The sequence below is a fragment of the Camelus ferus genome, chromosome 19 (genome assembly GCF_009834535.1).
Source record: "Camelus ferus isolate YT-003-E chromosome 19, BCGSAC_Cfer_1.0, whole genome shotgun sequence".
NCBI classification, from domain to species: Eukaryota; Metazoa; Chordata; class Mammalia; order Artiodactyla; family Camelidae; genus Camelus; species Camelus ferus.
This window is the reverse complement of record NC_045714.1, coordinates 16,835,133-16,904,620: the sequence shown is the minus strand read 5'-3', so window position 1 is coordinate 16,904,620 and position 69,488 is coordinate 16,835,133. Positions and strand designations below refer to the sequence as shown.

General features: G+C 55.5%; 1 protein-coding gene and 1 long non-coding RNA gene across 7 annotated transcripts; one reads left to right on the top strand and one right to left on the bottom strand.

Moving 5' to 3' along the window:
* The first annotated feature begins 34,260 nt into the window (after positions 1-34,260).
* On the top strand, positions 34,261-46,839 carry LOC116657901. Of its 2 annotated transcripts, none has more exons than XR_004313067.1 (3): positions 34,261-34,382; positions 45,220-45,546; positions 46,419-46,839. It is a non-coding gene; the product is annotated as an uncharacterized LOC116657901 (long non-coding RNA). The 2 variants fall into 2 exon arrangements; XR_004313068.1 differs by having other exon boundaries at positions 45,883-46,839.
* On the bottom strand, positions 36,520-42,083 carry FOXA2 (forkhead box A2). 5 transcript variants are annotated; one of them, XM_032461733.1, is made up of 4 exons: positions 41,933-42,083; positions 40,648-40,953; positions 39,569-39,638; positions 36,520-38,550 (listed from the first exon to the last, which is right to left on the bottom strand). In XM_032461733.1, the coding sequence occupies exons 3-4, from the start codon at positions 39,635-39,637 to the stop codon at positions 37,246-37,248; spliced, it is 1,374 nt and encodes a 457-aa protein (XP_032317624.1). In that variant the 5' UTR covers position 39,638; positions 40,648-40,953; positions 41,933-42,083; the 3' UTR covers positions 36,520-37,245. The 5 variants fall into 5 exon arrangements, with proteins under 5 accessions (XP_032317624.1, XP_032317625.1, XP_032317627.1 ...); XM_032461734.1 differs by lacking the exon at positions 40,648-40,953; XM_032461736.1 differs by lacking the exons at positions 40,648-40,953; positions 41,933-42,083 and adding an exon at positions 38,674-39,079 and having other exon boundaries at positions 39,569-40,617.
* Positions 46,840-69,488: the final 22,649 nt, after the last annotated feature.

Genomic DNA, 69,488 nt, shown 5'->3' with positions numbered 1-69,488 from the left:
TGGGGACCCCCGTGCCTTCTCCTCCCTTCCAGAGAGAGAGTCGCTTACCTCCCAGGAGAAAAGGAAGACGTCCAGCGTTCTCCCCGCTGGGTCCTGCTGGTCACAGGGACAAGAGTGGGCATTCTAAGGATGTCACAGTGCTAACAGATGAGTCAGGAAGAGATAGCATTCAGCACATCACGTGCCTGAGGAAAGAGCTTGGGAGGTGGGCTGAGAACTCGGGGTCCCTGCCCCCGTCCCCAGCTCCTAGAAACACCCCGAGAAGAGGAGAACACCAGGACTTCTGCTACTGCTCCCCCGCCTTCTGGGCTAATTGACCACTGGGCCAAGTCAGCTCGGCCAGGAACAAAGACCGTGGGGGCAGGAGGGGGTGACGGTAAAGAACAAAGCCCTTCCCGGCGACCGGAGGTCACGCTCCAGGCCTGATGCTTGGGAAGCTGGGCAGAGATTGTGTGCAGCCTGCAGAGCTGGAATCTGCTTCCCAAGGGGGGTCGGGGGTGCCACTGTGCCGGCACGGAAGGGTTCCCCACGGCACCCTCTGAGGCCGGCACACCAAGCACACACCGCATGCGCCACACACATCGTCTGCCCCCGACGCTGCGTCTGAGACGCGTTCCCTCGACCAGCCCGCACGCCGCTCTGACTCCGGAGAGTGGTCCCACACGGCTGGCAACCGAATCGAGGGACACGATCCAACAGACAGCTCTCCTCCCAGGCAGATGAGAACCCACGGCTCTAAAGAGCAGTTTTTGGAGCTGAGAAGCCTGGGGGTCTGGGCTTCTTTCCAAGTTTCCTGTTTCCTGGCTGTGTGGCCCCAGACTAGATGCTTGCCCTCTCTGGGCTTCAGCATTGGCCTGTGAGGATAGGGATCATCAGACCAACATGCTGGTTGGCTTTGAGCGCAGAGTCACATAAGGTATAAAACGTGCCTTGTTGTCCACCCTTCACTCCAGAAGCGTCTCTGCCAGGTTCTCAGAGGCACTCCTGTCTCCCCAGCTAGACGTGGGGGTTCAGGGTCCCTGAGTTCCCTCTTCCACTTCCTTCCCAGCTCACTCAGGACGCCTGGGGGTAACTGCTCTCATGGCCCAGCCTCTTGGGGTGCCAGCTACTGGCCAGCTCACCCCACAAGGCAGAGCCTGAGGACTGGACCAGCACTGTGTCCACCACCCTGTGTCTTGGGCCTCAAATCCAGACTCAGGTGGGAAATGTCCTCGAGCACAGAGTCACGTCTAATTCCTCAGCACAAGGACCCTGTCCTAAGCCAGCGGCTGGCACCTCCTATTAAACGCCCATGATCGCCCTGGCGCTGTAGGAAGTCAGGAGATTCAACACTTAAACTTCTAGAAACGCACCGTCCGGTGAGGGCTCGCGTCTCCCACGTAACCGTGTGCACGCGGCAGGGAGCGACCGCTCTTCCCGGAGGCCGTTCGCCTGGGCTGCGGCGGCACCGCCCAGGACGGGGTGACGTCATTTCCGCACTTACTTCGCGACACAGTCGGTTCGTGCTCGTGATTGGCAGCATGTTCTTTCTCATTTTGAGCCCGTGTCTCCCCCTCCCCCTCTTGGATTTGGAAGTCAGCCCAAGCCAGGCTGAGGGCGGGCCCCATCCTCTCCCGCTGCGTGTGGCCCCGAGCGCCCTTCCGCCCCTCTGAGCCCCCACTTGCTCACTGCGCAGGGAGCAGGCTTCTCGCCCGGACACACTGCGCCCCGTGAGCCGACGGGCTCACCCCGCACGGAGGCCCCTTCTCGGACAGAGACCTGCATCCTTTTCTCTCCGGCTGAGCGTCGGTTCCACACTCCTCCTGCCCCTGCTCCGCACTCCGGCCCGCGGCCCGGCCGGCAACACCCACGGCTTCCTGCTTTGTCGTCCGGGGCCCCTCCTCAGCCCCGCTCTGCGTCTTGAGAAACGGTCCAGGGCTCCTCCCCATCCGCTAGTTCTGGAGACCTCCTCCCTCCTGAGGACCTTTCTCGGTCCTCTTCCATCCCCGGGGGCTGCTGCCGGCCCTGCGCGCAGCCCTCGCTCTTCTAGTGAGACGGGCGGCCGGGCAGGCTGCGGACTGCTGGCCCTGCCTGCTCTGGGCGCTCTGGGTGCAGGTCCCCACCTCATTCCCAAATAAGCTGCAAGTACTTTGACCCTCGTTTTACAGATGAGGAAACTGAGTGGGGCTCAGAGTGGCTAAGTCACCTGTCTGAGGTGGGTTAGCAGAAAAGGAGGCGTGTTCACAGAGACTGTCTGGTGTCTCCCAACCGGCCTGTCTCGGGTGATTCTGTCCCCACTGAAGGTCCGGTCGGCCTATTTGTTGACATCTGCCCGCCAGCATCTCCAGGGAAGAGCCTTCCTCCGAGCTCTGGATCTAAACCTGAGCTGCCCACAGGCTGTCTCCCCTCGGGGACCCACAGCTGCTCAGGTTGAACGTGAACCTATTTGCTTCCCGCCAGACCCATTCCACCCCGCGTCTCCCACGTGGCCGGGGTCAGACCCCTGAAGCCCCTCCCCCTGCCCCCAGTCACCTCCCACAGCCAGCCCAGCCTCCGTGTTGCCTCCTGACCTCTCCCGGCGCCTGCCCTCTCCTCTTCCTCCCTAAAATTTAAGTTTTTATTGAAATGTAGTCGATTTACCATGTTAGTTTCAGGTGTAGAGCAAAGCGATCCAGCTATACACATACATACACATACATACACACATATTTTCGTATTCTTTTCCATTATAGCTTATTTCAAGAAATGGAATACAGCTCCCTGGGTATGCGTATACAGTCGGACTGGCTGCTTCTCTAGCTTCCATCTAGTCGTGTGTGTCTGTTAATCCCAGACTCCTAGTTCATCCGTCCCCCCTTCCCCTTTGGTGACCTCGGTTTGTTTTCTGTGTGTGTGAATCTATTTCTGGTTTGTAAATAAAATCTGTATCTTTTTTCAGAGTCCACATGTAAGTGATAACATATGCTATTCGTCTTTGTCTGACCTGCTTCACTTGATATGACCATCTCTACGCTTTTTTTTTAACATTTTTTATTGATTTATAATCATTTTACAATGTTGTGTCAAATTCCACTACGCTTTTTTTTAATTGAAGTGCAATCGATTTACGTGGCTGTGTTAATTTCTGGCGTACAGCATAGTGCCTCAGGCGCATACACACATATGTGTGTGTAGTTCGTAGTCTTCCTCATTACAGGCTATCGCAAGGCATGGAGTGGTGTCCCCGTGCCGCCCAGCAGGACGAGTTGTTCGTCTGTTTCATGTGCACCTTTTCCTCACTCGCTTCCTGCCCGGGTTTCTCCAGGTCTCCTGACTTCTGTCCCCGCCCCAGCGGACCTCCTGCCATTTGTTGTCCCGTCTGGAGCCCAGGCGCTTTTTCTGAAATTCTGTGCTCCTAGCTTAAGCCCCCTCCCTGGTTAACCATTACCTCAGAGATAGCAGCCTCATTCCTCAGTCCGCGCTCCCGGCCCCCTCCTCACCTGTCCCCACTGCCTCTCCAGCCTCCTCCTCCGGCCTCTGCTCCGGACTCACCGGACAATTTCAAAGCCAGCGTTAGGCCATTGGGTGCTCACTGGGGCCGCACGAACGTCTCTCCTCCTCACGTCTACCCCAGGCAGAGGAACCATGAGTGCCTCACAGGTGAAGCAACTGGGGTTCAAAGAGGTTAAGGCACTTGCTTGGAAGCTGGTTTGTTCAAACCCAGGTCTGTGTAGCTCCGAGACCCGTGCTCTTGCCCCCAGGATCTGGGAAACGGGGTGACTGCCTTGGCGTGGACCACCCTGCCTGTCGCCCCCAGCCCCACCCAGGCCTGAGTTCAAGGCTCAGCCTCTGGAAAGCCGTGGTTGGTCTGTGGCCCCCTGGTTACTCCGGTGTCTCAGGAGACTTTCAAGTCTCATCCTCCTTTCGGGGGGGGGGGGTCCCGTCACTTGCAGGGTGCGTCCTTGGCCTCACAGTATGTCTCCAGGAAGACAGCAATCCCGCCGTGGTGAATATACACATCCTCGCACCTACATTACACAGGATACACCACACACGCACACGCACACATGCACACACGCACACACGCACGCACAGCTCCTATGCAAACAGCTAAGCCAGTCTCTGGGAGCCTGTCCCCACTGGTCCAGGCTAAGCCTCTGGGGGGTTTATCCCACTTTGGTGCCCCTGACGTCCGACACATGGAAGCAAATGAAAGCTGGGAGGGCAAACAGCACATAGCAGGGAAAATGGCTGCTTTTTTTCCCTCAGCACAGACAACACGCCAGGCACCGAGCCGGCTGTCTGGCAGGGACCGTCTTTTCCTGACTGCTCACCTTGAAACTCCGAGGTAGGGAGTTTTCTAACCTACATTCTGTTGATGGGGAAGCAACAAATCAGAGAGGTTAAGCAAGTCACTTGCAGTCCCACAGCTAGAGCGAAGACGGTTGAGGTTTTAAAACACCCTGGCTGAGGGCGAGGCTTGGCTGCCTTTCCAGAGAATGAAGACTCTCCACTGCTCCTCAGGAACGCTGCTCAGTCCCGGCCCCTCGCCCAAGCCAAACCCACTGAGATCGTAATCTTACTGCTTGTTTTTTCAGTATCTCTCCTTAAAAAAAATCACACAAAAATTTAACAGCAATTCAAGCGTGGCTTGTCCAGTGGGGAAGGCAGTAGGACTAGCGCCTGCTTTGACCTGATGGCACAGGTTCACCGGCAGTAAAGGCCGAGCCCCACTGTCCACCCTCAGTGAGCAGGCAGCCCACCTTAGCTTCTAGAACTTTCTCACAGAAACTCAGCCAGGCCGCCTAGGTCTTGCCTCTCTTGTACTTATTTCAGTCAAAGACTCCTTCATCTGTGAGCTGTATCCTTGACTTAATATCATCTTTGCAGGGAAACAGATAGAAAACTCACATGGTAACTGCACCCAACTTTACCCCACACCTCATGCCCCGCAGAAGAGGCACCCAGAGTGGGTCACAGACCTGAATGTAAGACTATCAAACTTCCAGGAGCACGCAAGTCCGAAAGCCTCTGTGATCTTGAATTAGACAGATATTGCTTAGATATGACACCAAAAATACCACACGTGAAAGGAAAAATGATGAATGATCGGACTTCATCAAAAAAAAAAGAGAGCTATTCTCTCATTGTTGTTGATATGGAGGGACCGGGGATTGAACCTGGGACCTCGAGCAAGCTGAGTACGCCCTGTACCACTGAGCTACACCCATCCTCCCAAAAAATTACCCTCAAAAAGAAACTGTTAAGAAAATGGAAAACAAGCCCCAAATGGGGGGATAATGTTTTCAAAGCCCACATCAGATACAGGACCTGTCCAGAATATGTAAGGAAAAAAGCCTTCCAAATTCAGTAAAAAGAAAACAAATAATCCAATTAAAAGCTTGAACAGACCCTTCAGAAAGGAGATATATGGACGAGTCATCCTATGGAAAGATGCTCCACATCATTGGTCACCAGGGAAATGCAAACTGAAATGACCGTGAAATATCAATGTGCCCAGATTAGAACTTCTACAAAAGGCTGGAGTCCCAGGACACAGCACACTCACGCACTGCGGGTGAGAGGGCAAACTGGTGCGGCAGCTTTGGGAAACGACTGGGCAGCTTCCTAAAAATTAAACATGCACTTACCATGTGACCCAGAAATCCTACTCTTAACTATTTACCCAGGAGAAACGAAAACACACGTCCACACAAAAACCTGGACGTAAATGTTTATAGTGGCTTGATTCATAACAACCCGAAACTGGAAACAACGCAGATGTCTTTAAATGGTGACTGGGCGGACATGGGACACCCCCACCCTGAGGACCACCCAGCAGGAGAGAGGGACTGACCACCAATATACGTGGAAAAGTGGACCAATTTCAGCGCATTCCCGGAGCCAAAGCAGCCCCACACAGGAAGGCTGCTCAGATCCGACTCCGTCTCCAGGACGTTCTGGAAAAGACAAAACTCTAAGGGCAGGCTGCTCATTGCCAGGGACAGGAGGGGAGGGCTTGGCCACAAAGAGGTGCAAGGGAACATTCCTGGGTGAAGGCGCTGGTTCTTGATTTTGGCGTTGGTTATCTGGCAGAATGTGCTTGTGAAAACTCCAGGAGCTGTGCGCCGGGACGGACGCGCTTTACTGCATCGACGGCGTGGGCGTGCCTCCGTAAGAAGGGTGTCCCCGTTTAGTGCAACCAGCGGCGGAGGAGAAACCGAGTGACTGAGCTGAGGCTTTATCTGCACAGAGAGGTTTTCTGTCGGCAATTACTCTACCTATTAAATAGTTAGTTGCCTTTGACATGGGCTTTCGGAGGCATGTAAACTTCAGGAACAATGGGAGGTGGCGGCAAACCTTTCAGAGCCAGGCAGACGCAGCAGGTGAGTCTGCGACCGCGTGAGGCGCGCTGCGCAGCCCGTCGCGGGAAGGGCCCGCTCGCGCACGCCTCTCCCCTCTCTGAGAGCATGTGCCGGCCGGCCCTGTCCACTCGGTGTCCCGGGACGTGGGGTGAGCACCCTTCCGTTTCTTCCCCCAAGAAGGACGTGGGGACATCAGACAAGACAGCACTGGGGCGAGGGAGCAGGACGTCCCTCCGTGCGGACGCCTTCGGGAACTTCCCAATGGATGAACACAGGGTCTGGGCTCCCATGTTCCAAAGCTTAGCGCCGGATCGAGGGCCTCCCTCGGTGTCTGAGACCCCAGCTGCAGTGGACGTTCCTGTGCACACGTCCTGGCCTTGTCTTCGCTCCCTGCCGGAGCGGACACCCAGCCGCGCTGAGAATCCAGCTGCACAAAAGCACCGTCGCTTCGTTGTGTAGAAGCCATTGGCCTTTGTGACTAGAATCAGAGATGGAAATGATGGACACGGCGCAGCGGAAAGGGTGCCCTGGGCGGGGCACGGCGTCACCCGGGGGCGCCCAGCAGTGGGCACACAGCCTGGATCTGAGCGTGAGGACACGGGGAAAATGAAAATAAGCAACTGTATTCTTCAAAACTTTCAATATCATGAAGTGCAAAAAAAAGGGTGTAGTAACGTTTCCCATAAAAGAGACCCCAGGCCCGTGACGCCGTGTGCTGGAGGGAGGAACGCGCAACGCTGCGCTATGCAGTCGAATTATCGATAAAATCAGAGCATTGATGGTAGATCGGAAAAAATATTGTCAATGTTAAATTCACTGAAGTGGACGACCGTACTATGTTATGCCAAAGAAATCCCATGTTATAGAAGATAGACACTGTAATATTTAGGAGCAACTAGGAAATATTTGGGAGGGTCATGATGTGCGCCATTTGCTCTCCGATGGTTTGGAAAAGAAATACTACTTCTTGAAATTATTTGTATTATTATTATTAAGTTGTTATTATTGAAATGATTATTATTATCAAAATTATTTCCAAATAAAAACCTTTTAGGGGCAGGGAACACCAGGCTGGGGGAAAAAAAAGCTTTAAAAAATGTAGCCCTTGAAGCAAGTGGATTTTAACACCACGAGCTTGGCTGAGTGCAGGCAGTGGCGGGGGGTGGGGGGGGCAGAGACCGGAGCGTCTCCGAGCACTGAGGAAGCTCTCCGTAGGCCGGGTCCTTATGAAAATGTCAGTTCTAAATATCACTTGACAGATGCTTTTCCCAGGCTTTTTATTGGGACAGATGCCAGGCGAGCTGTGCTTTCTCCCGCAGACAGTGTCTTCTGCGATGCGGTGAGGCCCCGGCAGACACCCGCCTGCCAGTCATTTCCAGCACAACGATCTCCATTTCTCCCTAAATCCTCCAAAGAAGGATGAGATATTTACAGCCTGTGGGTTAATGTTCTTCCTCTTCCCCTGTTTGGCTTCACGAGGACTTTTTTGGCTGTATCAGCGGTCCTGCTGGTCAGTGACGCAGGCAGCTCCATGATACCCTCTTCCCCACCTCATGGTCATGGTACGGCCACTTGGGGTGGGGAGGTGCATAGATTACAAGGAGGAAAAAGAAATGAACCCTCACCTTTTGTCTTCATCATACATTTGTGGCCCTGACACATGTGCTATTGATACAAGGAGAGGGATGGTTTGGCTCAGAGTTTGGAGATTTGGATAAAACTCTTGCAGGAATTTCCAGCTCTTGGAGGATTGACACACTGAAAGTTTAATGACCACACAAGTCAGTGTGGACTGGACGGTTCCTCTCCATGTGGTCACTCAGGGCCCCAGGCCCCCTGATGGTGGTGTCGGGGTCATCACCACCACGTACCCTGGGAGGGAAGGAGGAAGGAGGAGGGAGGAGCAAGTCTAGAGGGCTCACGTCACTTCAGTCCACATCACACAGTCGATAATCACAGGTGTCCTCACAGCTCCACCGAGAGGCAGGGGCTCCCTCCTCCTCTAGCGCCTGGGTGGACCTTTATAATGAACGCAATGGAAGTGACAGTGCATGACTTCCAAGACCAGGTTATTAAAGGAAGCCTGGCTTTGGCGTGGTTTCCTCTCTCTGTCTCTGGGGCTCACGCTTGGACTCGAACCACCATGCAGGGAAGAAGCCTGAGCCACGTGGAGAGGCCATGTGTGCATGTTCCAATTAAATGGTTCCCAACAGCCAAAATCAGCTGCTGGATCTAATGGGTGAATGAGCCGTCCCACCCTACCCCACTGAATTACTGACCTACAGAAACAATAATAAATAATAAAATTTTGGTATTGTTTAAGGCCACGAATTTGGGGGTAACTTGTTACACGGTTGTAGGTGACTGTTACAACATGCATCTGGCTAGTCTGTGCCGTAATTCCCTAGCCTTTTCACATGGTTACTCATCAGGATTCTCCGACTACCAGCTGAGAGAAAAACCGTCACCACCACTGTCACCACCACCACCACCACCACCACCACCACCACCATTACTGAGTCCACAGGGGCTTGGCAAGAAATGCAGATGTCACACTGAGAAAAGAAAATTGTGGAGGGTATTGTAAAGGCATTTAGGGCTGGGTTTAGGGCTGGGTGGGAGCAGATCACAAATGAATAATTTACTCAACAGTCTTTGTTGGACACTTTTTGTTCTCAACTCTGTGCTGAGAGCCCTGAGGTAAGTGAAGCAGCCCCAGCTCTGCAGTGTCCCTCTTCTCACGCAAGAGGGGCAGAACCCAACATGAAGCCAGCACAGCAGTAGTCACGAGCGCCAGCAGCCCGGCAGAGCGTGGGCGTCTGAGTTGGATTTTTCTCCACTCTAATGTGGACAGGAGAGGGGAGCCCTGGCTTAAGGTCTCCCGCCCGGGGGACTGGCTGGTCCAGAGTCGTGTTTCCACTGCGTGCCCAGGGAAGGGCAGGAAAGCCGCGCTGACCATGCCAGACGGTGTCCCCATCCCTGGCTTCCAGTGAGCAGGGTCTTGAAACACAGGAAGGACCTGCTTCACCAGGAAGAAGGAGTGGGGAGACCCAGAACTCTGGGGGGGGGAGGGTGCAGTCAGTAAGGAGCTTAGTGTGGGGTCTGCGTGGTGAGGAACGAGACTGAGACAGTCATCAGAGAGCAGATGGGGCTGGTGGAGGAGCAGCTCAGACTGGTCTTGCAGGGACCGAGGGGTGAGCGCAGGAGCTGGGGGCTCGGCAGTACTTGCCGGATGCCGGGCCATAGAGCAAGATGCTGGAGCTGGACTGCCAGCCGCCAGGAGAGACAGGAGGGCGTGAGTGCTGGAGGTGAGGATGGGAGAGAGGATTAATGAGACACGAGGCTTCATGGAAGGAGAGCCGGCAGAACATATGGCGCCTCAGGAAGCTCGGGGACGCTCGGGGTGGGTCAGGACGGAGCCCTGGGCTGGGCTGTCTGGCCGGCAGCGGAAGGGGAGAGACTGGAGAGCTCAGGAGGCAGGTGAGCTGGGTGCCGAGAAGAAGGTCCTCCACGGAGAGGCGATGGCTGTAGTCAGATCCGGTGCAGCCTCGGACGGGACCGTCCGAGAAGGAAGAGCTGAGCCCTGGCCCACACGAGGCCCCTCAGGGGCGGGGAGGAGGAGGAGCGGCGTTGAGTTAAGGACGAGGTCACAAAACCAGCAGAAAGCCGGTGGTCCTATCATCCCGGGGAGGGGAGAGCCCCAGGAAGGGCAAGTCGGTGAGGGGCGTCCCCGCTGCCGCAGGCACAGGCGGCGCCACCAGGGGCGCGGCCACGGGGCTTGTGTCAGAGTTCATCCCTCACAGGCACTCTGGTAGCAAACGAAGTGGCGAGGAGCCGGGAAAAGTGTAACAAGCAAGGCGTCTGCAGCGCCACATCCTGGGGGGGGGGGTCCTTCAGCCAGGTCAGCGGTCTCCCAGGAGGGAAGTCGAGGAGAATCCAGGAGGAAAGGGGGCTTAGTGGACGGGAGGGTGGCCACCTCAGACCCCGTCCACTCCAACATTAAACTGCTGAGAGATCTGGGGCCAAAGTCTTAAAGACTGGGAGCCCCAATCTTTTCACTTTTCATTTTGGAAATTTGCAGATGCAGCAGAAAGAACAGTGCATCCCAGCCCGTCTGCTCCCACCATCCCCGGCCCGCAGCCAGTCCTGAGTCCCCTTTGTCCACCTGCTTCCGTGCCCAGCTGGTTCATTGGGAAGTTCAGTCTACACGGCAAGTCACTGCTTCTTTAATTACTTCCTCGATCGCCACTCTAGGAGAGAAAGCCTTTCAGAAGTACAGCCACGTGCCTTCGCCATGTGTAAACAGGTAACAGTCTTTCCTGAACAGCCTAGAAGTGTCTAAATTTCCCCAGTGATCTCACCGGATTTGGTGGGAAAGGAGCTGCTTTGCTGAGAACAAGAAGCATACCAGGTCCACCGGTGGCGTTTCGCTAACGTGCGTCTTCAGTCTCTTTTAATTGACAAGTCCTCCGTCTCTTTCTCTTCCCGACCATCCTTCTTAAAGAAGGCAGTGCGTCCCGTTTCCCACCGTCCGGACTCCGCTGACGGCACCCACGTGGTGTAATCGAAGAGGGTCCTCTGTGCCCCGTTTCCTGCCAGCTCGGAGTCCCGCCCGGGGCGCGAGGCGGCCCGTTCCCCGTTCCCCTCCTCCTCCGCACGGCAGCGGGTGCCGGCGTCTCGTGGCCTCTCTCCGTGACGCCCAGGTCTCCGTGTGGGTTCGGGGGGCCCACCACACCCACCCAGGGTGAATCCCCAGTGGGGTTTCCACCGTGTTGGCAGGAAACACAAGTTCTTACTTTCCTCCCAAAACTCCAATCTCTTTTGATCAGTGGGAAAGTGACTGTCGACACAGCAGGTCAGCAGGTCAGCACGTATAAAACATCAATATTTCTTAGACGTAAAAGTGACGTTCGTGTCCGCACCAGATTGTACTTGATTTTTCTAAAGTGTAAGAAGTGTCTGGAGCACAATCTGTGGCAGACGCTGAAGCCACAGGCGCGAAACGCCTCGAACAAAGTGCGGCGGTGGCTGCGGGGAGCGCCTCTCGCCCAAAACGCCCCTCTGGGGACAGCGACACCAATTCCAGCAACCAGGTGGTGCCGGAAGCCGGTCTTCCTCTTCAGGAGAGTCTTCCCTGTGGTGCGGGACCTAGACTAGGGGCTGGCAGAGAGAATGAAAACGTCATCATGAGTGGGAGCTTAGAAGAGCTAACAGGATTTGGTAAATAATTACAGGAAGGGAGAGGGCTTGCCAGTTCCCTGCCCCATGGAATCTCAAGTAACAAAAGACTGTGAGTTGGAAGTGTCACCAGAACGTGAAAACTTCTGCTGATCGGAGCCAGGGGCTCCTGGCGGCATGGCTCCGGCTTCGCAGGTGACTGGCGTGTCCCCAGAAATGGCCCCCAGCCGTCAGCCTCCACCCTTTGCTCTATTGGAGCCAGACTTCCCAGAACACGGCCGGCACATCACAAGTGGGCCCGTCACCTCGGGGACGCTCCAGAACACTGAGCCATGCACAGAAAGCATTTTCAGGGAGTAAGATATTAGCCTACATATCTGAAAACTACCCAAATGCTTCGGATCCTGAGTAATGAATGCTTAAGGGAACCCACCGGGGGCGGGGAGCCACCAGCAGCCCTGCACACATGGAGAATTCTGTGGAATAAGTGAAAATTGTGGGCTCTTCTATGTAGTCAATGCTATTAACGATTTCCCGCACGGCGGAGCCCTGGGGGCTGAGGCGTGAGGACGGGCAGGGTGGGGGGCACACCCGGGGGCCCGCACCTGCACCCTGGAGGTGAGGAAGAAGGAAGGGGAGGTGGTGAAAGCTAGAAAGAAAGGTTGGAGGGAAGCCACTCAGTCCCGGAACAGGCCCCTCAGATGCTTATGGTCGCCGTCCATCAGCAGAGAGGGCGTGGATGACAGGAGCTCAGGGTTTCCATGAGACTCCCCTCAGCCCGTCACTAAACCTACCAGTCGGACCACAAGAACCTAGATGCCAACTGTTTCTACCCGTCTCCACACAAAATTCCCTTTGACGCAGGGTGAGGGTCTCACACTGCCCAGCGACCCGCCTCAGACAAGACCCAACCTCAGACGCTGGCACTGACCAGGGACAGTGCTGGCGGGGGCGCAGAAGCAGGCGTCCCCTGGGACGGCTGCGCCGACCCCCGGGACTACCCGGCCCTCTCGGTGTTGGGTCCAGGAGGGCCTCTGGCTCTGGCCTGGACAGAGTCAGTGTCTCCTGCGAACAGAGGGTGCTGCAGGGGTGAAGAGGAGAACCCAGACATCCCTTCTCTGTCCAGGAGGCAGCGGCGGAGGCCCTGGGCCCAGCACACGTGGGGAAGACCACGGCCCTCGTGAGAAAGCAGCCGTGCGGGGCCGTCGGCCCTGCTGGTGGCTCTGGGTCCGCGGCTGGCCAGCCGGGACCCCCGCACCTGCCCCGGCTGGCACTTCAGCCTCACTTGAGACACATTCTTAAGATACTCGTAAAAGCCATAGCAGCCTTTGCTGATGTTGGATTGGCCCTGAGACGCCAAGTCGAGAGGCCGGGCAGGAGGAACAGGTTCCATTTCTCGCACGGAGCGGGCAGAAGAGTGTGAGGGCCGCCGGTGAACTTCAGAGCTGACTGCTCACACCCTGATCTGCACCATGTTCCCAGAACAAGAAACGGGCCCAAAACACATCTCTGGCATCATTCACCTCCTGGAAACTTTTTAAAAAACAATTGTCTGTAAAATTGTTTGAGTTTTATCCTCTGACAGAGAAAGACTGAGGCCAGGAGAGAGGAGGTGGCATTTCCACACCTTCCGGCAATGAGGGTGGAGCCCACGCAGCTGCAGTGGATCCTGCTTTGAACATCAGAGCAGAGGGAACGCTGACAAGCCATCTCCAAGGCACGGGGTCCTGGGGTTATGATTAGGAGGATAAAACAGGGGGGAGCCGAGTGGTCCCCGCGTTGTCCGTGGAACCCGGACTGGCTGGAGGGCACAGGCGAGCCGTGGAGGGCGTGCGAGGACCACTCTGTCTCTGTTGCAGGGGGGAGGTGCGTACGTGTGGACTACAGGAGAGGGAACTTGGGAGGCGATGAGGGCCGGGAAGACGAGGCAGGAGGAGCAACAGCCTGGGCTGCTCACGGGCAGAGGGGCTCCAGCCTGCCAGGGCCCTGAGAAGAGCTAAGGGGTGCTGGTGGGACGGAGCCCAGAGCGGCAGCATGGTCGCTGGTCCCCCAGGGCTTGGGGACCACCGTGACCGTGAGTTGGCCAAGCTCCGACCTGCACACATGGGGGAAGTCCACGCTCTGCGTCAGTGGCAGGTGCGTCACGGCCCCTGGGGACCGCCCTCCGCAGCCAGAGCAGGGGACCGAGCGGAGGTGGCAAGTCTGTGAGATGGGCCCGGAGAAGCCCCCACACCCCAACCCCAACAAGTTGCTTCCCTTTCTTACCTGGTTCTGGAAGATGCTGACAGGCCCAGCGGGCCTGCGCCCCTCCCCTCCTGCCCGGCCCCCACCATGCCCCCGGCCCCCGTGCTCTTGGCCGGGCCTCATCCAGCGGGTTGGAGAGCTGGTGTCTGGGGCGGGACCTCTGCCCGGGGGTCCCGCGGGGCCTCCCCACCCCTGACTGCCGGGCCCGCCGTGAGGGCCCTGGCCGTCTGTCTTTCTTGGACACAAAGGGCAGTGTGGACTGTGTTTTCAGAAGTGACTCACACAGGGGCGTCTTCAGGTCATTTTCTCTGACTCCCAGAAAGGTCTGGAGGAATGGGGTTTGAGCTGTCAGTTTCCCTCTGGAAATACTCCCAAGGTGGTGTCTCCCCAGATCAGTGCCAGGGCCCCCGAGCAGCGCACGGGGAGAGGTGGGGAGAGGAGCGGGGCCGAGGCCGAGGGAGGAGGAGGCGGGCTGGGCGCTGAGCAGCTGTGCGGCCCTTACCGCCCACCCTGAGGAAGGCGGTGGAACCGTGTGGGGTCAGTTCTTCGGGCAGGAGACCCGGCCTGTGAAGGTGGGGCCGAGATCGAGGCAAATGCTCAGTCGTCCGTCCCCAAAACATGACAATCTCCATGTGCCCCGGGGCTCCCCAAGATGTGGGAGTGTGAACGCCACTGCCGGGAGCCTCTTCACAGCCCTTTACGCTTAAAACATTTCTTTTCCAAATAGTTTTTGCCCTTTCTTTGGGGTAGGTATTAAAACGCACCTCTTTTACAAGGTCCTTTCCCCAGAAGACACACCGTTAGGGTGATTTGGAATAGTCAGATCATGAATGGGAGAATTTAGGGTTCCCCCACCTTCCGACTCCTCTGCCAGGAGGGGAGCCGAGGAGAGGTGGCCAGGGGGCTGTCCCCTCCCAGGAGCGGTAATAGAGTGCGTTGCTGTTTGGTTTGGTTTGATTTGGTTTGGTTTGGTTTGGTTTCCCCATACAGAGTTTCCAAGCCTTGGAACTTGGGCTGACGGCATTTTAATGAACGTGAGCGCCTGGCAGACCCCCTCCCCAGCCCCCATGATTTTCAGGAAGAGGCATAAACCAGCAAACCCCAGCAAGGCCACGGTGAGTGTGTGTGCCCCCCGGAGAAGGAAACACTAACCCTCGGGTTGGCTCCCCGGCTCCCAAACCCCGCCCCACCCAGCACCCCCAGTCGATCTGCAAATATTCAGTTCCAACAAAAATCATTTGGAGGGGGCAAAATTTCTCCTTTTAATAATAAAAAGAAGCCTTTCTGGGGCCTCTGAATCAGCTTTGAGACTCCATGTTCTCAGACCAGGATCACTTTCATTCCGAGGTCGGTACCCACGAACCATCACTTCACAGCAAGAAAGACCCAAGGCAAATAAATGCCTTCAAATTCCCAGACTCTGGGCTAGAAACCAACCTGGTATTTAAATCGGCATGGATATCCCTCTGTTGTGTCGAAGTATTATCACGGTTTCCCCAGAGATACTGTGTTTCTTTTTTCTTTTCTAGTAAATTTTTATTTTCCCCACCAGCATGCATGCCTTAAGCATTTCATCCAGTTTAAACGATGGGGATTTAAATTGCTATTTTAGTGGAAGAGGCTTGATTAAAACCTGTGTCCTCATCAAATTATTGGACAGTGGTTCTTGGGCTCTGTTTACATTAGTGTCAACCTTAATTTAAATTCTGCATAACTATATTTGCTTCTCTAAATGCATTCGCCAGGAACACACCACAAATTACTTTGCATTATGAGCAGACTCTTTGTCTATTGCAAAGTGTTTAGAAATTAGCGCCGTAAGTAACTAGCTGTAAGTGTCACTCGATCTCTTTAATGCCTCATTAATCAACCCCGTGGCAGCTGCTGTGGTGTCCAGGCCCCTCTCGTAGAAGATGGGTGTCTCTCGCTCCTTGCTTCTGACCACAGTCTTTTAAATCTGATTTATTATATGTGCATTTGCTCTTCCCTGGGCAGCCCCCGCCTTGGGAGCCTCCCGATACAGGCAGCTCTGCACTGCCCAAGAGTTTCCCGTGTATTCTTTGCAGAAACTGGCAATTAAAACAAAAGAACAATTTCCCTCTCTTGGAAATGCATGATCTCAGAAGAAGGAACGTCGTTTCCCTGAGCCGTCACCGCGATTCAGCATGATCTTCTGATCACTCTGGGAAAATTTTCCCAGACAAGTTTTCCTTTGTGGCAAGAGTTTCAGAAAAGAAAGACGTTTTCCCAGGGCGACTGCAACCTCCACCCTGGCCTCAGGTTTCAGAAAGATGGGATGCTTTTAGTCCAAGCACCTAACCAGGGGAGAACCGTGTGTTTGTGTCTGTTCCTTTATGATGGGATATGATTTCTGTCCTAAACACAAAATTTTTTACTTTGTGCAAAAGAAATGCAGAACAACTCATAATTGATATTTTTATTACAGTCTTTACAGGAAAAAAGGTTACCAATCATACATACATGTTTATACAAAATCATAACAAGAAGGACCGTTGCTACAAGATCTTTTTTTTTCTTTTTTGGTCTTTTTATGGGGCCATCAAGTATTTGCAAATGTCTAAAAGAACCTTTCCCTGTGTTCCATCCACCCTCCCTGCATCACTCACACACAACCCCTCCCAAACCCTTTGAACCACATTTAATCTCACTGGCGTTAAATTACTCAGCAGCTCTGCTGGACAGGGGCTGCCCTGCAGGACGTCTGGAGTGGGCGTGGGCCCGACGGCGGGGTGTGGCAGGCCAGCCGCCAGGTCCCCCATGGCCGTGGGGCAGGCACCAGGCTCCCCACGGAGTCGGGAGGTGCAGAGACAACAGGTGCTCCGTCCCTGGCGGCGGCCGCACGTGAAGCCAGCTCATCCTGGGCCGAATCTCAACAGGAGGCCTTTGGTTTTTCCTGGCCTCTTCCCTTCTGACCTCCCAGCAGGAAAAATCCACCCAAGGTTTTTTTTTTTTTTTTTTTCCAGCCAGTTTTGTCAGTGTGAAATAAACAAACCCACAAACAAACAGCCTTGAAACTTTGCGTTTCCCGCAGGTGGGCTTCTGGCCGCGAGCAATTCATGCAATCTTAGTAAACCAGGCATTCTCTTTGGTCTTAAACTTTTTGCATTTTCACCTTCTAAAATCATTCAGGCTAAATAAACCTGAGCACAATGGAACGAAGCCGTGTTGTCCGGCTCCCAAACCCTCCTCGCAGGCAGAGCCCCTCGTTCCGAACACGCAGACGTGCAAACCTGTGTGAGAGCTTGACTTTAAAAATCAACCTCGAGTAAACCTCACTTTGGGCTTATTTTTGTATTATTATGGTGCCTACTTTCTCTTAAAATCAGCTCTGACTTTAAAAGAGCACGGCGGTTACAGGCGTAGGTGACATTGGCTCTGATTAAAGGCGTCACTTACAGCAACTACAAAAGTCTTTTTCTGTCTCCTCTCCTGTTCGTCCTGTTTTGACTCTGATGTCAGCCACCTCTGTTCATTAGGACCCTGGACAAAATAAATGTGGGGAGGAGGCATCCGAAATGATTTTCACAAGTGACAACTGAGCCTTTTCAAGACGGTCAATTCAAAACCTGTGCTCCTTTTCAGCAGCCGCAGAAGCCTGATTATTTAAACCAGAAATCCTGCCTCGCTCCCCCTTCCTCGAGTTTCACCCTCCCCTCCTTCCCCACCCCAGAGGCCACATTCGGGCTTGGCAACCAGTACAAATCACAGACCCCTTCCGTTTAAAGGCCCCTCAAAGACCGTGTCTGATCACAGCTTGGATTTAAGAAAAAAGAAAGATCGAGACTCAGACACAGGCGATGTCACAGTCCCACCCCCTTCCCCCGATTCTCCCACTGTCACCCTCACCATCCATCCCCTCATGGGAGAAAAGAGAGCCAAGCCTCACCCGCTACAGTAAGACACCCCGAGATTCAGGGGGAGAAGGGTGGCCTTCGTCGGCTGCAGGCTGCAGCCGTGCTCTGACCTGGCCGGAGGAGCCCAGGGACAACAAAAGCCCCCGCAGAAGGGCCGGCGGCAGGCCTGGGAAAGCCGCTAGCCCAGCATTGTGGGCCCTTCTGCTGAGCAAATAGTGCAAACTGCGCGTCCCCGTCTCCTGTTCTCTCCCTGGTACGTTGTGTGTGTCCCTGCATCTCATTCTGCAAGGAATGTTGCTCGCTGGGCCTGCAAGCAAACAGTCCAGAGAGGAGCCAGCCGCCCTCTCCCCTTCCCCGGAGAACTAGCATTTTTATTTCAGCTCCAAGCTGTCAAAGACCTGGAGAGTTTATGTCAGTGTCCTGAATTAATTGCTTCTAAGCTGGAGCGGGCTCCACAGGCTGCCAAATGTCCAGAAGATGTTTACTAATTGCGCTTCCCCCAGGACTCTGGCCCCAAGCCGTCCCTTGGTGGTGGCCTTCATTCTGCTGCCACCGGCTCACCCCTGGCCTCTTGGTCCCGGGGGGTGGGGGCTTTGCCTCCTCCAGCCAGCCATCGTGACAAAATTTAGGATTGCCTGGGGTAAAAAAGAGTCCACCTGCGTGTCAGGACATGGATGTTGGGCTCTTTGTTCTGGCCCAGAAGGGTCCCCGAGTTACAGAAACTACGAGTGACCCCGAGCGGGGCAGGGAGGGAGACCCCGCTGTGTGCGAGCTCACTGAGCCCAGGCAATTAGCAGAGGGAGCCGGAGAAACTGCCTCCCTCTGCTCCCCCGCCTCCTCCCCGCAAAAGAAAATTCAGGGAGGCTGACAACGTGATGAAGTTCTCCTGGTACCAAAAAAAAAAAAAAAAAAGCCTCTTTAATAGAATGAAATAATAAACCGATTTATATACCGCTATAAGACCAGGACCGTGAGTGCCACTGTGTAATTTTCCACTTGACTTTTCATTATCTACCTGAACAAAATCAATCTATATGTATGGGATCAACATACAATTCCAGAGATAAAAGCTGAAAATAAATGTGCTCTGCATACCCCGGAGATAAAAGACACAGCCCTCTGCACTGTCGTCGTTCCTTCTCCAGCAGATGCGTTTGTGAAATAAATAGTGTGTCAAGGAAAAAGACGAGACATGCATAGTGGGGTATCTGGAGCACGGGCTCATTTGCTGGAAATACTGATCGCACCGAGCGCCGGTTATTAAGTGCCCTGCTGATGACACCGGGTTTACCCTGAGCGCACTCTGGGTCAAGGCTTCTCCCAACCAAAGCTCCCCGTCATAAAAAAAAAAAAAAGAAAAAAAAAAAGGGACTTGCCCTATTAACATGGATTTAAAGCTGAGGACGTCAAGGGCCTTCTGAGGCCTCTCCGGGGAGACAAAGTGCACTGACAACTCACGTTATGCTAGAAAGCTCCACACAGCCAGGGGCCAGCTTCAGAGGGTCCCTCAGTCGTCAAAAGGGAATCAGAGGTGCCCGCGCCCCTCGGGGGTGACACGTTTTACTTTGCACAAGTTGAATTCCACCCCTTCGGTGCCCCAATACCCACAAGCGGCACTGAGAACGGGGCAGCCCTGTCCACACCGGCCACACCCAGGTCCTGGCCACTCTCCTTCTCTGGGGACGCGTCACCATCAGCACCGCCCATGTGTGCCGCAGTGGGCAGGTGGCAGAGGCTCGCGTGGGCGTGCCTGCTGCATTCAGGGTCCCTTGAGGAACATGTGCTGCTGGGGGACTCACAGGGCCAGGCTGGCCACTCCTGTCCCTTCCATGGAGCAGGGGCTAACTGCCCACACTTTACTGGCCAGCAAAAAAAGGCCCCCAAGGGATGGGTCCTGGACCACCTTTTCACCCTAGTCACTCAGAACGTGGCCTTTTTCTGGTCATTGAAAGTAATGATGTCTTGGGCCAAAGACTTAGAAAGCGCGTCCCTGCAACGTGCTTCATCCCGCAGAAGCTCAGCGACCTCAGGGGAGGTTAAGTGTCTTCTTAGGCTACTTCCGTTGGCGCCGGAGGCCAAGTCAGCACTTTCACACTTGAACACCTCTATGTGGACTGATCCCAGTGGCTGCTGGGCTGGTGGTTCGGTCCAAGTCTGCACATGGCAGCTTTCACGTTCCCCCTTCCCCTGTGCCGAGAGCTCTGTGCTCGTGCCCAGCGCCCTCCTCGTCCCGCAGACGTTCACGGACGACCCCGGGAGAGCCCCCAGAGCAGCGTGACGGCCGGGCGATGGCCTCTTAGGGGCGCTCCTGTGGCCGTGAAGGTTCAGCGTGGGGAGAAGCTCGTGCACCTTGTCACGTGGGCTTCTTAGGAACACAAGTATCGCCCCCCATCTGTCTCATGGCCGCAGGGCTGTGAAGAAGCAGATCTGGAGAAAACATAAGAACGCAGTCAAGGAGCACTAAGCGGTCATTAGCGCCTTGTTTGAAAAGTGAACTACATCCTGACGGCACGTTTTCAAAAAGTCCCTGTACTTTCACGGCAAAATCGATGCCTTTTATGCCTGGAGCATTTGGCTGCCATGAACTCAAGGTGCATTTTATCCATGGCTTGATTACGTAATTCACAATTTAATTACTCTGTGATCCAACCACTTACCCTGCATCTTAGAGAGCCCAGTCGGAAAATCCGTGAGCTTCACACACTACACAGAGGTTCCTTTCAGAGTTTTGTATCCCCTGAGTTTCCTGAAGAAAGAGAATGCACCAGAACAGCTGTTCCTACTTCCACAGGCACGTCTGCTGATCTTGCAAAATGTCGTTGCCAGGTGCCACCACCGCCATCGTCTTGGGGACAAGGCTCCATGCAGAAGCAGGATCAAACACAGAGTCAGACGGCAGTGCTGGTTTATAAGGTGCATACTTACCAAACCGAAGAAACAGAGTCTTTTCAAAAGGTATCTTTAGTGGTCACGTCGGAGTTGAGCTGTTCTGATGTCATTTCCCAGGGAAGAAAAGTGGACGCGTCCGGTAAGCGTGAGAAGTGCGCACAGCCAGAGCCGGCTGGAAAGTCAGTGCTAACTGTTGCTAGAGCTGACGTTTCAAAAAAATGTGTATCACCAGTTAAAATATTTAAAGGAGGAGATGAAGTATGTAACCAAATTCAGGCTGAGGGCGGAAACGTGCCCCTTCTTGGCTAACAGTCAACTAACAGCCCCCTGCCCACCGGCTGCTGGACGCCCACTGGACCGCGGAAAACGGAGGACATTGTATGCGAATAAGTGAAGCTGGCCTGGAGCTGTTTTCCTGCCTAGACATCCTAAGCTAATCTACTTCCCCTCAACAATCGCCTCATTCTCCTCTTCCAGTGAGTGTGCGGCGCCGCTGCCAATAGCCAAAGTGCAGAGCTCTCCTGATCGCCACCAAAGCCAGCCCCCGCTGGGGCGGCCCCTCACCCAGGCGTGGAGAGAGACAAGGAACCCATTTCACAGACAGAGCTACAAAGTCACCCTGCTCCGGAGGCAGGCACTTAGCGTCTCTTTTCGTAAAGATCAAAAGGGTATTAGGGTATTTTTTTTCAAAGTTTCCTTCCTTTCTTTCTTTCCTTCCTTCCTTCCTTCCTTTTCTTTTCTTTTCTTCCCTTTCTTTCTTTCCTTCTTTCTTTCCTCCCTTCTTTCCGTCCCGCCTCCTTCTCTTCTTTTTGGAGAGCGGTGGGAGCTGAGGTTGGGCACCAGATGAAACGTGGCCCTAAACCAGAGCCTCTCGCTCGCTCCTCCAGCACCAGCCACTCAGTTCAGGAAAGACAAAATCCCACCTCCAGGCTCACTGAATCATCAGCACCGAAATCTATTCAGAAGAGGGTAAGACCCAGAAATGAGACCAGGAGAGGGCTTGGCCAGGCCCTAAAGATGCCACAAACCTTCCACAGTACTTAAAATGTACTTCAAGTGGTCCTAGAACAAAAGCATCGCTTTTAAAGATGAAAGGAAAAAGAACTGAAACTTTTCCATGGTGACAGTGGGAAAGGTGAATGAAATTTTCTTTTTGAACACCTACTGTCACCAAGAAAAAAAACGACCGGGTTATAACCCCACAGAACGCTGGCGAGACACATGTAACTTCTTTAATGTCTCAGAATCTCCACCAAGTTGTTTAAAACATTTTTAAACGTGGACAACCAAAGGAAAAAAATCTCTAGAATTCAATAAACATGGGGCCCAGACAGGGGCCCATGGCGCCTTTATCACAGGAAACGTGCAAGCAGAGGTCCCACACTCACTCCATAAGTGTTCCAACTTTTCTTGACTTGAAAACGTTTTCAAATGTATTTCCTAAGCATGCCCTTGCTATCTGACAATGAGAATTCTGTGTCCTAGTTCAGTTTTTTCTGCCCAGTTCTTATACACACAGAGACCATAATACCAAGGAGGGAAACAGGTTTCTTTTAAAGAAACACAGGAGCAGTCACCCTGTGCAACAGCTTTGTGACGATCTCCTTTAAGACAGCAGCTATCACACCCGCGCAGACGGACGCCGGGCCTCGGTTCCGCGCACGGCTCCAGGCGGCACCGGCAGCGGCCGCGGCCGGGGCGCTGAGGTACGTGGACTTCATGAGAATCAACCTGGTTGTTCAAGGGCACCTGATGGTCTTTGCCAGAGATTCTACAGTGGAGTCACAGCTCGACACAGGGGATATTTGGTCTTGGCGAAGCCAGGCTGGGCTTCTTCAGTGTCATTTTGAAAGAAACTGCCCACTGGCTGCAGAAATGACTGTTCCTTGTCTCAACCACTTAAAAGTTCAAAAGAAATGTCCTCAGCCCAGCACGGGAAAGTGTTTTATTTCCCAGCTCACTCAGACTTTTAAAATGATTGATGCCGGCAGTGGACACACTCAGATAAATCAGGGGACGCATTGGATGATCTTTGCACACTGATCTGCGAATTTATGAGGCCAAAGAACGTTAGCAGAAGTCCATTTGATTTCATTATGCTTTCCTCTGGGATGAGGGGAAGAGGGAAAGAGCGGCAAGGAACATGCCAGGACTCCTCTTGCTTTGAGGAGAAGGTTAGCTTCCATTTTCAAGAAGTTTAAAGAGTGAGAATTCTGGCACTGAAGGAGTTCGGTGCCGGCTGTCCTGGAGACTCAGGACTGGGGCCAACAGCAAATACGAAGGGCAGTGTCTTTACAGCTGTGAGCTGCTTTTTTCTTTTGACCGAGAAAGTTGGAATAACATTAAGAAAAGCGCCCCCCCCCCAAAAAAAAAAAGGAGGAGAGAAGATTATTACACAGTTTGCTGGATTTCCCATGAAGTAATTGCTCACGAATCATGGGATACCAGATTTCACAACTTTCAATGCTCCTGTCCCAGCTGAGAAGCTTTGTCGCGCCCCCAAAACAGGCCTGAGTCGTTATGAGGTTTGAGTCAGGTAGGAAGACTTGGAGCCACATGTCATGGCTTGGGGTGAAATTAAATAACGCGCCTGCCGCCAGCGTCCACTGGGAGCTGATTTCTGTTCACATCTTCCTCCTATTTTTGCCCGCGTCCTGCAGCTCCTGGCTCCTGTGTCCACATGCAGATGGCTACATTCTCATACTGGGCACCCAGAGAAGGTCACATGCTTTACATCAATGGCAATTAGTTGCCTTTTTAAAATGGAAAATGTCATTAAGTTCTTGAATAATTCAAGAGTAGAGGTCACAATACAGTGTCCCTTTTGGGGGTCTTTATGGTGCAAATGGCAAAACAAGGCGATCCTATCAGCAAGAGTAGATCTGAGGTTTACAAAGTGCTCTATTTAGTGTGACAGGAAAATTAAATTACACGAGGCACTCATTCATCGTCACCCGTTAACAGGCTTGGGAAAACTGTGGATCCCGGGGGGCAAATCACTGATAAATAAAAACGTCATTTTCATTGGCTGCCGTTTCCTTTGCTCGGTTGTGAAAGTAACAAACGTAAACCTGCCCCCTACAACTCTCCTTGGAAGTGGGGTCCCAGGCCTCCAGGACAAGACCATGGCTTACGGATGGGCTAAGATTCTGGGGGGCGTAGGCCTGCGTTCTGAGCCATGGTTGAGCTGGACTTGATCCAGCGGATCCGGCAAAGGAAACGGGGGAAGAGTTCACATGAAAACCGACTTCCGCGGCTCCCCACCCCTCCCCCGTGGAGTTGACCCTGCGTTTCTGGAGCCGGACTGCTCCTTAATCTAGGAGATCCGGGGAGGAGGCCAGGAGGGAGCAGAGTAACGCGGGGGCGACCAGCCGTCCACCCTCCCCAGGGAAGAGAAAGCAGCAGCGCCCTCGGGGCGGGCGCGGTCTCGCGCTGCGGGCGGGTGGGTGGGCCAGAAGCCGAGGCAGCGCGGGCTGCGGGCGAAACGGACACCCTCGGAGGACGCTGGCTCCCGGCCGCGCCGGCACATCCTCGCCACGCACGTCCCCTGCGGCCCCCACGGTCCCAGCGAAGGTGGTGGGCGTGGCCGCCCGGGTCCCGCTCCCACCCTTGACCGCAGGCGGGTCGCGCAGAGCGCAGGGCCTCTCCACGCGCGCGTCCCGTTGCCGCCGCCGCCGCGCGCCCTGCGCTCTCGGCACCTGCGGGGCCCGGGCGCGGCTTCCCGCTTGTCCCCGAGGCTGGAGGGAGAGAGGCGGGGGCGGGTGGGCTGGGGGGAGTTAAATCTGCAGCGCTCGGGCGCCTGCGGCGGGATTGGCCCGGACGATGGGTGGGCCGCCTGGGGTCGGTCCCCCGCGCTAAGAACTTGGAAAAAGTCAGCAGTGACCGCCCCTCTGCCTTTTCCAGTTGCTCTTTCCCCTTAAATAATATCGATCTGCCCTGTTCCGGCCTCCTTCACCAAGACCTGGGATGTCCCGTGTCGGCCAAGTGAGCACCGACGGGGGCGAGCCCGAGCCCCCCCTGCCCCGCACCTCTCCGCGCTTCGCGCATCTCCGCCGCCTCGGCTCCGGGCGCGGGGAGCCCGGCGGCGGCGCGGGGAGGCTGGGCTCGGCACTGACTCGCACCGCGCCCGACACGCGCCCCTGCTGCGCGGACCTGGGGAGGGCGCGGCGGCGCGGGGTCCCCGCCATCGCCGCAGACCGAGCCCTTCCAGGCGCTGCGAATCGTCCCGAAAGAGGGCCCCGGGGCCGCCCGGTTTCCGAAGCGGGCCCGTTACTAAATAACGCTTAGGTAAAGGGAGACGTTTAATTTTTAAGAAAAAGTGACATTGTAGTCTGGTTGCTGCCTCGGCGGAGATGATGGGCGCCTGAGTCTCAGGATCTTTGTAGTAGAATTAAAAACAGAATTAAGAATAAATTTCCTTCCTAAGGGTTGGGGGAGCTGGGGAGTGGGGGGGGGGCAATTTAGAGGTTTTTCATTTTCTAAACGCTTCAATTTAAGCAAACACTCAGGGGCTCCAGGCCGCTGTAATTCCAAAGACAATTTTCCCAGGTTTTAATTTGATTTGCATTTTTTTCAACTTTGATAATATTCAATTTCATGGCTGAATACACAGGTAAACACTGTTAGGTAGTGTTTTTCACCCCTGCTCCAAACAGAATGTCGCCTGCCTGGGAGCCGCGGGAGGTTGCAGACCCGTCACAGCCATGTCTGCAGCTTTCTCCTGAGTTATTTTCCCAAACGTAGCCTGGCTCGCCCGGGCCCCAGAAGCGGCGATCTATCAAAAGCAGCTGAACCGCTCAGCAGGTCTGGGGGGCCCGACCCAAACGTGGCCCAAAGGAAGGAGGCAAACGGATCCCTACTCTACGCAGAAACTATTCTATTTTATCCAGAAACATTTTTTAAATTTTATTAGTAGTTTTAAGGAATTGATCCACATACTCACTTCCCCCAGAAATGCTGCTAGTGTAAATCTCACAGCTAGAAAGGCAAACACTGAGGAACACAAAGAGACGGTCTTTGTGGCAGAAGTCTAATTAGCAGCCTTGAGCTACTTTATCAAATGTAGAATTTAGAGAAAAGTATGGAGTGAAATTGGGTAATTAGCTTTTGTCACATCAAAGCTGATTTTTAACAAAATACCACTGTTAGTAAGCACGGAGCCAGGACGCTGGGAGCTGCGTGAGAGCAGCGACACTAAAGGCTAACCCCAGTGGACGGCAGTCCTCGGACACACCACACGCTGGACATCACGCGGGGGGCTGTGGAGCCTCGTCAGATACGCAGGTGGATTGGCACGTTATAAATCTATCAAAACTCCAAGTGCATGTATGCTGCTTCACAGCATTGTGCTAGAAAAGGTACAAAGAAAGGACACACTTCACTGGTCTATCCAGAGGTACTTACATAATAAAATAGTTCTCTAGTTTCAGGAACTATCCCTCATTTAAAGAAAAAAAATACACATATCTATTCGCTTTTTGTCCGTTACTGTGGAATACTCAATACTGCTATTTCTATTTTAAATCCTGAAAGTTTACTAATTTGAATGTTTTATTTTCTAGGATTTTTTTTAAATTGGAGAGGTCCTGGACAATGTTAGTGACTAAAAATTTAAAAGAGATTAGAGTTTTGGCATCTGGGAAAGAACAGATCCAGAAATTACATTTGCGAGACTTTCAAAAAAACCTTTTTGCTTGAGGCTGGCTGGTTTCGGAAAACTGGATTGAGGTGATCTCATTTGCAAAATATTTTTTTATCGTATGAAAGGGATTTAAGCAAGAAAGACAAGAAAGGATTTCGTTTGAAATAGTCTCCGCTTTGAAAGAGAAAACGCCTTAATTTTTTTGAAAACGCTGTTATAGCAGGCTGACTGCACTGAATGTCTTCAGGAAAACTCTTCTTTACCATTTGACTTTAAATTTTTTTTAATATATAATTATTGAATTTAAACATATCATTCCTTAGGGTTCGTCTTACTCTTTTGCACTGTGGGGAACTGGCAGTTATGTCTTTCTGTTTATTTCACAGGAGTAGACGGCGGAGTGTGCCGTTCCGAAGACAGACCTCCTGGAAAAACAGCTCGTGGGGGGGCTTGACTATAACACACCGTCTGCTCAGAGAGTAACTGATCGCACCCCAGAGGGACATCTTTCTCTTTCTCTATCCCTAATTGTGGAGTAAATGGGGACCTTGCGAAGAGTCTAAAACATACATACATCATCAGAATAAATTTGCCAATTTCACTTGCTTTTACCCCCCAAAGAGGTCTGTGCCCAGGACCCAGGACCGTGGCCTTGGTGCCGGAGCAGCGCTCAGGCAGCGCTGACGGCGGGTCGCCCCCACCTCCAGCTGTGTGCAGCTGAGTCTGAGCTGCTGCTGGCCTGGCCCACCGAAGACTGAGGGGCCAGCGGGGCTGGGGGCAGGGGGGCCAGAGAGGAAGGGACCAGGGCTTCCCTGGAGTGTCTCTTAGCAGGTGAAGACTTTCAGAGCTGGCAGCAAAGGGGGCCTAAGTCCCTGTAGGGAACTTTCCTTGCAGACTTAGGACCTTGGGAGGCTGTGTCCTTTGGGAGAGATGTAAGTCCTCACTTGCTCGGAGGAAGAAGTGCCCCCCCAAAAGACCCAGCTGCTGGGGGGAGGCTAACTGAGGATGCTACAGAGGGCCTGTGGTCTGGCTGTCCCTTCAAGGCTAACAGGAGACTGAGGGAGGGGAGGAGTGTGTGTGTGTTGGGGGGTGTGAGAGAGAGAGAGGGAGAGGGATTCCACTGAATGCACGGGCGAAATCCTGCAGTTACTTTGGGTTGTTTACTGAGCAAGGACAAAATCTAAACAGCGCTTTCCACAGTCAATGATGGGATCGCCTCGGGTTCCAGAGCTGAGCCCCTAAATGAGTCTGGCGTCCTGATAACTGCAGGTCAGCACCTGAGATCAGCCCTCCCCACCGCTCGATGCTGCAAGAGATAGGGAGGCCTCCTGTTTCTGAGCTCCTGGAAGGAAGGCAGCGGCGGGAAGGGGATTTAATTGTCTGCCTGGGTGAATCGAAACGTCCTTTTAAAGCAAAGAAATCAAGAGAGATCGGCCTTTAATTGGCAAACTCCGCTGGCAGGAGGGGCCCGGGATTGAAGGGAAGAGAGAAGACACCGATCCGCACCCCCCAGCTCGCGGGCCCCGTGGACAAGCCCTGGGACCGCGCCGCCGCTCCGCTGCCGTCCGAGAAGGCTGGGCGCCTGGTCTGCCCATGGGGCACTGCCCTCCCCACCTCAGGCTAAGGCCTCTGTCATCAGTTTGGGGGGCGGGGTATGGTTTACTCTAGAACTGCATTCACTTCGAAGCCTCGGTCGTCCGCGTGCCCGAGACCTAGTTGTATGCGGAGCTGGCCTTAGAATCCGGTGGTCCAGAGCGTCCCCTGAAGTCCCCGAGGGAAGGTGCTGTCTGCAGGAAATCCCACCCCACTGAAAACGGGACAGTCCAGGGAGCTTATCTTCCAGCAAGCTGGAAAGGAAAGGAGACCTCCACGCCAGGGAGGCCGGTGCTCAGCCACCTCTGCCTTGCACACCCGTGTATCTGTATGCAGCTCAACGGTGCACACTCGGCTGGGGTGGCGCTCCTCCCCCAGACTGCAGGCCTACTGAGTGCTGGGTCCCCACCTCCCTCTGTGTTGGAAGCAGTTCGGACAGCCTGGGCCAGCATCCTCTTTGGCGCCAAACCTAGAGGCAGGTGTTTGTCCACATCTGCATCCATGTGTGACCTGGGGAGGCAGCTGTGGGGGCAGGGGTGGGGGCCTGGCGGCTCCGGCAGCTGTGGCCCCAGAGGAGGTGCCCCCAGCTGTGGGCACTCCAGCTGTGCTGTCACCTGGGCCATAGGGCCACCAGGTGCGGGTCAGGGGGAGGTCAGAGGCAAGAGGCTCTCAGGACCATCCTGGTCCCAATCCAGACACTCCCCACCCCACCCCACCCCACCAGGGAGCACAGCTGACAGGCTGCACCTCGTGCATGGCGTGTTTTAGGCCCAGATGTCAGGTTCCTGTTTCTGCCTCGGGCATTTTCTCTCTGTAATCACACACAAGGCAGGAGCCACCTCTCTGCCGATTCCCTCCCAGCCCCCTCCCTTCCCGCTCCAGCCATGGCCCCGGAAGGTTGCAGGTTGAAGGGGAGCGGTCTCGGCCCGGCTGTGACCGCTGCTCTGGCCAGGCCAGCTCTGGGGCCACGGTTGCGTGGGAACGCCAACTCCGAGAGAGAAAGAGAGGAGCAAGCCTGACCCCGGACACAGCCCACCTGAGCCCTTCTGGGACTGCGGGCGGGGCGTCTGCCCTCCTTCCAGGGGGTGCCCGGCCTCCTCCTCTGGCCACCTTCTTGTTTGTCTCTAGACATTTCGGCCTCCCGCTTTGCCACCAGCAAGTCACTTTGAAAATTTGAGGGTCCTGGCGAAGGCAGGCTTCCTACTGCGTTGGAATCAGAGAGGTCTGTGCCCAAGTCATAGGAAGCCAAGAGAAGTTGAAGAGAACGCAGAGATGAAAGGCTTGAGCTCAGCGCTGCGCTCTGAGACCAGACCCTTTCCCCAGATTTCTGAGGCCCGTCACCCATTAACCCCAACAGCCGCTGGCGGGGGTGGGGGGGTCTGAGTGAGGCCATGCTCCTGAGGGCACCTGGCGACCGCACTCGGGGGTGGTGGGTGGGATTCAGTTGTGATGAAGGAAAGATGAGGGGACTTTCAGGGGCTGGGGCGAGGGTGGGAGAGACACTAAGGTGCTGGAAAGAAGGACATCGTTTTGCTAAGAAATGGACTCCTTTTACATGGGTGGAGGGTAAACGTTCTCCACCGGCAAGCTGTTGAGGTTGCAACTTCTTTCTGTGGGTTAGCAGCTAATTGCAACACAGCGCAGAGCTGCAGGCTAAGTAGACAACACCTGGTGGGGTCGGGCTTCTTTATCTGAAATTTCTGAGACTGGATTTTACAAAGCGAGGCAAGCAGGACGCAGGAGTAGAGGGGCGCATTGTAGAGCGTCCACAAGCTGACACCCTGATTTCTCCACTAGAGGTGCCTCTGGCCTCCTTACAGGGCCTCCTTCAGCCCAGGTCCTGCCCCTCCACCTGCATCCTTCACTGAAAATGTCATTTCAACACCACCTCCCCTCCCCGGTTCTTCAGCTCCCCCGCTGCCTGAGGCAGAGCTCCCTAGAGCTCTCCGCCAGCCCCTTCCCAAGACTGTGTGATCTGGTTTCAAGTGATGCGCTTTTCACACCCGAATCCTCAGATTAGGAACTGCATGCTTTTCTTTACACAAACAAAAATTTCTCAACAAAATCCACGATGTGGTTATGTCTGCTTTGCGAAAGGAGAAGGCATACTGAATCGACGGCATATGTCTAATGAAATAAGAAGTCGAAATGTACACACATGCAGCCTGACTCGGATGTGCCGGGGCCACTGCCACCTTGGTCTGAAAAACATTCGTGCTTCTTCTCGGAACCTGGGTTTTTACTGTTTTTTTTCAAATAAGTGACACAACGGAAAAGCTGGTTTACCCACGAAGCTGAGCCGAAGTGGAACTAAAACACAGCAGATAATTCTCATTCTAAAGTTTTAATCTACAAAATACTCCAGGATTTTCCCCTCACGCATAGGTGTTTGTGAGGCTGAAATTGCCCCCAGTTCATCTGACGTGTTGAAGTTTAGTAAGTCCGGCCTTGCCGGCAGGAACGTTAGTGCCGCCAATGAGCTTCAAGAGAGAGCTGGGCCCCAGGCACTCGCCCTCGTGAGAGCTGAGAACCCCTAGTTTTGCATGAATGACTGCAACTTAGTTTGTGTTGCTGTTTGCAGCGCTCTGGCTATCGGCTGTGTTCTCTGCCAGTAAAATACCCCACCTTCTTTAGAGAAAGAGAGAGAGGTGTGTGAAGGGTAAGTCAGTCAATGCCTTTTAACGGGAACCTGGTGAGGAGCGGGCATGAGTGACAGTGACATCTGACCAGTGTCCGTGTCTTATTGGCAATGAGCTCAGAGCTCTGAGGAGCAGCCACGGATGTGAAAATTAAGCACACTGCTGTGAAGATGTGCCTGTGAAACCGCCCTGTCCTCCCCACCTGTGCACAAGAGGGACCTTGTGGCATTTCCATCTGCAGATGATACACAAAGAATCTGGACTGAGCCCCGAGGGTGCCGGGGCTGGGGGAGGGGCGGGGAGGAGTCACCTCCAGTCTGGCAACGAGACCACGGAGGAATGGCAGCTCGTAAACTAAGCCTCCATCAGTCTCCCCGGAGACAGCCGGCCTCAACTTGGGTGTTCCCCGCTTGTTAGCCTCAGCCCTCCCATCGCACGTTGTTGGTTTTCTGTGTGTGGCTTTTGGTGTGAGCGTGTTAGGCCATCAGCAGATACAATGGCGGGAGGGGGTGAGGGGGGCACCCGCGATTGTTTTAAAGAAGAAAGGAGAGAAAGGATGAGAGCGCAGGCAGGAAGGCTGTGAGCAGAATGGGGAAGATGCCCAGGCTTTAGGCTTCCGAGGCAACCCCTAGAGTGCGGGGGCAGAGCGCTCTCTGGGGGCTTCATCTAAGGGACAAGCAGCGCTCAGGGAGCTGGGGACCCCATGGAGCGCCACCGGGGACACCACCCAGTCCCTGCAGTTTCTGCTTGCTTGTCTCTGGAGGGGCACCTGTAACATCCTGCCTACATCCGGTGCATCTCATCAAAGAGGAATTTCTCAAAAAAATCCGAATGATTGTGGCCACTGGGGGAAGGACAGGCTCCCGGGGGCGGGGGGCCTTGCGCACACAAGCAGGTTCAGGCGGGCCTCTCCTCGTCCATTAAACACTGCTTCTGCAGCTCTCCTGGAGATCTTTTCCTCTGCCGCACGTCTCCCATCCCTCTCTTCTCAGAGGTGGCAGAGGCGGTGAGAAACGTGTGGTCTGAAGCTGTAACACCAAGAGGGCGCTGTCTTTGCCGCTGAGGCGCGGTGTGTGTGAGTGCAGTGCGTTGTCTTCACTCACAAGGGGGCACGTGAGGCTCTGAGACCCCCAGGTTTCTGTCTGCTTATTGTAAAGAGGACATTTGATGCGGGAAGGAAGAGAAGATGGGTAATTAAATCAGTCAACTTTGAGAGAACTCGTGCTTTTGTTTTTGTTTTTACCATTTCGCTGTAGCATCCCTGGGCCCACCTGCGTTGCCACAGTGCTACGGCCAGGGCTGGTGTCCACTGTGTCCCTGACCCAGCAGAGACATTCAAGGTCTGAAACCTTGCTCTTCTGCTGCAGCGGAGGCAGCGCAGTGGGGCTGGTGGCGTGAAGGGCTGTGGGGGGGGGGCGGTGTCCCCTCTGGGCGGCCAGATGCGTGCGGAGCCTGTAGGTTTTGGACACCAGCCGGTCCCATTGTTCTGCAAGGCCAGGTTCACGATGGGGGCAGGTGGGGGGCTCAGAGAAGCTTCCCTTCCTATCTGCTCGCAGAGGGTGAAGATTCCCGGCCCCAAAGGCCCTAGTGCGTCCTCAGGACCTCTTCAGTCTGCACGTTTCAGGTCTGGTCTCCGCGACGCCCACACCAAGCTGGGAGGCCCTCCAGGCCCCCGGAGCTTGGCAGGGTGCGCTGCCCCAGAGGAGACCAGTTATCCCAAGGCACCTCCGGGTGCCTTCTTGGGCAGACACCGCCCCCCCTGCCCTAGTGAACGTTCCCTCTCGCTTCTCCTCGCCCCACCCCCACATTAAAAGGCCCCCAAAGCACTGAGGACCGGCTTCTCTTCATAAAGCCGGGAGAAGGCGCGCGATAAACATCAAGCGTTTAAATTGACCATTTGGAAGATTACATCTCTTCAGCAAGGGTCTTTCTTTCAAAAGTCGCACTGAATTAAGGGCCGCGGCCATTCCGCGCCGGCTCTCAAAGGCCGGGCACCCTTTAATGCGGCCATGGACTGGGCCGGGCTCGGTGACCGGCCGCCATCAAAGGCCCGAGGGAAGGCCATGGGGCGACACCGTCTAATGACAAGTAATTGACGGATTCGAGGCCGCGCATTACCAGCCGAACGGGGAGGCATTAATTATTTAAAAACGATTAGCCTCGCGTGTGTCCTGCCGGCGGTCCACCTTGTTCAGGGAAGATAACCAGCCACGAGAGCCGCAGCCGCGCTTGGAGGGCGGCGGGCGCGCTCCACGGTCGGCCTTGGGCGCGCTGGAGAAAGGCGCCAGGGAAGGAGGGAAGGGGCCGCCCAGGGCCCCCACACACGGAGGTGCCCGGAAGGCTGACCCTGGCAATTACTGGGACCGGTATCTGCCCTTGGGGTATAGGATCTGGCTGACTGCGGCGAGGACGGGAACAACTTTCCAGCTGGGGTGTCCGGCACTTTTGATGGGCCGGGACCCAGCGCGCCTTTCGTCCAGGCGAAATGCCAAACCGACCGAGCCGGCGGGGGCCTCTCACAAGCCGGATGCCCAGCCGCCATAGAAAGCAGAACCCCAAGGGAGAATGCAGATTTCGGGGAGGGGGCGTCTGGTAGACCCCGGAGGAAGGACACCTTTTCCTTCCCTGTCCCCTGAAGCCCAGGGTCCTGCGGTATCAACCGTCAGCCTCGGGACCACTGGTTTTCTGAGCAGGCGCCTTGCTGCAGACGGCGGACAGATGCGGTCGGTTCTATCCGGCCCCCACAACCCGGTGCCCCGGAGCCAGTGCGGGGCGGGGAGTGGGTGAGGAACGGCCTCACGGCCAGGTTTAGACTTCCCCTCCTGGACCTGGCCTGCGGCCCCAAGGCTCCCGGATACGCCCGCGGTCGCGCGCGCTGTGCGCACAGGCCGCCAGCCCTTCTTTAGGCAAGAACGCAGTTCCCTCGCCGCTCGGAAAGGCGCGGGCCCTCCCCGGCTCCCGAGGCCAGGGCCCCTACCTCTGCCTGGGCCGCAGGGCTTCCCTGAACCGCCTAGACGGGACTCGAACCCGTGCGCGCCGCGGACCGGCCGCCCACTCCGGGCCACCGTTCCGCAGCCTACCGGTACCAGGGCGCCGTTCCCCGCCGCCCCCAGCCCGGACTCTGAGGCCAAGGGCGGCCCCCATTCCCGCCCCGCCACTGTCCTGGGGCGACTATGGCCCTCGGATCGAATCCCCAGCCCGGAAAATCCCAACGGTGCTCCGGGCCCCGGATGCAGCCCAAGTGTGTAGCTTTTGGAAACCCATCCTCCCACCCGGAACATTCTCAGAATTCCCCGCCGAAAAAGCCACCTCCCCAACCCCGGGGTCTCCCTTGACTTGGCTTCTCGCTCCCCTTCCCGCCCCCCTACCAGGCCTCGGAGCTCCGAGAAGGGAGAGGGGCTGGCTGGGGGAGGGGAGGCGCGCGGACGAGAGTGGGGGGCGGACGCTCGGCGGGGACCCGGCGCGGCCCCCGAGTGGGCGCGCTCCCTACCTGCGGGGCGGCGGGCGGCGGAGGCGGCGGCGGAGCGTCCAGCGCGCGGAGGGAGGCGGCCGACTGCTCCGAGCCGAGGCATCCCTGCATTTATTTGAGCTCAAACCCAGCGACTGTTGACTTTAGCACACAAAGCAAAGATTTCACTGCCCGCTAGTTTAAAAATGAATATTTTACCAAGATATCGATCAGCGTTATAAAATTCAGTTAAGTACAATGGGATCCTGGCAAAAAAAAAAAAAAGAATAATAAAGGAGGGGGAGGCAATATGATATCTGTGCAAATTTGCCGAAGTGTGACGTGGCAGGGCAAGTTTACCCTCCTGGAATTCGGATCTACAATGTTTTTTTCGGTTGTTTACTGACTGTTTATTCACAGATCACGGTTGCTTAAACACGCGCGCGGATGGCGCGGGGAAAAGGAAGAAAAAGAGGGAAAGAGAGGGGAAAGGAGCGGCGCGCCGGACCACGCAGAGCCGGGGGACGCGGGCGGAGGGCGGTCTGAGCGCCAGTAAGCCGGGCCCGGCGGGGGGAGGGGCGGGGGAGGGGGCGTGAAAGGCGCTGGACGCGCAGAAAAGGCCCCGAGCGGCCGGCTCCCCGACATCCTTTTTCTGTATTCTGACAGAACTATATCTTATCGGCCGGGATCAGTGGAGGGGGCGCGCTAAGTAGTTTAAAACGACCCGCGCACAATGGGCGCGCGATAGGAAACAGAGCAGGTTAGGGCTGTGCTTTCAGCCTCCATTGTCCCGCACTCGGCCCCCGGCCCTGCCTCTCGGCTCCTTCGCCACGGGAGCCTTTTATGTGATAATGAAACACATTTCTGGCCGGGCTCACGACGTGTGTGTCCTTGCCCGGGGGGAGAGACGGCCCTGATTGCTGGCCGCGGCCTCCGGATTCCCCCCTCCCCAGTTGCTCTTCCTTGTGTCTTCGGGACAATGTGGCATGTTAAAAAGGGATTTGGAGGCGGGAGGCAGAGGCGAGGGCAAAACCCCCTCAAGCGCGTGGGAAGGCCAGGGTTGGTGGGGCCGAGTCCCAGCAAGGTGGCAGAGGGCACGCGGAGAGCTGGTATCCACCAGGCTTGGGGCAAAGCTGGGACCCTCCAAGTTTGGATGGTCGAGAGGCCCAAAGATTTAGTCCCGGATACAGGAGTCTGGGCTTAGAAAGCTGAGGCCGAAAGGCCTGGCCTCTGACTCTGCGGAGATTCATACGCACTGCAAGCTAGCTGCGTCCTGGATGGCCCCACGTTTGCGCGGTCCCCGACCCCGCTGGCTCCTGCCCTCGCCGGCCAGCTTGAGGCCGGCAGATGCCTGGGGCAAAGCCAAAGCCAAACCCCCCTTTGCGCACTCAGGCCTGGCTTCACCTCCAAGGTTTGCATGTTGGTTGGCCGCGGATTCAGGGCCACTCAGCTGTCTGTGCGGAGAGGCAGTACGATCCATAAGATTTTATTCTGGGTCTTTATACTTCCAGGTATTCCTTTAAGGATCACAAAATGTCCACTCGTCCCCTCTAACCCCTGTAATCCTGGCTTGCCACGGGCCTAACAGGACCTTTGCAAGGGCGATGGTGTTTGTGGGGAGGGGGAGCGGAAGGGAGCAAACCTGCAGACCCTGGGATCCCACCCTTTCCAGCTTAGCAAGACACCCCTTACCTCTGCCTTATCCCTCAATCTACCTACTTTAAAAGATTTCAGTCATGACCCTGAGATGCCTTGTAATCACTTCCAGGAGAAAGTTTCATTTCTCCAGACCAGATGCTCAAATGCATGGTTCCAGAAGTCTGGCTTCTCCTGGCTACAGCAAGCTCTATCAAGGTTGTGCAAAACACCAGTAAAGGTGGAGGATGGAAGGGGAGGTAGGGTGTAGACAGAAGTCTCAGGCTGTAGAATCCAGGCAGGGTCCCAGCACTACAGAAGGATGAGTGGGTGCAGAGAGACAGGATGGAAAGGCGACGTGCTGCACCAGGAATGTGCAGATCCAATCTGGGCTCCCTGCCTTGAAGAGAGGCCTGGGATTGGAAATATAGGGGCGAAAAATAGTAAAATCCAGGCTTCTCCCCAGAGAGGCCGGCCCTGGGGCCCAAGGGGTGTCAGCAACATTGCGTCTTCACATGGCCCAGGTGAAAAATAGGGGTACATGGTTTTCTCCATGCTTTGGAGGTAAACCTGCATCGACGCCATGGGGTGGTTCACCTGGAATCTGTGAGTTTCACTGTGTAAAGTTAAACACTAAATTCAAACAGTAACCATGAACAACATTGAGTTCTAGTAATGAAGTGCTTGCTGAACTGTTTAGGGGGAAGTGTACTGAAGTCTAAAATTTCCTTTGAAATGCATGTAGGAAAAGAAGATAAATGGGTCAATGGAGGCGTAGATAGAGGGACAGATATGCAATGTGACAAGTTTAGCGAAATATTAACTGTAGGATCTGGGCAGTGGGTACACGTGTGTTTACTGTAAAATTCATTCAACTTCAGTATGTCTGAAAATGTTAAGAATAAAATGTTGATAAAACAGCAACCACCCTCCCAAATAAAATAAAACCTGCAACCAGCCAGGACCTCCCTCCTTCAATTTTTAAATAATTCCCAGACCTGTTTATTTTCTTTTCAATCAAGCAAAGGGAAAAAAATCTTGGAGATTCAAGGCATCAAACTGGCAATAACACTTTAATATAGATTTGTGGAACTCTGGTCCTTGCAGTCAGAACACACATTTATAAGCCATAAATAAAGCACGCAGAAACCATAAATTAATCATACTCAAGACCTGGATTTCACCGTGTCAAGAATGGGAATGCTTGCTTTTTTTTTTTCTTTTTCTTGGTCATTTACAACAGACTCTTACATCATTTTTTTTTTCTCTTTTTAAACAATAGTACAACTCTGTTCTCTGTTAAAACTACATGGTTTTACACTGTAACTCACAAAAGTTTGTGTATTTTTTTTGCCTTTTTGTTTTGTTTTTTCGTTTTCTTTCTTTCTTTCTTTCTTTTTTTTTTTTTTAATAAAGTAAGACTTCCCTGCGGCAAGAGTGATGGAGAGGAACACCGACAACAAAAAGTCAGAACTCGCAGGTACTTAAAGAAGCAGGCGTCTACACAGTGGAGGAAACCGACACTTCGCTTTTTGCCTTTTTTTGACTGTTTATCCTTTTCCCTTTCCCTCCTTACGTGGGATGATGACAGATATCAGCGTGGCCCCTGTGAGGGAGGGAGGGCCGCAGCAGGTCAGGGAGACTGCTGTCCCAGGGGCTGCGGAGGGTGGTGATGGGTCCTTCTCCCCCGTGTCTTTCCAGTCTCCCTTCCTGAAAGTCTCCACCCCACTTCCTCTCCTGCTGGTCCTGGTCCTGGTCTGGCCGGGCCGCTGTCGTCTTCTTAAGAGGAGTTCATAATGGGTCGGGAGTACACCCCCTGGTAGTAGGAGGTGTCCGCGGCCAGGGGCGAGGCGTCCAGGCCCGCTTTGGTTGTGACTGGGCCCATGGCCAGGCTTCCTGGCATGGGGGAGCCATAGCCGGGGCAGTGCATCACCTGTTCGTAGGCCTTGAGGTCCATTCTGTGCGGCTGGTGGTGGTGGTGGCTGTGGTGGTGCTGCTGCTCCGAGGACATGAGGTTGTTGATGGAGAACGGGTGGTTGAAGGCATAGTGGTGCTCCGGCTTCAGGTGGGCCTCGGGCGGCAGGCCGGGGTGGTGGGGAGGCCCCAGCAGGTGGGCCGCGGCCTGCTGCTGCTGCCCGGGCGAGGGCGCCGGCTCCGGGGGGCTCAGCGCCGCAGCCGGCGTCCCCTTCAACTCGCCGAGGGCCCCTCGCTTGTGCTCCTGGCACGGGGAGGCGCTCGAGTGGGGCGACTCGGTGCCCGCCGGAGTCTCGGAGGCCGGCCCGGCGGCCTCCCCGAGCTGGCCCTGCGAAGCCTGGGCCGCGGCGGCCGCCTTCTTGCCGCCCCCCGCGGCACCCGCGGCCTCCTTCAGGGCCAGCTGCTTCTCGCACTTGAAGCGCTTCTGGCGGCGCAGGTAGCAGCCGTTCTCGAACATGTTGCCCGAGTCGGGGTGCAGGGTCCAGAAGGAGCCTTTGCCGGGCTTGTCGGGCGAGCGCGGCACCTTGAGGAAGCAGTCGTTGAAGGAGAGCGAGTGGCGGATGGAGTTCTGCCAGCGCTGCTGGTTCTGCCGGTAGAAGGGGAAGAGGTCCATGATCCACTGGTAAATCTCGCTCAGCGTCAGCATCTTGCTGGGGCTCTGCTGGATGGCCATGGTGATGAGCGAGATGTAGGAGTAGGGCGGCTTGGCGTGCGTGTAGCTGCGCCGGTACGTCTTGGGGTCGCGCGCGCGGCTCAGGCCCGCCTGCCCGTACACGGGGCTCATGGAGTTCATGTTGGCGTAGGGCGCCAGGCCGCCCATGGCCCCGGCCGCCTGCCCCCCGAGCGGGCTCAGGCTCGGGCTCAGGTGCGGCCCCATGCCCGCCACTCCGGCCGCCCCGGCCGAGCCGCCCATGCCGGCCATGGCGCCCGCCCCGGGGGACATGCCGGCCAGGGACGGGCTCACGCCCGCGCCCACGTACGACGACATGTTCACGGAGCCGGCGCTCATGCTGCCCGAGCCGCTGCCCATGGCGGCCGCCGACATGCTCATGTACGTGTTCATGCCGTTCATCCCCAGGCCGGCGTTCATGTTGCTCACCGAGGAGTAGCCCTGAGGACAGAGCCCGGGAGGGAGGCGCACAGCGTTAGCACCGCGGCCGGAGCGCGCCCGGACCTCCCGCCCACCGGGCCAGCCCAGGCCCCCGCCTCCGGGGAGGCCTCCGGGGAGTCCTACCCTCGCCGGGTCCCGGGGCCGTTTCACCCGGAGGGCGCCGCGATCGCCCTCGGGGAGGTGGCGAGGGGACTGCCGCTCTGCGCCTGTAGCCGGTTCCTAGCCCTCCTGCGCCTCGCTCCGATTCTAAGACAGGGCTTCCCTGGCGCGCCCCAGAGCCGGGCATCCCCAAGGCATCTCCCCTCCACAGAGTCTCCCCAGCTCTCAAGCCAGCATACCGAGCAGGCTCCGCGGCCCTGGGCGCCGCCTACGACCCTGACCAGCGACCTGTGGGACACCGCGCGGGACACCGCGCGGGGCGCCGGGCGGCCTCCAGCGGAGACGATCCCAGGGTCCTCGCCGTTCAGCCTTCCTCCGGGGACCCCATCCTTGGCCCCAGGGGAACCGAAACGCGCCGCTTGCGCGGAGTCTGCGGCCGGCCGGAGGCATTGAATGGAGGGACAGGGAGGGGACCGCGAGCCGAACTACACGCTGCTGGACTCTGCAGCCACAAACTTTCTTTCTCTTTGTCCCCTAGTCTTTGGCTCTTCCTCCACCTCGGCCCCCAACTCCTACCCACCTTCTGCTCTCCAGCTCCCCACCCCCTCGCCGGCCGACCTCCCACCCCTCCCCAGCCGCGCGCTGCCAAACATAACTCTGTTAGGATAGTGCGTGGCTCGGCCACGAAGAGGATTTGGAGGCGCCGCAAGTCAATATTTGATCACAAAGTTAATATTATCTCAAGGCTAACAGTGTGTCGTATAAAAAAGAGACCCATCTGAGTCGAAGGAAGGAGGAAAAGGCGGCTGCCCAGAGCGGCTGGGGTGGGGGGCGGCAGCCGGCCAGGGAAGCGGTCCTGAGGTCGGGGCCGGGAGCGGACGCCGCCACCCCGCTTCCCCCGGAAAAGGCGAGTGCCTACCTCGGGCTCGGCATAGTAGCTGCTCCAGTCGGACGGCTCGTGCCCTTCCATCTTCACCGCTCCCAGCATACTGGAAGCCGAGTGCATGGCAGTTTAAAATTTAACAGCCACAACAAACGACCGGCAATCACCCCCCACCCCCACCCTCCTTTTAAAAAAAAAGTCAGCCAAGGCACCGTCCCCTCCCTCCCTCTCTCGCGCTCCCTCTCTCTCGGCTCCACTCCCTCGCTCCCTCGGCCGGCCGGAGGCGGTAGTTGGAAGTGGGCGGGAGGGCTGAGTCGCGGGAGGAGGGGGCCGGAGGGTAGGAGGAGGCCCAGCGCCGAGCCCGGCTGCTGGGAGCTCCCGCTGCCCGCCGCCGCCGCCGCCGCCGCCGCGCTCGCGGGCTGCCCGGTGGAGGCCGAGGCTGGCAGTGCCGAGCTGCCGGGAGGCGGCGGGAAGCGCGCGGCGCGGGGGCGGGTGGGGGGTGGAGAGGAGGAGGAGGAAGAGGAGGAGGAGATGGGGGGGCGGAGGAGGTGTGGACCGCGGAGCGGACAAGTGCCGCAGTGACGTGGGCGGCTGGTGATATAGCGCGGCGCGCCGGCGCGGGCCTCCAATCCCCAGACCCGGGGCAGCCCATTTGAATAATCAGCTCACACCTGGGTGAGAGGGAGCCTCGGCTGGCGCCCCGCACCTGCCCTCCGCGCCCGCCCCGCTGCCGCTGCGCCCCGCGGGCAGCGCACGGACGGGCGAGCGGGGCGGGTGGGCGCGAGGGCTCCCGGGTCGAGCCCTCTCCCACACCCCCGCCCGTGTCTGCGGGGATTCCCCAGGGGAGGAGGGACCTGGAAGGAGGCCACCCCCTGGAGGGGCCCAGGGCTCTGACACCCCCCCCATCCTGTCCCTTAGCGCCCGGCGCCTGGTGAGCCCATCCGAGGGCGCGTCCGGCCTCCTCGCCCTGTCTCCCCTCTGCAGAGCCCTCCCAAAGCCGCATTTATTTATCCCGGGTTTCTTCGCTCTCAGTGCCCATTCCCTGTCAAAATAACAAGCTGGTGACAGAGCCAATTTGCAAAGCGCTGTCGTATTTAGAAAAACTGTGTACACACCTTTAACTCGCCCGCCGCTGCTTCTGGGTGGCCCCGCCCGTTACAGTTAAGACCCAGAGCGGCTCCGGGAGGCGCGCGGGGCGCCAGGTCCCGCTGCCTCGGCTCTTTGCCGCCTCAGAGCCCGGCCTCCGGGGCCCGACGGCGCGGCTGGCGGGGAGGAGCCCCGTCCCCACCGTCCGGGGGCCGGGAGCACGCGGCCCCGCCAGCGGCAGCGACGGTTGGGAGACTATTTGTCTCTGACAGTCAGGACGGCGTGTTTCAAGGTTACTTTTCAGTCACAACCGAGGTGCCCACAGCATTTCGTAACTAAAACAAACAGGGCGGGAGGAGACAGGAGTTCAGGAATCGGCAGCGGGGCACATGAATCCACCTCAGGGGGGTTTCTGTCCTCTCCGTTTTCCTGCGGGACGGTTTTGTGAGAATGAGAAGCCCCGCAACCATACCGTCCTTTCTATTTTCGATCCAGCTTCTGAGCTCTAACCATCACCTGCCCTGGGCCAGCTGCCCAGACCCCAGTGAGCCGGGGGGAGGGGTCACTACAGGTGCGTAGAGGGGGGCAGGCTTTCCTGGTTCTAAGAACCCGGCTGGGCCGCGAGGAAGCAGCCCCCCACCCAAAGAGAGAAAGACAGGAACCAGTGAGAGCCTGGCCCACCTGTCCAGAGTTGTGGGTAACGGTGGCAGAAGGCAGAGGCGAGGTGGCGGCTGGAGCAGAGCGCCCCGAGCGGGAGGACGGCAAGGGGCAGCTAGCGGGCGGCGGAGAGGAGCAGTGGGCGCGGGGAACCCAACCCCTGCCCTCCGCTCTGGGTGGCGCGGCCTGCAACCTTTGAACTAAAGATGCAGACGCGGCTGGTCGGCCCAGTTCATAGTGAGGGCGTTGATGGGCCCGCTGACCGAGAGCCAGGGCAGCGTCCGCCACAGCCAGTCTGGAGGCGCTGAGGGCTCCCAGGAGGGGCAGGCCGGGCCGGAGCGGCCGGGAAGTGCCATGGGTGTATGCACGGGTAGCCTTGGTGTGCGAAAGGGTGGGGTGGGGTGGGGGGCAAAGGGACCCGATCCCGTGCATCTCGCACCGGGTCCCCGAGCGCGGGTGGAAACAACCTCGCTGTTCTCCCGGGGGCTGGGGTGCGCACTGGCGCTCAAAAGAGGAGTTGCCTGTTTTTCAAAGCTTTCTGCGCAGGCCCAGGGCAGAAACACATACACACCCGCACACGCACACACACACACACACACACACACACACACACACACGCACACACACCCTTCCTCCTCCCCGCGGGACCCTGCTTACATTCAGTAGAACAGAGACGCCAAATCAGACAGGCAAACCCGCGAAACGACAGACGGCTTTCTGGTGTGCATGGGACTGAAAACGCGGGAGTGTTCCGGTTAACGCCGTCCGCGCGCCCCTGTGAGCGCCCACTCCCCTCTTCTTGCTCCTGACCGACAACGTGGTTCTAGAACTGACGCCGGAGCAAAGGAGCGAGCGCGGGCCGGGGCGGAGGGCGCGCCCCTCGGCGGCCCGGCTCCGGGCCCCCGGCTTCCGCAGTGACGCGGCGCCCCCTGTCGGCCACGCGGCCCCGGGACCGACCCGAACCCTCCGTTACCCCCGCGCTTCTCGCCCCGCCACCCGGGTGCCCGCACCGTCCGGCGGCCTCTCCGAGTCTCTCCGAAAACGCCTCCGAGGGGGCTGGCGTTTCCTTGGAGGCCCTGAAGTTCTGCGCAAACCCGGGCCGGCCGCGGCCGCCGGGGGAGGCGTCGCGCGCTCGGGCGGGGCCGGCCCCGGGGACCCTCCCGGCGAGCGCGGCCGCCCCGGGAAGCCGAGGACGGGCCGCGGACGCTGCCGGCGCCCGCCCGCCCGGCCCCGCCGGCCGCAGGGAGCCGCGCGCTCGCGCAGCCCGGAGGCCCTCGGCGGCGCTACCTCCCCTGCGCTCGCCCGCTCCTTCCCTTCCCGGCAGCTCTGGTTTCTAAAGGTTGATTCAGAGCGTCTGGCACGAAAGCCTCGGGCTGGAATGCTGTAAATTATGCCCGGAGCCTCTCTCCAGGAAAAAGCTCGCGGGTAACCGGGGCTGCAGACTGCCGTTTCCCCGGACCCCCCCCCCCCAATTTGAAACCCCACCTGGGACAGAGACCTACAAAGCTTCTCTTTGCTCGTGTCCCCCCTCTTTTCCGGCCTTTCTGTTCGGTGCTGCCGGGTATAAAGCCGCCTTATAGCCGACGGCTGCGCTCGGGGTCAGCGCCCTGGTTCTATTCCAGATGCTGCCCCAGCGGGCTGACTCGGGCTCCAGCCTAGGCCTCCTCCGTTCTTCCTGCAGCCCTCAGCCAAATTCCTTCTTCCCGGGGACGCTCTGTCGTATGAAAGCAGCCCCTGGGGAAAGCGGACGTCAGTCAACAGAACTCAGCTTCCCTGAGCGATGACACAAAATACCGGAGGGGCGGGGGAGGCACGTTAGGTTGATCAATACTCCAATTCCTGAAGCCCTTTCGAGAGTAAATACCCAGGACAGGCCTTTCTTTAGGGCATCACCAGGCGGGTCTGTAGGTGAGATTAAGACACGGGAGTGGAGAAAGGTGATTTAGCCAAGTCTTGTGAAAATACACATTTTACCTTCAAATAACCTTTGGGTTGGGAGAAAGCAGACGCCCACTCCTCCGTTACCCATAGGGTGGGATTTTCAGGGTGAATCCCGGGTCCTAATATACTACAAAGAGGCATACAGTTGTGTCACAGGCTACAGTCAGCACTTCACTTTCTCTGGACTGTTATTCCTGAAATTTCATTTTTTACAAAATCAGACCATCAAAATTTGTGTACTTGGCACTAAGCACTTCAGATGCTCTATGTGTGTGTGTGTGTGTGTGTGTGTGTGTGTGTGTGTGTGTGTGTGTGTGCTGGTTTCCATAGTTCTTTGGTGGCCAAATCCCTACTTGTTTATGGAGAGGGCAATTGAAAAGATAATTAGCAAAGAATATCTTTCAAAGGAGATTTATATGAAAAAAACACAAGAAAGTGACGCTAAAATGGGCAGAAAGCAAGAGGAGACACTGTAAGCCCGAGTGCGACGCACCTGCATGCAGTGCCCTCCGCCGGGCAGGGGCCCCAGGAAAGGTGGCAAATCAGGAACGAGAAATCATGCTAAAACAAGGTAGACGAGCTGCCAGCACCCCCGGTTGTCAGGTGGCAGAATCAGGTCTTCAATCTACATTTTCCCCTGCAGCATTGTGGTATCACCTTATATGATTATTATTTTATTAATACATTGTTTTTATTACGTTCTGGTGAAATATAGGATAAGAATATTAGATCTGATGTCACAGAACCTTTAGCAAAACAACTCACATGGGTTTTCATTCAGTTCTCACACATGAAAGCAGTTCAGGGAAGCCACCGTGCCGAGGCAGCAAGGGTGTGAGCTCTGAAAAACAAGCCAGGGCTATGTTCCCTGACCTGGGTCAGAAAGAGGACTGTGCCCTTCCTTGAGTTAAGGGAGGAAGAGAAGGCATATTCACGCCAACCACAGGGGGGTCACTTCCTAGCCCGACACTGCCACTGGGGAAGCGGGAAGGCTCTGTCCTCAGTCCCATTGGGTGAATTTGATGCTCAGATCTCTTTCTCTGTGCACATCAAATTTGATGGCCACTTGGAAGGTTGGCTGTGCTTAGAGACTGTGCTCCGTCGTGGGCTTGCTCAGGAGTGAGCTGACCAGTTGTCCACTCCACTCCCATCTGTGTGGGTCTGTGGAGGTCAGTGTTCTGCCAATTCAGGTCCAGGGTTTGACAAATATTTCTGGTATATACCTGGCATCCTGTCCGCTATTCTTGAGTTTTTAGCACATTTCTCCAGTGTGGGACTGTTATAGCAGGTATTTAAAGTACTTGGATGAGATAAAAATAAAGAAACGACAACTTTGAGTAGCAATAATAACCTGTCAACGTGAGTGAGAATAGACTTCTCTGTGAGGGATGCCTAAATTAGAGGAATCTGCGTTTGTGGCCCTGAGAGCTATTTCGTACATTTGGATGTTATTCTTAGAAGAAATCTGTTATTCTGACCAAAAAGGCCAGCAGTCAACCTCCCGAAGGACCAGAGCCATGGAGAATCAGTCTGGGATCTGAAGGCTCAGACCCAGACATTCCTTCTTAGGAACCCAGGAGATAGTTAAGAAACGGCCCCATAGATCCAGGAGCTCCTGATTACTGACCTGGATAAACAAACAGACTGTCAGCCAGTGTGAAAGGGCCAAGGCAGGCAGGTGTGGAGACCGGCAAGGGGCCAGCAAGGCCTGGGTTCCGAGCCCCAGGCTTGTGAAGCGGTTGCCCCTTGCACCCATCTCAGAGAGGTTCGGGGGCTCTGTGTGAGCGTGAGGGGATCAAGCGAGAGCTGCTCTAACACTGAGCAGCGGCAGTGTGGAGGAGTTTGTGTATTTTTGGTCCATTCAGCAACTGTCTTTGTGAGGACTTGCTGTGTTCCCGAGGGAGGAGAGGCAGCCCTGGGCACGGCAGGCGAAGCCACATGCCTGCACAGGTCAAGTGTCTCCTTCTCTTACTTTTTCCTCTTCCTCCCTTCTTCGGCCACAGGTTCCAGGAGAACTTATTTCTCCTCTGTTTTCAAGTCTTCTTCCAACAGTGACCCAGGAATTTCCAAGGGCCAAAACCCCACTCCAAAGGGAAGTCTACCTGTCACCATTCAGAACGAATGTACTTGCTGGTGGGGCTGGACTCAAACCTGGGGGGAAGTGCGCTGCCTGTGTCCACCCAGAGTTGACGGGAAAACCACCAAGGCCTGGGTGGTCTGAAGCAGTCGGTGTGATGCCAGCCCAGCGAAGCCGGGCAGGAGCATGCGGCAGGCCCCTCTGGCCCCCCCCCACCGCTTGTCATCTGTCCGGAGCATCAGCTTGCCATCAGGTGGGTTCCAGGGGGTTCTGGTTCTGGTTCTGGGAAGGAAGCGGAGGGTGGCAGGGAGGAGCTCCTACTGGCTTGGAACTTGCCCTGTGTGTGCAAGAACCAGGCACCTGTTTGTAAATCACGTGTCTGCATTCACTCTGCCCACTCTGCTTCCAAAAGCACTCCCAGAGGAAGGATGGTGCAGCTTCCAGAAAAGTGGGAGCTTCGTTTTGACGGGGAGGGTTAGCAGATTACAGCAGCTGTGACCCACTGGGACTGGGTAATTAGCCAGGCCTGGGACCGCCCCTCAAATTTTTATGCGCATACAAATCCCCTGGGGGTCTTGTTAAAATGCAGATTCTGACTCAGCTGGTCTGCTCGGGGGAGGGGCCGGAGAGTGCATTCCAACAGGCCTCCAGGTGTTGCCGCAGTCCCCGACCAGACCGCAGGTGGAAGAGCGCTGTTGCTCTGACGCCTGGCAGTTGGTCCTGAGCTGGATGGTGAGATGGGCCTTCATGGATGAGAAGTGGACAGTCCATCTTCACCTGCTCTCGGTTCTCCCCTCCCACTCGCTCACAGCTGCATGGAACCTCCCCAGCTTCCCAGCGCTCACGGTTCAGAGCCTGTCCGCAGCCTGCAGCCCAGAGGCTGGCGGACGTGCTCCCAGCGGCGTCCCCCTCCCCGCCCCCACCGGCCTTGTCAGCTTCCCGCCCCTCCCGCCCGCACCTCCTCTCCTGGGACCTCCCTGGTTGCCCGGAGGGGACCGGGAACCTACCGCAATGATCAGTTTGTGACTCGGAAGCTGTCATTTTCCAAGCAGGGAAAACGGCCCAAGCCAAGTCTCAGCTGCAGTCACCCCGCATCACAAATGCCCCTTAACTCTTGTCCCTCAGGAACAGGGCGCAGGGGACCTGGCTGATCCCTGCGAATCTGGCGCTGGGCTAGCTCAGGGAGGGAAGAGGGACAGCGCACCCCTTTCCTCAACACCGTCCAGCCTTCTAGCTGACCCCAGTGTGCGTGGTTAAGGAGCAAAATGGATTCCGAAGAAGAGAAAGTCACAAGGAGACCTCTGCTTACTGAGTTTCGAACGGGGTTTGCATCCCCCCTCCCCGCCCCGGAAAAGACCTGGGCCTCCGGTGAAGGCGACTGGGGCCAGAGTCCTCTCCCTACGATGCTGGCCCGACGCTGAGCTGCAGCCGGGCTCCTGCGGGAGAGACAGAAGGAGACCAGGCGCCCTGCAGTCCCAACCCGCACACGCGCCGACCTGGGCCCCCTGCTGGGAAACGCGCTGTTTCTCTTGCTTTGCTGCCCAAATGCCTTCCAACATGTATTATAGGAAACGTTCAGAAACTAAAATTTGAGTCTCAAAGGTGCAAAGAATTAAAACTGCAGGTTGTCTCCTGAGTGTTTATTCCATTTGCAATAGGCACGCAGAACTGGGGCTGAGCCGCCTGTCCCCTGGGGGGTTCGAGCAAGTCATTCATTCTGAAAGGGGCTCCTTCCTCCAGGTAGGAGCTGCTGAGAGGGAGGGACTGCACTTCTCTCTGTGTGCGAATTGTTTCTAGCACATTCATAAAAGCACAGGGAAAATCACTGTAAACACAGTAAGAATTTTAGACCAAGTACTTAATCCATATTTGACTTTAGAGCAGTCGAGGACCAGGGCGGACAAACCTAGGGACACTGCAGCTGCTGTGAGAGCCTGGACGGACAGCGCCGAGCACGAAGCACAGACCTGCCGCATCGCCTCACGGGTCGTGTCTGCGGGAGCAGGGAAGGGAGTGCGCGATGCCGACCCTGGGTGTTGCTTTATGTCACGTCTCCTGTGAACGTGCTGCCCGCGTGCTCCAGGGAGTCTGCGTCCGCTGACCTGTGCCTTTCAAAATCCTGAGAGTTTAGCTCTTCCCTTTAAGAGGAAACCTGGTCAACTCATTCCTCTGAGTCCCCAAAATACAGTGCTAAGTAGACGCTAATGATGAGGAACACCTGGTCAAGGCGGGGGTCCTGCCGGGCCTGGGCAAGGGGAGGAGGCTTTTCTCTACTCCCCTGTTTCTTTTCCTTTTTTTTCCTCCCTTTGAACACGTTGAACTTAGAAATATGGAATTTTTTCTGTATGTTTATTCCTTGGGTTTTCTGCCCCCCCCCGCCCCCCCCCCCAGTGTTTGGGATCTTCATGGTGGAAGGCGTAATAGTTGCATCAAGCTCAACAGATCCCCAGATCTCTCTCAGGTGGGAGTTCCCTTTGTCACCAAGGAAGGGGAGTGAGATGTTGAGGGCCAGCCTCAGACCACCCAGCCCTTCCGAGCCGACCCAGGCCCCCTGACCCAGCCCCGACCTGCTTCCACATTATACCGTTCTCTTCCTCCCCAAAGATGTCCTTTTTCTGAGACGGAGGCGGCATCAGACGCATGGGAGGAAAGGAAAATGCTCACAGGCAGAGTTTTCCTCTCTTGGTACTGAGTGTGTGCTTGTCGTTTACCTACGTGCCCGAGATCCTAACTCTAGAAGAACAAGGTTAAATGAGCAGTGGCCCAACTTGATTATGGAGGATTATGGAGCTGTTATAAGAATGATGTGAATCTCCATGAAGTCACATAGAAAGAAATCACATAGAAATCATGTGAAACCATATATTTACTTTATGATAGAGGGTTAAATAGTTGCAGGATGTGCATAATTTGATTTAATTTTTGTAAAAATACCCCTGACTGTCTCTGCACAGAAGAGGCTTGAAGGCTGCACACGAGACTGTAACAGTCACACCCCTGGCAGCTGGGACTTGGAGGGGTCGGTAGAAGACTTCTGCTTTGCACATTATATTTTCTTTGTTTTTTTTTCCTTTAATTATATCTTCTGTCTTTTCATTAAATAATATTAAACAAACATTGAAAAGCATGGTCTTTGCCACTGGGCCCCTGACAGGCTGCACACAAATATTTCTGGTCCTCATTCATTGAACATGTACTTTTCTGTGTCTTGGTTTGGAGGAAATGAGCGAATCCACTGGAGAAGTGGCGATCATATTTGCAAGAAGAGCATCAACTTGGGAACACCCACAGGCCGGGGGAGTTAGGAAGGAAAAACAAACCACTAAGATTGAATAAATCTGTCCTAATTTAAAAAATAAAGAAGTGGATGTCCCAGGGCAGACTTAAAGAGCCGGCTAGTACTTCAACTGCTTAATTGTTTATGGTCTTCAGGAAGGGGAAGGACTGACATGAAGCTCTCTGTGGTTTAGCTTAATTAATATTTATGACTGCAGAAGAAAATTAAATAAGGTAAACGGTGTAATTTTAAACAGCCTGTGGTCACGGCTTGCAGGGCTCACAACAAATTCAGAAGCGAGAAGAGAGAGTTCTGTGGGAATGGCATGATTTCAGTTTTCTCTCCCTGCCCCCCGCATCCCCAGCCATTTTTTGCAGGGACCTCCAATGCTGACTTCTCAGCGCCACAGCGACTTCCTGGTGCACTATTTTTTTTTGCATATTTTCTTTGTCTTTTTGACTGAATTGTCTGCAGGAAGATTTTCTTCCTTCAGGATGGGGGTGACGGTGAAGTCCAAGGACGTTAGCTCTGGAACCATCTGCCGTGGCTCTGCAGGGTGTTTCTAGGGTGTGCGTCTGCCACTCGCCGATTCTTTCCATGGTTTGATGATGCGAATTTTTCTGTCTTGGGAGCTGAGAGGTGATGAGATGGCATAGGTTCCTGTAATGGGGAATCCGGAAGTTGGTTCAACTTCTACATACTAATAAATGTTTATTGGATGGATGGATGGATGGATAGATGAATGGATGGGGGGTGGATGGATGGATGGATAGAGGGATGGGTGGACGGACAGACGGATGGATGGACGGGTGGATGGATGAAGGGATGGATGGATGGAAGGAAGAAGACAAATTGTATGCAACGTTGATTGAAAACCTTACAGTTTACCCTGGTTTTGGGGGGATAAAATTAGATTCCGACAAATCCTAGGTGAGTGCTTTTCAAACCTTAATTGACGGCTCGTCAATGTGTTGTGACAGCAACTTACTCCACTGAAGTGACCATCAAATAAAGGAAAGGACTAGGATGGAATCTCTGTACATCTCACATAGAAAAGGCGTGCGTGGTTCTGAAAGACTGTTTTTGTTATAAACGTGTGTGTATCTGCAGCAGGATGGAAAATCCTTCCTGACTGTGATTCTCGCCAAAAAGCCTGAGAGACCAGGTCCACTGGCATCTGAGGGCTCTCCACAAAAACAGCTTCAGGTTTCTCATCTGAAATGGGGATGACAGCCAAACCCGTGGCCTGGGTGAGGATACAGTGAGTCGAGGCGCTTGCTGGTGGCTCAGCCTAGTACCCGGCGTAGGAAGAACTCTGATCCGTGTTGCTGTTCCTCCCCTGCACCCTGTGCGGGTTCTCAGCATCACCGTGCAGGAAATCCCAACACTGCGCAGAGAGAGGCGTAAGGCTGCACTTCACAGGCTGTCCTCTCAGCTCTAATCAAATCAACACTCTTAAAAGACAGTCGACTTGCTCAAAATGACACCATATATTTGAAAAGATCATTCTCATCTCTCTGGACGAGGTCAGAGCTGAGCCGAGCTCTGGGTCAAGGACTCTCAAGAATCAGGAGAAGTGTTCTAACCCACTCGTGACGCTTCTTAGCAAAGCACCAGACCTGGCTTCTACCGCATGGCTTTCCTACCCTTGGAAAGTTAAATTCAGCATTTTATTTTTGTTCTGATAATAACTCCCGACCCCTTCCTGTTTCCAATTCTCTCTAAACCCTCTACTACGTGCTTTTCCCTCTCCATCCTCTTCCTGAAGTCGGCTGGCCCAGAAGACCCCAGCTTCTGGGGTTTGGGCGATTCCCTCTCTTCGCCCCTCCCAGCTCACCGTCCCTCTTCTTGATTCTCGTCTTTTCTCTTGTTTTCTATTGTTCCTACATTCTCCCCACATCCTGCACCCCATGGGGCCATCTTCCACCCATTGAGCTCCTCCCAGTGACCCAGACCTGACAGAAGCCTCCTTCGTCTTTCTGGAAGGGCCATCAGCTGCCCGAGCCAGCCCGCCACCCTTCTACTGCGGGCTGCTTCAGACCAACCTGGGGAGGGCGCTCAGGGGTGAAATGTTTGCTAAGTTGCAACCATTAGATAAAAAAAAAAATAAAACCTTCCACTTGGACTTATTTCCGGTGATGTGGAAGGCTGCATTCTCCTAAGCTGACCGTGGTAGCCACCAATTCTGCAAGAAAATGGAAACCCTGCACATAGGGACAGAAACCCCCCCCCTTTTCCATGGGACCTGGTGAGTTGCTGAGTGAGAACAGGGGTCCCCACGAGCAGCAGCTGCTTTACCCACTGCTTAGAAAGACAGAAAAAGTCATACTGGTGGAAAGACCGCAGTGGGGGCGGGGGGACAGAGGACGCATTTCTTAATTTGCCAATAGCATCGTTCAGGGTTGTTCTCTTCCTTACCTGGTATCTCAGCAAATGCGTCTGTGCCGTATTTCAGTTGGCCTTTAGGGCTCTCTCCAGGCTCACACACACAGCGTGACCTCTTGCTTTTCCTTGCCCTGCAGCATGCGTATCCCACTGGCTTTGCAGCAGTCTGCTGCTGGCAGCATCTCAGGCGAGGTTCCCAGACACAGAGCCTGCGTGTAACTTCTGGGGGTCCTGGTGCCAGGAGAAGGCAGGAAGGAAGAGGGGGAACTCTGAGTGACTAGCGCCTCATTCCCTCGCCGTCATGAGTGAAGAGCCCTCCGGGGGCTGGCCACACACTCTCAGGCACTTGGGACTCTCTGGGGAGCCTGCCAAGGGGCTCCTGGAGCCCAGGGGTGGGCTCTGACGGAGCAGCCAGCGCAGATGCCCTAGAAGCCCCCACCAAGTGGCAGAGGTGGGATAGGGAGGCAGTAGGGCGCCAACGTCATGTTATAGGTTTGCAAATTTTGCTATTACAGCGAGTGCTGCAACGCATCTTCTGCACGCCTCTGCCTGTGCGCGCCTGTGTTCCTCTAGTGCCTGGCGGGTGGAGCGGCACACAGCACGCCCTGCGGAGGTGACCTCTGGGGAAGAAAGGGGGCGCGCTGGGGTGAGGGCGTGTTAAAGGACAACCTGTCCTTTCCTGTCCTGTTATAATTTTTTGCAAAGACAAGGCACCTGCATGTTGCTCTCGTTTTGAAGTCATGCTGAAATGTTTCCAAGAGCAACAAATTCAAATGCCGGCAGCTCCGGCCCAGCGGCCACGGGTCACCTCCTTGCTCTGGGTCCCTCCCCTCTGGGTTACAGTCAGTGGTCACAGGGATGGGACAGAGTCCCCTTGCATGTGACTCCAGGGACTAGGGATTCTGTGATCCAAGGCTCCCAATGTGGCCTGCATTCTCGTCCATCCCTGCCACCCGTGTGACGGGGCGTGGAAAGCAACCTGGGTCTTAGCGTCCATTAAAGGCACATTTCTCCGTGTTCCTGGAGCTGAGCCAGCACACGTCTGACACACACTTACAAATCCCCAACCCGCTCCACGGGTGCTGGGCTCACAGGCACTGTGGATGTCTTCAAGGAGTCCCAGGGCCGCGAGCTCACAGGGGATAAACGCAATGCACTGTGTTAGTCACCCCCAGACAGCGGCAATCCGCCTGCCCTGGGCTGGGTGGGAGGGTCGGCGCCTCCTGCCAAGGGGGCAACGTCAAGTCAGACCTGGAGGAAGAGGAAGAACCCTCCAGGCTGAAAGGGACCGGGGGCTTCCCCTGCTGAGGGACATGCCAGTGCACGGTGGGGACGTGAGCCAGCTGCAGCAGGAGAGAGGGTCAGCCTGTTTGAGGCCTCTTTTCTCGAGAGGATGGGAGTCACTGAGGGTTTGGACCGGCTGTCTCCCGGCAGTGTGGAGCACAGTGAGACTAGACCCTGGCATGGAAGGGCTCCTGGCACGCTGCGGGTGCTGCCCACCGACTGCATCAGCTGTCAGGCCCGCAGGGTCGCCTTGGATGCAGAGGTCACGGCCCTTCCTGGGGTGGCCCGCAGTCAGCACTGGTGGATGTACTCTCAGCCCCACTCCAGATGACCCTGAGGGCTGCACCTGCTCTGGGGCTCCCCTTGGGGTCCAGCGAGGCCATTCTGGAGCCACATGGAAGCTTACACCCACCCCGCCCGACCGTCCCTCCCTGCTCCGCCGGGCACTCATCCCCCTGATCCCCCGTGGGCGTGGCAAGCGCTAACCCCACCTAGAGGCTGCCCCAGGGCCCCGGTGAACAGGCACGTCGGAGACGGCAGCACCCATCCGGGAGCGGGGCGCTGCAGTGATGGAGACAGCAGGGCTCTGCCTGTGATGGTTTCTCTGGAAAGCTCCAGATGGACACGGGACGGCATCAGATGACTTGAAAATACAGAACGGGGTGGGGGTGGGGGGGCAAAGGTCTGTGTCTTAGTTTTGGGCCACTCAGAGGTCGATGCAAGTATTCAAGTGTAGGCTGGGTGTCTGGCTGAGGAGGCACAGGAGGAGGATTTGGGGAGTGAGACCAGGAAGGGGAGGCGCTGATAACGGCCTGGCCTTCGGGAAGCCGCGAATTCCCAACACTCAGCGGCCAAAAAGTCAGCTGAAGGGCTGGGTAACGACGAACTTTGTCACCTATTAAGTAGAAGGCGAGCCGTTGCCGCGCTGCGGGCTTCCTGGTGAGGTGACTCACCCGCAGGGAATGGGGGCTCGCGGTAACCTTGTCTCACCGGGGAAAATCCTCAGGTGAGGGCCGGACCTCAGCTGCTCCCAGAGGCTGGAGGCCAGAAGGCACAGCCCTCTGGACTCACAGAGGGCAGAAGTCACAGAGGGAAACTCTTATAATTCGACCCTCAGTGCTTTTGTGCAGAAAGCCAGGACTGTGATGGCTCCCACCACGCGTGAGAAGGGACACCTGACTTTCAGGGCTATTGCTGCAAAGCACCGATGGAACTTCTCCCACCCTTGTAAGAACTCACGCTCCCTGGGTCTCAGATTGACTTTTAACCGACAGCCTTTGATTAGATCCCCGTGTGGTTAATGGGGCCTTAAATCTGTCTCAAGGCCCTTCAGAATTTATCAGGTGCTGCCACTCTGTTTATTTGTACCACTGTCCCAAGAGGCCTTCCTGTGATTGAGTTTTATGTTCTAGACACTCATCATTTTGAGTTCTAAATCTGGATAACTTCTGGAGGACCGCGTCCCACCGCCTAATCTCATTTTAGACAGTACCACACAGGTTTAAGTAAGGAAAACCCACACCTGCACCTCAGCTCGAGATGTTTCAGACTCTCTGACCTGGGCGTGAAGAGGAAAGGCCGAGCCTGCGACTCACACTCCACTCAGTCTCAGGCCCAGGAGCGCTGGAGGGATGTGCATGTGTGAAGGGGTGGGCAGGAGACTGACCCGCATCCAGCCCTTGCCGGGGGTCGCGGCAGAGGAACTGGTATCCATCCCCGCGGCTGCCGTCTGTGCGAGCTGACTGGGTGCCAGCGCCCAGCAGCAGCCAATCACAAGGTGCCAGAGGGGGGCCTTCGCCTCAGTTGCACTCGGACTGGGGAGGGTGGGAAGGGATGAGCAGAGTGGCCAGCAGGCAGCACTGACTGCTGGGCTGGGGTGCTGGGGTGTGGTGCCGGGGTGGGGTGCCGGGGTGGGGTGCCGGGGTGTGGTGCCGGGGTGTGGTGCCGGGGTGGGGTGCCGGGGTGTGGTGCCGGGGTGGGGTGCCGGGGTGTGGTGCCGGGGTGTGGTGCTGGGCAGGGGTGCTGGGGTGGGGTGCTGGGGTGGGGTGCTGGGCAGGAGTGCTGGGCAGGGGTGCTGGGCAGGGGTGCTGGGGTGGGGTGCTGGGGTGGGGTGCTGGGGTGGGGTGCTGGGCAGGAGTGCTGGGCAGGGGTGCTGGGCAGGGGTGCTGGGGTGGGGTGCTGGGCAGGAGTGCTGGGCAGGGGTGCTGGGCAGGGGTGCTGGGGTGTGGTGCCGGGGTGGGGTGCTGGGCAGGAGTGCTGGGCAGGGGTGCTGGGCAGGGGTGCTGGGGTGTGGTGCCGGGGTGGGGTGCTGGGGTGGGGTGCTGGGGTGTGGTGCCGGGGTGGGGTGCCGGGGTGGGGTGCCGGGGTGGGGTGCTGGGGTGGGCTTCTTCCCCTAAACTACCTCTTCTGCAGGAACCCCCCTCCTCCTTGGGTTTCCAACCCTTTCTCGAGTTTCTGTAGGCAATCGCATAAGTCACCTCTTTTTCTGGTGGGAGAATATTCTGGAAAATGGGCGGAGAAGGAGCCTTCCGCCCGCAGGTTGGTGGGAAGGTCTGCCTTAAAATGTTCCACGGTCTGTGCTAAATCTGCCGGGCACCCTCAGGACCTGGAATAGCCACGGCCGAGTTTATTTAAACGTTTACAAGGAAAGGGGAAGGCGCACCACTAGGGTGTGTTGAAGCCACTGTTCCTGAAGGGCTTGTGTGAGAAAGGCCAGAGTCGGGGCTGGGAAAAACCTCAGTTTTGCTTTAGCTCAGCCTTGCTCATCAGCACGGACTTGTCTCTGCAGCCGTGTCAACACAGGGCAGGACCGCCTGCTGGTCACCAGCTTTGAAGTCCTGGGATCCGGCCTGTCTGCCCTCGTCAGCCCCCTGCCCTTGGGTTCTGCTGGGGGCGCCCCCTCGTCCCCAGCTTGTCGTCCAGTCTAACAGGTGGTCGACACCAAGGTTTTCGTGGCTTGACAGACACACTTATGATAGAATTTCAGAAGAGCGTCACCATTAGAATCAAAACCTTGACCTGGGTCTCTGATTCTGCCGCTTCCAAGCTGGTCTCCATGGGGAGGTCACGTTGCCTCACCGAGACCCCGGTTTCTTCATCCCCCAGGAAGGAAATCCCTCCTCCTTAGCCCACCAGGCACCCGTGGGGGCTCCCAGCGAGATGCCAGTCAGGACCCACGGAAGCGCAGCGAGACGTGTGCCTGCGGTGGCAACAGCTGAATGCATTTCCACTGAAGTCACGAGGGGTCTGACTGACGATCTGCGCGGTGCCGGAGAGCCTCCGGCCCGGGAGCTCTGGGCGGCGGCATTACCGGGGTGGCTGCAGGCCTGCCCACGTGCCCCACGCCGCCCGCCCGCACAGCCAGGTGTCCGCCCAGGAGGAGACAAGGGAGGCCAGGGTGTGCTTGCCTGGAGGGCGGTGGATGCTTCCTGCAGAGAAGCTACGACTTCCCCCTCCTCCTCCTGCTCTCACCACATCGCGTCCTCATCCTGGGACAGAGTCCTCAGGTCTGAGGTTGGCATCTCAGAGGGCAAACCTGTTCTCCACAGAAGGTGACGTAGGACACTGGATTGTTCTAACTCAAGGCAAATGTTTCCAATGTTTTTCATGGTTTTTTCTAAAACCAGAGAAATAAGCCTTGACTAGCCCTGTCCTTGCCCAGAGCTTGGGACCGACTTTGGGCTTAGGCTCGCGTGAGCCGGCTCTGCCCCCAGCCCGATCCCTCGGGAGCTGGGGGACCCTGAGTGAGCTGGGCAAGCCCCAGGACCTTGACCTTTAAAATGGGGTGAGGACACACATGTGGCCAGAGACTGTGACGGTGACCCGAGACCTCAGGGCGGGGTGGGGTGAAGGCTTTGTCCCACGACCTAGTGCTCAAGGACACAGAGGTCTGCAAGCCCAAAGGTCTGACCATTCCTCTTACAGACCACTTGCTGCCTGGGGGGGCATGGAATGGGTTTGGCCCCCACACAGGTTTTTGTTTTTTTTTTAAACAAAGGTCCACATCTACTCATGAAGCCTAAGAACAAACCCTTATTATTGAAAATATCAAACCAGTGTCTCTTCGGCCCCTCAGCCAATCCCACTCTCTCCTTGATCCACCCACTGTGAACGTGAGTCCGTGGCAGGTGGTGGAGGAGCGTTTTCTGGCCCATCGCTACTTCAACCTTACGGTGCGCACCAGTCACCCGGGGACTCCTACTCACAGGCAGCTTCTGCTTCAGCAGGTCCAGGGGCTGAAGTTCTGAGTTTCTCACAAGTTTCTCGCCAGCTCCCAGGCAGTGCCAACCTCCCAGCCCAGAAACAACCCATCCTGGAGGATAAAATGGTCACTGACTTGCTTTGAGGCTCAAAGTTCTCTTTCTTGGGTCCACAGCAAGGAAGTAATTTTTGAAAGCCAAGTTTGGGGGAGAGAAAAAAGATATTTTAAAAGCTAGACTCTTCCTTTACATGAAGAGAGTGCCATGGACAGACTCAGATCCTAAAATCTTCACCATGAGCCGTAGCAAAGGGGTGTTGCAAGATGTGACGTGAACCCACCGCCCAGCAAACGGGCAGCAGGACCCGACCCCGGCCCCGGAGGCTCAGAGGGAGCGGAGCAGCGGCGGCTTCCCGGCTCTGCCTCCTGACGCCCGCGCCCCGGGTGAGGGAGGGGTGCGGAAGCAGCTCGAAGGTGTCTGTCTGAGACTCCAGAGACATCTGGGCGTGTGTCCCCTCTTCCGACAAGGGAGGGCAGCGGTAGAGAGAACTGTAAGGGGAGCCTGGGCTTGGGGCGGAGGGTCCTGCCCTGGGGTCTGGAGTCTTCCTCACCTGCCTCGGTCGGGGAAGGGGGTCGGGGAAGGGGGCCAGGCACTCCTTCCGCGGGCCCCCTGGGGTCGGGGAGCAGCGCCACTGGGGGATGGCACCGTCATGCCTGCTGGGGGGAGCGGTGCCAGGGCGAGGGCAAGGTGTTTGGTGGGGAATTCAGGCTGAGAGTGAAGGTGAGCATGGCCGGGACCCCTGAAGGTGAGACTCAGCCATGTGTGTGGACCCCCCCCCCAGCCCTGATCCAGATATGTGCTCTCCAGACCCCGCCCCAGCACAAAGGCCCCCCCAAGGACCCAGCAAGGCCAGCACTGGGCAGGGGCGCCAGGGGCTGCTGTCCAGACCAAAGAAGAGGACACACCCTTCACGGGGGGTCAGCAGACCTAGGGGAGGTCCCGCCCAGGCCCAGGGGCGGCCCAGGGGCCTCCCTGACACACGAGGATGTGAGCATTTCCTGAAACGATGCATCTTGGAAAGAAGGAAGGAGAGAGATAAACAGCCCCGGTGGGAAGGAGCCTGCAGGGCAGACGGGATAATGAGCAGACAGGTTGGGCAAACACAGGGGTGGTGTGACTTTTAATTAGCAGACCCGCGTGGCCCCAGTCTTCAGAGGGAGCGCAGGTGAGAGTGACTTCAAAGTTGAGCCCAGGCACAGGAAATAAGCACTTTTTTCTCGGCACCTGGGGCAGCAGTGCACAGCGCCACCCCTGCCACAGTGTCGTCAGCGACAGCATCTCGCCGCTCCGACGCCAAAGCGTTTAACTCCTGTTTCCCTTCTGGACTCTGCCTTATACGTACGTATTTTAACTTCGTAACGAGGACAGAAGCCTGATGCTTCACTGTCGCTGAGAACTGGACCTTGTGTTTTCCGTATGTCCACACTTGCCCAGACTTCTGAATCTTCCTTGTTATATATTCAGTCTTGCTGCCATTTATTGAGGAAAACAGGAGGAGGGGACAGCTCAGCCGTGGAGCACGTGCTTAGCGTGCATGAGGTCCTGGGCTCCATCCCCAGTTCCTCTGTTAAAATCCATCAGTCAGTCAATCTAATTACCTCCCCCACAAAAAAACTGAAAAAGAATAAAACCAGCCAATCCGCGCATATGGACATCAGTGTCCAGGTAATGCTGACACGTGCGCATCAGACGTGCATTTAATCTTCCTCTCGTAGTAACGATGCATCTAAGTGCAGGCTAATGAGTTAGAACGACTCAGGACCGAAAGCCCTTCCTGATCCACCACCCAACAAACATTTTCTGAGCGCCTTCTGTGCCTGAGGCACCAGGGATGCCCTGAGGACCATGACCCAGACCTTGTCCTTGGGGCTGTGCACACGCGCAAACTCCCCCAGCGCCTGGCGCCCGGGAGGCCGGGTGAGAAGGGGGGGGCCTGCTGGAGTGGTCCGGGGCGGGGGAGAGGGCGTTTCAGCTGCTTTCCGTGGGAGCCGGGGAAGAACACCCCATTTGGAAGGAACGGTGTGAGCACGGATGTGGGGGGGAGGGGAGGGGAGGGGAGGGGAGGGACGTGTTCTGGGAACAGTAACTGGACAGTCGGGCAGGGATGTGGCCAGAGCCGGGGTGGTGGGACGTGGGGCTGGAAGGTCAGACCCAGGCTACGAGCTGCCTGGCCCAGAATCCCAGATTTTATTCAGTGGGGCACGGGGAGCGGTTGAAGCTGTTGGAAACAGAGAAATCAAATGTCTACGGTGGCGGATTAACCCACTAGAAACATCCCGGACGGGGAGTGATGCACCAGAGACAGGAAGACAGCGCGCTCGGCACCGGGCAGCTGAGCAGAGGGCAGGCTGGAGGCCGAGGAGGGAGAAGCTCAGGCCTGGGCAGCGCTCCCTCTTCTCCCCTTTTCCATCTAGAGGCAAATAAGATGCTCTCATGGAGCTGAGCGCCTTGCGTCCAGCTGCCGCCTGCCGAGGTCAGGCGCGTGAAAAGCCGGAGCCTTTCCTGAGATTGGCTGGGACGACCTTCACCGGTGCTGCTGGGGCAGATGGTTAGCTTGTTTATAAAAGGACTCGCACTCAGATAGCGGCACCTGAGAATCAAGGCAGAAGGTGTCGCTGCTGGTGGGAAATGCGTGGGTCAGCGGAGGACAGTCACCTTGCCGGTTGTCATCAGGGAGGCGCGGTGGGGTGTGGGGGTGGGGTCCCTGAATCCACGCAGAAACATCCCCTCCTCCACGGATGGGAGTTCCGCGGCACGGAGACTGTCCTTCGGTCCCTTGTTCCTGAAAGATGACTGTCCTTCGGGAGGGACAGAAGCTGAGGCGTCCGGGACTGGGGGTGGGGTGAGGCCTTTGATGTGCTCTCGGCTGCGCTAGCCCTTGAGATGAACCCCTGGGCCACACCCGCCCCTTCAGACAGGGCCTCCCACATCCTCCCTCACTGTCTTGGAGTCCTCTGGTTCTTACATTCGGGGATGCTAACGCGTGCCGTTGGCTCGTGGGGCTCAGGCCTGAGCGGAGCAGCTCGTCATTATCCAGGGGGTCGGCTCTGCACCTCACGTGAGCCTCAGGAGACATGTGTCGGGAGCATCTGGGAAAAAAAGCTGCTTTGCTCTTCTGAGAAGCCGTCTCCACCCTCCCTCCTGGATGTGATGGAAGAAATGTCATCGTGAGGGTTTCTGGGAGCCCTTGGGGGCAGCCTTGTTTGAAGCTGCCCACGCAGCATAAGATGAGAAAAGCAGAATAAACCAGGGCCATGTTGTCCTCACCGGACCCTGCATCACACGAACCGGAAGCTTCCCTGCCTCTGGGCCCCCAGGGGTGTGATCCCTGCAGCCCGTTCCGGTGCGAGCCAGGAGGGTCCTGCTTGAGGGTGGCCCTTCCCAGGAAAGGCCGAGTTAGGCTCAGCTTCAGCAAAGCAGAGCCTTCTTGGCAGAAAGAGTGACCGTTTGCTGTGTCTGCATGATTCAAAGACCTCACAGCCCAGTGGACCTCACAAATGCTGGTAAATTTCCCTCAAACCCTTGTCAAATAAAAATGCCCGTTTCCAACGTGCAGAACGTCTCTCTCCGCAAAGTCCGGGAGCCCGACGCCAAGGTGGCGATTTTCTTCTAAAAGCACCTCCACCAGGACTGCAGCAACGATAAGGAAGATAAGGAAGACTGAAAAGAGAAGGTCCCCAAACTCGGAGGACTGGGATTTGCATTTGCAAAATGATTTGCAATGAGACCTGCCAGGTAGCACTTCATGGAAATCAAGCAGTGGGTTTTGAATACCTAGGCCATTCTTCTCCCCCAGCATCCAGATCTGTAGTAAAATCGACTTTCTAGCTGTCTGGGATCAATGGACTAAGTGCGCAGAATCTCAGAATCGCACTCCTTCACGGGCTGAGTAATCGTGACAAATGCTTTGCCACTGGCATGCGGTCCTATTGAACTGACTTACCTTAATTCTCTAAAGGAATCAGGCTTTTTTTGTTTCATTTTGTTTTGTTTGTCCCAGAAGCTCCTCGATCCATTTGTTCTGTCCTGCGGCCCCTCCTGGAGTTGCCAGAGCCGGCTCCTCCGCCCTGAACGAGTCTGAACCCCCGGCCCTGGATTGGGGCTGGTTTGAAATGGCAGTGTTTTCCCACCCATTTCTTCATTCAGGATTTCTCGCCTTCAAAGGATGCTTGTGTTTCTGCCTCCCTCCCTGGCTTGCATGAATCTAAAATGAATCTGAACTAAAAGCACTTGCTGTAATTTGGAGTCGAGGTATGAATATTTTATACTCAAAGAGTCACTGAAGATTTGTAGGAGGTTTTTTAAAAAAAAAAAAAAATTAAATGAATACACTCATTTTTGTTGGCACGGGTAGACTATAGCTGGGGGAAAACAAAAATCCAGGACAAGCCTTCAGTCATTAGGCTCTAAAAACCGAACCTGGATCTGTGTCTGGGGCGACCAGCAGTAAGTGCGGTGAGAACACAGTGTCCTTGGGAGGACAGAAATCCAGGGTGAAGGCCAGCCGGAGAGGAAACAAACACAAAAGCCACCCACACACTCCAAGCTCGTTTTGAACCCACCCAGGTCCCCAAGGTGCCTTCCCAGAAGGCCCTCTCCATGCCCTGGCAGAAACGAGGTGTCGGGCAGGGGAGCCGGCATTCAGATGCCTGTGGCTTCCTTTCGCTGCAAAAATAGACTTAGAAAATAACCCAGCCTTTGGCCAAGTCTCTTCCAAGGCGGGGAGCCCCGACAGCCCCGTGCGTCTGGCCGCTGCCGCCCCGGGCTTTGTGAGTTTGCGGGCTGCTCGAGGCTGTTGAACACAGTTGAAACAGAATATTAATGCCTGTTAACGGAGCCTGTGAGGTTCATTCTCTTAATAACATCTATTGGTTCACAGGGAGGGTCCTGTTAGCAAATTTTCTTTAGCTCTAAAGAGCTCGAAAGTACAGAGAAAGTGTTTGGGCTCCTTTGACCTTCAAACACGACCGCACTAAGAACAACGACTACCCAAGAGACGAGCCTCCTTGCCGGAGACGTCTGGAGAAGCACCGTCGTCAGCAGCCATTTCTGACGCTCAGCAAGGGCTCAGAGCGCGTCTCCCTTGTGCCTGGTGCATCGTGCTGCCCTGAGCCAAGAACGTGGCAATTTAGGGGGGAAGAGGGACAGTTCCACACTTTGATGGGGCAGCCACCAGGACCACGGCCATTTGTGGGGTGCTGGGTGCACAGCCCTTGAGTAAGTCTTGTTCGGTGGAAGCATTTCTCTCGTCTCTCCCTCCGGCCCCAACGATGGACGTCTAACCTCTATCCTGGGTCCAGGATCTTGGATCTTTTAAGCAGCTCCAACCTGTGAGGAGCTGTGTTGGCAAAGATTCAAATGTATGCACCATTAAAAAAAGAAACAACTGGGTACCTGTTTGATCTACCACATCGGGACAGGGCCTCAAATGTGTCAACACGCAGCGTTGCCCGAAGTACGGCTAAAAAGGCGTCTTCTTCAGTCGGGTGTGAGAGTGCAGTGGGGGCAGCCCTGAGGACAGGTGGGCAGCACCTCCTACCCCACAGTGGCTTCTAGTCATTCACCCTCCTGCAGTGACGCTGAGCAGGGATTTACCTGCTGCATTTGCTTTGACAGCAGCGACGTCCGTGCCAGCCCGCAGGGGCCTGCTCGCATGAGCTAGGCTGCAGCCTGGGGCTGGTGGTGGCGAGAGGAACGGCGCTGACGTGCTCGACGGGCCGGGCGCTCGGCGGTGGGCTGTGTCTGCTGGCAGCATCTCCTTCCAGCCGCCCCGCAGCCCGTCAAGGATGGGAGGTACAGTTTATCCCCGATCCTCCCTTCTGAAAACAGCCCCCCCGCTCCAGCGTCAGTGGGGTCCCTAAGCAGCTTGTTAGGAAACTGTCAACGGAAATAACATTAACAGCGTTCTCGCACAAGGAAGGAGCCTTCATGGAAACACGCTTTACGGCGACCGGACTGAAACCGCTGCAGCGCTGTGTGCGCCGTCTGAGCCTGCCCTCGCTCACGCGCGGCCAGGGCGCTGGCAAGTCCCTCTTGTCAGCTTTTAGGAAATGGACTTCTCATATTTGATTTTCCATAGTGTTAATTCAAAATTTAACTTTCCCAGTTAAAATTTGCATTATGTGAGTCGTTAAGGCTGCATCTTCCTCATTACTGTAGCCAGAAGACACGTTCAAACAAAGGCATTTCGGCGGGCTTGGGGCTCACTGAGAGCCCACGCCCGCGAGCCTTCCCCGCGCTGGTCGGCGTCTGCGCCCTTGGTCGGGGGCGGCCTCTGCCCCACGGGCAGGAATGGGCATTTTACACCCAACTTCAAGGCCTGCTTCTCTGTTACATCCTTTCTCTGGCCCCCTCTCCGGGGTCTGTCTCTGAAAACCAGTGGTCTCTCAGCAACTGTGTCCTTGCTCTGGACAGTGGGCGGGGGGGTAAGAGCAGAGACAGTGGGGGTGACCGTCAGAGAAGTCCTTCTAATGAAGAGGAGAGTGTCCCTGCCCGAAGAGACTTGCCCCGAAGTGTCAGGCCACAGGGACACTGGGCACACAGCCAGGAGGTTTCTGCCACTGGACTGGGACGTGCCAGACGGTCCTATAGGTGGGTGTTCAGACTCCGGCTCAGGTGACCCTAACCTGAGGCACCCTCACGGGTGGGGAGGGGTCTTGGAGGCAGTGAGTGATGCGGCAGGACTCTGGAGTGGGACCAGGCAGGCTCGCACTTCCGGGCCATGAACACAGCTGCTGTGAATCCCCATTTCCTTGTCTGTGAACTGGAAGTGAAGTGAGTGGCGTCTTCACCAGGTCTTTGGAGGCTTAATGCTCGGCGAGCACGTCCACACCGAATGCCGCTCCCCAGCACAGAGGAGGCAGCGACGTCGTGGCTTCACGTGGCCCCCGACCTCCCCCCAGTTTCTAACGTGGACCACAGCCCCTTCCGGTGACTCGAATGAAGTTGGAGTTGCAGTGCTGAGGAAAGCGGGGTGCTGCCCGCTGTGTAGGCAACCCCAGCGTCTCCTCAACATGCAGAACAAGAGAGGTGAAGACTTCAGAGTGGGGGGAAGACTGAAACCAGAGCAGAGAGCTGGGTCCTCATGCCGGGATTGTCCCTCCTTCCTGTGGGGACCCTCGCTCTCCTGCTCTGCCCGACCCATACCCAGCCATCCTTCCTCCTCAAGGCTCATTTGTGTTAAACGTCACCCCATTCGTGCTCAGACTCATGCTCTTGCTTTGCCTAATTCCCCACAGCCCCCACATCCACCAGCAAGGCCTGCCGGCCCGCCCCTGGAACCCCCCCCCCCCCCCGCTACGGCCCTCAGCATCCAGACCGCACCACCTCCTTGCTGTGTCCGCCTCGGGGCCGCTTCAGCGCCTGCCAAGCAGGCTGTCTCCCTCCACGCTTGGCTCCGGCCCCCAGCAGGTGGGGAGTCCTTTCTATGTTAGAATCTGCTCTCCTGCTTCCCGCCCCGGAGGCCCTCCAGCAACTGCCCGCGGACGCAGGATAAAACCTCTGCAGAAATGTAGACGGACTGCGGGCCTCCGCCCCTAACTTACGAGTGGGGACACTCAGGATGTAAATAAAAGTGGGAAAGAGTTCAAGGACACGGCGGTCTCCCACCGTCGGAGGAACAGAAGGGCAGGACTGCACACTCCCTTTAAGCCCGCACGAGGGAGCCGCGGACGCGCCGCGAAGGGGGGGGCAGCGCACGCTCTGGCGTCGGGACGCGTCCGGCGCAGCTCCCGGCACGTTGGCTGGTGATGCCCTGGACAAACAGGGGGCCCCCCTTGTCCCAGAGGGAGGCAGGCGGCCCCTCGGTGTGGTTTAGGGCTCTGGGTCCACATCGCTCAGCCTTTACTTCCCAACAGCAGCACAGCTACAGGGGCCCAGACCTCACGTCGCCCCAGGACAGTCAGAGGCAGGGACAGAGGGCAGCGCAGGGCAGGCCTGACCATCCTCTTGTGACGGAGCATCACTGCTTCCCAGAATTTCCCCAGCCGAGCCCAGACTTGACCCAAAGCTTCCTCGGCCGGGACTGTGTCATCAAACCACCCCAGCCCACTGGTCTGGATCTGGTCTGAGATGGGGCATCTCCGTTTCAGGACATGAATAAGGTTGAGGTTTTGTAAGAAATCCAAGGAAAAGGAGGGTATTGCCCAAATGGGTGGGCAGCCGCCAGGTCTGCCCGGCGAACCCGAGCGAGAGATGATGAGTCCAGTTTGGAAGAAGCACCATCCAAACAGAAGGAAACTCCCCACAAGGAATGAACGCTTCATGTGACAGGGGGCTTACTGAGGGCACAAACGGGACAAAGAAAAAGAAACAGGCTGTCACCAAATGCAGTGTGGGATTGGCTCCTAGACCAGGTAAAGGACGTTAGTGAGAAAAAAACGGTGAGATTGGAGGCTTAGCTGGTCATGTTGTGTTAACATTAATTTTGTGATTTTGATCATTGGGCTGTGATTATGTGCGACAGTCACACCTGAGGAAGCAGAGCACAGGGTCTGCGGAAACCCTTCGTACCCCTTTCAAAATGAAAATTGGAAAATAAAATAATTTCAAAGCCAAGGAAATAATAGTATGAGATGGAGAGGTGCTGGCTTATTTGTTTCAGCTAACATAAATTGATTAAATGCTATTCATAACTTACAAACAAAACAGCACTGACAAAGAATGAAGCTAACAAGGCTGAACCTGTATGAGGGAGAACAAGGAAAAGCACTGCCCTGCTGGGGGGATGCAGGCTGGTGCAGCCGCCGTGGAAAACAGCACAGAGATTCCTCAAAAGACTAGGAGTAGACTTCCCATGTGACCCAGGAATCCTGCTCCTGGGCATATATCCAGAAGGAATCCTACTTCAAAAAGACACCTGCACCCCAATGTTCATAGCAGCACTATTTACAATAGCCAAGACATGGAAACAGCTTAAATGTCCATCAACAGATGGCTGGATAAAGAAGTTGTGGAATGGAATACTATTCAGCCATAAAAAAGAACAAAATGTTACTTGCAGCAACATGGGTGGACCTGGAGAATGTCATTCTAAGTGAAGTAAGCCAGAAAGAGAAAGAAAAATACCATATGAGATCACTCATATGTGGACTCTAAAAAAAAAAAAGAACATAAAATACAAAACAGAAACAGACTCATAGACATAGAGTACAAAATTGTGGTTGCCAAGGGGGAAGGGGGGGTGGGAAGGGACAGACTGGGAATTCAAAATTCTTGGATACTGACAGGCATATGTAGAATAGATAAACAGAATTATACTGTGTAGCACAGGGAAATATATACAAGATCTTGTGGCTCACAGTGAAAAAGAATGTGACAATGAACATATGTATGTTCATGTATAACTGAAAAAGTGTGCTCTGCACTGAAAATTGACACAACATTGTAAACTGACTATAACTCAATAAAATAAATTTTTTTTAAAAAAGTGCTTTGCTCACATTGAGCTAAAATGAGATAATTAGTGGAGATGTTTTAGACATTGAAGACAAAAACTTACATATAAAAACTTTGTTTGCTAATTTCCTCATCTTTCAAAGCAGGAGTCAGATATTGCCCAGAGTTGAAATGTGATTACAAAAATAATTTCTATGATCTCATAAAGGTTTTTTCATTCATTTTATTTTAACTTTAGAAGACGTGTTTAGAAATGGGCACTTCTTGCAGTGGGAAAACATTATGTGAATTTTAGCAATTTCCCACATTTTGCTTCGTATCCCCTTTCCTTTGTTTCAGGTGAAAGTACTTTAATCCAATTAAAATGTCATAAATACTATAAAGCAATTTTTCCAGAGTCATCCGTTTCTCTCTGGATGGCAATCTATCTTTCTTTCTGTCTGCAGGCCTGTTTGTCTATCTGTCTGTTTGCCCATCCATCCATCTTGCTGCCAGTCCTCCTGTCTGTCTGTCTGTCTGCAGAGATGGATGCTTGGGCTGGTGTTTACCAACCGTAGCCCTGCTGGTTTGAGATGGGAATTTCTCTTACTTTCTTTGTGCTGCTCTGAATTGTAAAAATGCAGAAATTTTAAAGTGATCATGGGTTTTGTTCCTTAAAAAAAGCTCAAAAGGACAGATGATTTTAAAAAACAGAACAAGTTACATAGTCTGAGATGTGATAAACGCCACTCCTGGGTGTCGCACGTTCCTCCAAGAACAGAACAGCAGACTTTGTACAGTGGTGGTTCCACATTCCTCTGCCTGGAACGCCTTCTTTTCACTTCCCTCTTGTCCTGCCTCATTCTTTCCTCTGCTGAGCTTCCCTCCTTCTAGACCCAGTTCAAACAAGGATCTGTTCCTGCGTCTCCCTCTCACCTTCTGTGACATTTCACGTTATTAACCATCGTAAGTGGTCGGAGTGGAACCAGGGTTCGTAACCTGTCTTCCCATCTGAGACCCGTTCGGGCAGGAGCCGGGCTCGTGCTTGCGATCTCCACGCTGGTCACAGAGCTTTGTGCGCCCTGTAAGCTCCAGAACTGACAGTCCCGGACTCGAACAGGGGATCAGAAGGCAGGGGAATGTCACCAAGGAGAAAAGATCGCGCCAAACGAGTCTGAACTGACACGCTGATCTATACAGACACTTGGAGCTGCTAGGAGGCTGGTGACGGGCGTTCACCCGGAGGGCGGTTAGACAGAAGAAGTCCACAGATGCCCCCAGGCCCGAAAGGGGGTGCACACAGGTCCCAGCACAGCAGGCGTGCATCAAATATTGGTTTATCTTCCCACGTCTGTGGAAAAGCCTTGCGTGGAGGTACGGCGTGCTAGTCCGTGAGAAACATGGGAACCCCTGCTAGACAGACCGACACTCACGCCTCGACCTGTCTGGTGTTCACGAGCAGTGCTCGCGGGGCAGAGGCTGCAGCGAGACGGGCTCCACCCCAGTCCCCTCACTTCTTGGCAGGCTGTCCTCCCCCGTACAAGGGAGACACCCTGGCAAGACTCGCCTTCTAGGCTTGCGGTGAGGACAAAACTGAGATAACAGCTGAGAGGCAACGACTCTAGGTCTGCACGAAGTGACAGCTGCGTAAGGAAAATCCCAGCCCAGTAATTCACGTCATCGGCCGGCTCTTTGTTGCTCCACCGTTTCCTTCGCTTTAGGTTAAAGGCATGAACCCTTGTGCACCTCTGCTTCCTCAGAGGTGAGCTTGGGAGCACGACATGGTCTGCAGGTATCGGACGCCTGTGTACACGAACGGCTCGTACCAGGAAGCTGAGACCGGCTCCCGGGCCGCGGGGCTGACCCTCCTCCCTGCAGGGCTCTGTGTCCTTATCTCTCCAAGCACCAAGGAGCCGGCCTTCCTTCTCAGGGCTGCTTCTTGGTGGGGCTCCTAGCCGGCAATAACACGCTAGGCAAACACGGGGTGCTGAATGGTATCTGGTGGGGAGTTCGAACCAGAGGTGAGGCGTTGATAAGGAGGAGGACGGCGACGTATTTCTGACCCCCACTGTGGGCCCTTACAGACACAGTCCTTCCTGGATTTCATCACGCAGTGCCAGGTCCCCATAAAATTAGTCCCAGTAGCAACCCGCATTTACTGACAGCTCGTTCTGCTCCAGATAGGGAGCGCCTGGTGGGTTTGGCACCACAAGCAGGTCCTTTTTTTAAACAGCTCACATCTGACACACTTCTTTCCAGCATAATCTTGAAATAAAACAAGCAATATTAGTGGTCGGAAAATAAACACAGGCATTGAAAACTTTTTTTTTTAACTGAAGCAGAATTGACTTACAACATTGTGCTCCTTTCAGGTGTGTGGCAAAGTGACTCAGTTCTGTACGTTTATATTTTTTTTCCTTTTTCAGATTATCTCATTGAACACTTTTTATTGAATTTTGTATGTATAATCAGGCCAGCAAAAATAACAATTCAGTGCAAAAAAGGGAAATGAGAACTGGATTAACACTTGTAATTATGTGAATGTGTTTTTGAATTGAAGTAGAGTCAGTTACAACGTGTCCATCTCTGGTGTACAGCAGTGTGTCCCAGTCATGCAGATATATGTATATACATGAATGTGTTTTTAGGAAAAATTCAAACAAATTCTGCAAATTTCAGAGAATGGTTTGTGCACAAGTGAAAGTTAAGTCTAGTTCAGCTTTTTCATCTTTACATTCAGTTTATTATCATCCTGTCCCCTCCAACCTATGGTTTAAGTGCAAGGGCCCGCGATTCCAGCTGTGCTTAAAGTAAGCCCCCCAAATTCTTTTTTCTTAAAGCCCAAACAATTCTGAGCCCCAGCGATCCTTCTCTAGAAACCAGTGTGTGTGGCTGAGTCCATGTGTATCCGGGGTCGACTGTGTAATTGCCACATAAAAAAATGTTTAATAAAGAATGGGCAGTATGTTGTACATTGAAGCTTACACACGTGTGATACTGTTACAACTCAACATTAACCACAGCAATTGTTGAGAACTTTTTTTAGACCAGCAATATTTTTTTCAGGGAGGAGCATTTTATCCCAAACAGCGTACAGAATTGCCGACACACACAGTCATTTTAGGTGTTGTGGCTTCTCAAATTCTCTGCAGACCCCGAGCCCCTGATGGTTCACCCCTAGTCCAGGCATTGATCTCAGGGTACTGCCATCATTAGCTCATTTCATTCTCATTGGACAGATGGGGCTCAGAGAGGGTGGTTCACTTGTCCGAGGCCACACAGCCCAGGGCTGGTCAGCCAGGATTTGAATCCGGGCAGCTTCTTCTCTGAAAGTGCACTTGTGCCTGGGGTGCCTGCGTGGTCTCCAAAAAGCCCACATTACGGTGACGTAGGAATAAGACAGTGTCACTGTCCGTGTAGCTTTTTTCTTCATCCCCTCCTATTTTCTTTTTTAGCTCTGAATGCAACTGGGGAAGCACACGCAATCTCAACTCCTGATCTGCAGAGCGCCGTTGTAGGACTGAGACTCACAGCCGTCTCAATCCTTTCCTCTAAACAATGTTTAAATAACTTTATTGTGGTACAGTTCCTTAGGTGTCAATCCCCACTTGGGAA

What these genes read in the sequence shown, in the direction of transcription:
- FOXA2 (XM_032461732.1), bottom strand. Translation starts at nt 39,655, where the DNA reads ATGCACTCGGCTTCCAGTATGCTGGGAGCGGTGAAGATGGAAGGGCAC. An exon ending in GCTACTATGCCGAGCCCGAG is followed by an intron (nt 38,551 to 39,568) that starts GTAGGCACTCGC and finishes CTCTGTCCTCAG; the next exon opens with GGCTACTCCTCGGTGAGCAA.